This window comes from Astyanax mexicanus, chromosome 5 (genome assembly GCF_023375975.1).
Source record: "Astyanax mexicanus isolate ESR-SI-001 chromosome 5, AstMex3_surface, whole genome shotgun sequence".
Taxonomy (NCBI): domain Eukaryota; kingdom Metazoa; phylum Chordata; class Actinopteri; order Characiformes; family Acestrorhamphidae; genus Astyanax; species Astyanax mexicanus.
In genome coordinates, this window is record NC_064412.1 from 48,178,530 (window position 1) to 48,241,197 (window position 62,668).

At 36.6% G+C, this 62,668-nt stretch overlaps 2 protein-coding genes and 3 non-coding genes across 7 annotated transcripts; 4 read left to right on the forward strand and 1 right to left on the reverse strand.

The window, feature by feature from the left end:
* Positions 1-27,866: 27,866 nt before the first annotated feature.
* cep63 (centrosomal protein 63) lies at positions 27,867-42,446 on the reverse strand. Of its 2 annotated transcripts, none has more exons than XM_022675474.2 (15): positions 42,342-42,446; positions 41,536-41,626; positions 40,241-40,418; positions 38,154-38,249; positions 37,921-38,043; positions 36,608-36,721; positions 35,295-35,450; positions 33,981-34,126; positions 33,311-33,457; positions 32,663-32,765; positions 31,786-31,983; positions 31,119-31,205; positions 30,624-30,820; positions 29,688-29,982; positions 27,867-28,732 (listed from the first exon to the last, which is right to left on the reverse strand). In XM_022675474.2, exons 2-15 carry the CDS (start codon positions 41,574-41,576, stop codon positions 28,547-28,549), a joined length of 2,067 nt encoding a protein of 688 aa, XP_022531195.2. In that variant the 5' UTR covers positions 41,577-41,626; positions 42,342-42,446; the 3' UTR covers positions 27,867-28,546. The 2 variants fall into 2 exon arrangements, with proteins under 2 accessions (XP_022531195.2, XP_022531194.2); XM_022675473.2 differs by having other exon boundaries at positions 35,259-35,450.
* Positions 42,447-44,790: 2,344 nt separating this feature from the next.
* On the forward strand, positions 44,791-44,862 carry trnap-cgg (transfer RNA proline (anticodon CGG)). Its single transcript has one exon. It is a non-coding gene; the product is annotated as a tRNA-Pro (tRNA).
* Positions 44,863-45,249: 387 nt separating this feature from the next.
* trnap-ugg (transfer RNA proline (anticodon UGG)) lies at positions 45,250-45,321 on the forward strand. Its single transcript has one exon. It is a non-coding gene; the product is annotated as a tRNA-Pro (tRNA).
* A 1,210-nt stretch (positions 45,322-46,531) lies between these two features.
* Positions 46,532-46,603, forward strand: trnap-ugg (transfer RNA proline (anticodon UGG)). Its single transcript has one exon. It is a non-coding gene; the product is annotated as a tRNA-Pro (tRNA).
* Positions 46,604-52,748: 6,145 nt separating this feature from the next.
* On the forward strand, positions 52,749-58,584 carry im:7152348 (uncharacterized protein LOC559250 homolog). Of its 2 annotated transcripts, none has more exons than XM_007253668.4 (4): positions 52,749-52,965; positions 55,222-55,650; positions 57,268-57,381; positions 58,441-58,584. In XM_007253668.4, exons 2-4 carry the CDS (start codon positions 55,343-55,345, stop codon positions 58,484-58,486), a joined length of 468 nt encoding a protein of 155 aa, XP_007253730.3. In that variant the 5' UTR covers positions 52,749-52,965; positions 55,222-55,342; the 3' UTR covers positions 58,487-58,584. The 2 variants fall into 2 exon arrangements, with proteins under 2 accessions (XP_007253730.3, XP_007253731.3); XM_007253669.4 differs by having other exon boundaries at positions 55,339-55,650; positions 58,441-58,578.
* Positions 58,585-62,668: the final 4,084 nt, after the last annotated feature.

Here is a 62,668-nt window from a genome sequence, read left to right on the forward strand (position 1 = left end):
ACACAGCTCAGAGAACTGCTGAGGTCATGATGAGATCTGAAACTGCTCACTTGCTGCTCAGGTCAAAACCCTCATATGTCTGTCAAGAACCTGCATGAAAATTTAGCTGAGTTAAGAAGATGGTGAACTCTTTTACTGTGTAGCATTACTTACACAAACCATTTTCATAGAAGGCTGAAAACTTGACACTTTTGAATAACGCTATAGAATATCTTTTACAGTCTGTGGACTGATGATGTCAAAATATAACCTTTTGACTACAATCAGTAAAGACACATTCAATTGCACTTCATGAAAGTAAAGCCTAGCCAGCTGTGAAGCATGGGGGTGGGTGTATCATTCTTTGGAGTTGTGTTTCTGACAGTGGTATTGGCACTAAAGCACAGGTGGAGAGATAGATTCCACAGTATATGTGTATTGTTGAATTGTATGCAGTAATATAGAGTATAGTGGTGTATAGATAACACATGGTAGTTTAGGTATATAGGTATTTAGGTTATGTATATGGCGTATAGAGAGTTTAGGGAGAATCATTTAGTATAGGATGTAGTTTAGAAGGTAGTTTAGAATAACATAGAGCAGCATATGGATTTTAAAGTAGTACAGGAAATATAGGGTAGTATAGGGAATATAGGAACATATGTGTAGTATATGTAGTATAGCATATTATGGAGTAGTACCTGGTAGTATGGGGGAGTATAAGAACATCTGATTTAGAATATGTAATATCTATATATCTGTAATATAAGGACATATGGGGTAGTAGTAGTATGGGGTTGTATAGGAAGCATATGCTTGTATGTGGAGTTTAGGGATGTATGGGGTAGTGTATGTAGTATAGGGTAGTATGGGGTAGTATAGGATGTATAGCTAGGGTAGTATGTGGAATATAGGGATGTATGGAGTAGTATGTAGTATAGGGTAGTATGAGGCAGTATAGGAAGTTTTGGGTAGTATAGAGAGTATAGCGAAGGACAAAGTAGTATAGAGAGTATAGAAAATATAAGGTAGTTTTGAGAGTATAGGGTAGTATAGTGTATTAGGGATTGTATGAGAACGTATGGTTTAGAATATGTAGTATGGTATAGTATAGGGAGTAAAGGGTAGTATAGGGACATAAGGGGAAGTATATGTAGTAAAGGGATGTATGGGGTAGTATATGTAATATAGGGTAGTATAGAGAATATATGGAATCATAAGGTAGTATAGGGAGTAAAAAGTAGTATTGGAAGTATAGGAAATAGTATAGTAAGTAATCAAATTAAAAGGTACTAATTACTCTTTTTCACAACATTTCCACTTTGTCTAATCTTTTTTTCAGTTTTTAATGGACAATTTCCAAATTTTTAAATAGATTTGGATTTAAAACCTTTAGAATCACTTTGCATTAGAATTGGGTGTATATACCATATTTTATGTTGGATTAGCTACAGAGACTCGGTACACTGGGCCCTCCTCACAGTTAAACAGTAACAGAATGCCTCATTTGGTCAAAGGTATCTAAACTTTTGCATGAGACTGTAAGTGTCTCTGTATTGATCTGTTAGAGAGTATAAAGATCAAACGGCGCTGGGAGAATGGGAGCTGTTGTACTGGTCATTATCTCGGTGGGAGTCAGCGGCCGTTAGTTTCCTGCATTAGCATTCTCACCGCTGCTGTATTCCGTCCTGCTGGGCTGGAATTCCTGGAATTCCTCGGCTCTCCCCGCAGACTCTCCGAGGCACTGTGCCACCACTTCCTGCAGCAGATGGAGGGGAACAAGGAACCCTCGCTTATGTAGACAAACAGAGCCCAAGAGAACCTCTACATTACACTGCATAATTCAGTTCAAAATGTGAAACTCATATATTATATAGATGTATTACACACAGAGTGATCTTAAGTGTTTATTTCTTTTATTGTTGATGATTATGGCTTACAGCTAATGAAAACCCAAAAATCAGTATCTTACATTTTTTTATATAAGACCAATTGGTACTTTTGGCAGTGTGGGCAGTGTGCCAAGTCCTGCTGAAAAATGAAAACGGCATCTCCATAAAAGTTAATATTTTCCGGAAAAACACTGCACTGACTTTAGACTTGATAAAATCAAGGGAGCAGAGTCTGGAGGAAGAGTGAAGAGACACACAGTCCTAGCTGCTTGAGGTCTAGTGTGAAGTTTCCACCAATCAGTGATGGTTTGGAGAGACATGTCATCTGCTGGTGTTGATCCACTGTGTTTTATTATCAAGTCTAAAGTCAGTGCAGTGTTTTTCCACAAAATCTCACAGCACTTCATGCTTCTTCCCTCTACTGACAACTTTTATGGAGATGCAGAATTTATTTTCCAGCAGGACTTGGCACAATGCCCACACTGCCAAAAGTACCAATTGCTCTTATAATGCTCTGTAAGCCATAATCATAAACAATAAAAGAAATGAACTCGTATAATAGATTACTCTCTATATCATACAATATATGAGTTTTACATTTTGAACTGAATTACTAAAATAAAGTTACTTTTTAATGATATTCTAATTTTGCAAGATGCACCTGTGCGTAAACATATTCATTAAGAAATACAGAAAATCTCTCACAAACTTTTAAACACCACAGCATACACAGTATACTGTTTTAGTCCTTCTAAATAAAGCTGCCAAATAGAAGACGATGCACATGCACACACACAATTCACTATAGATGGTTCTTAACTTCTTTTACTCTGTAATACCCAAAAACTGAGATTTATTCTGTAACTGGAAACAATCACAGTAATTAAAACTCCTGTTATTTTGAAAGGTAAGAAACAGCAGTAATTTTCCAAGATCAAATGAATGTTTTCTCTATGGCAACTGACAATACCAAAATTTACCAGTTTTAAAGCCTCCATTGTCATTACTGGATCAAACGGACCAGGACCAAATGTTTGTGACATAAACATATCTATTAATATACACAAAGACAACATTATGAATAAGTCATTTTGCATGTCATTTACATATTATTATTCATTATATTACTTAAACCTTGCTAAAGATAAGATTTCATGCTCAGAAAATTAGTTCATTAATTTTTGATTTTTTCATTTTAAACTTATTTTTTCATTTTTAAACTTTGACCCACTGTACCAAGAGGGTTAAAGGAGATTTTCAATGATTTTGTCTTTGTGTAAACACATTGCTTAATGCCCTAAATGTTCACTTCTTTATAGTCGATATCTATGAAATTTTAGCAAGTAATTTCTTAACAGCAGTAAAGAATTTGTGTCTCTAACATGATTTTATTATCTACCACAAATTACTTATTGCTCAAAACTGCCAGTGAAACTACCTTTACGAGGATTCTAAGTGTTTTTGTAAAGTTAACAATAGTAAAACTGAACTAGGACTGTGACTGAATTCTGATAAAAAATGGTTTCCAGCAAATTGGTTTTCTTTACCCCTGTAGATTTCACCATATTTCTGTCAAAATAGTGTATACAGTATAAGCAATGGTAAATTTAAAATAGACAATTTCTGTATGAACTGTTTGGACTAGGGGACTAAAAATTACGTTTTAAAATGTAACACAGTTTTCATAATCCTTTACATTTATTTATTTCAATTTAAATCCATTTTTCCAAGATCAAAGACCTTTTAATTGTCCTTAAACAATCTCACCAGAACACACTCACGTGGACGTATCTACCAAAAAAAGACTCCCGAGAAGTTGTTTAGAGGATTAACAGCCAAACAGTGCCACTGACAAGACACTGACCTTTCTAAAATAAAATCTTCTGCAATAAAAAAATCCTGGAAAAACACAGCAGTCACAGCCCAACTCTCATCACGCACGTGTTATAATCCAAACAACCAGAGACTTCCAGAGAATCCCACCAGCTGAACTGACTAAACAGACTGCTCTCAGGCTGCTGTCATAACACAACCCTGAATCATAAATAGTTAGGAAACGACGGTGAATTCCAATTAAACAGCTGTGTTTCTAACGTAATTTTACACTTACATTTGAGCCACACAATGGCTTAACTAATTATTAATTAAAACTAGTTAATATTTTATTAATAATAACAAATATTTAAACTAATGTCCTAATTTATCAGTAAGAACATTCTTGAGCATTACAATTTAGTAATGATTTATATTGTGTTAACTAGTGTCAACTTATAATTAGTTAAGACATTACTTAACCATTTAATAATGTTTTTTACTGGTGTAAGTACTGTTATTTGTGACCCTTATAGTAAATTGTTACTGATTTATTAATATATAGTACCAGTCAAATGTTTGGGCACCTATCTCAATTTTTTTTTTGTTTTATTTTAACAATTTATTTACAATATATTTAATAGTGACTGGTACTTTATAATTATCACATTGTGAAACTTGTGATTTTGTAAAATGTGCAGCATAAAGTTTTACACTGTCTTGTTGTAAAAGCATGACTTACATGGTAACTGCTTTGTACCAAACTGTCATTACAATCACCTGTTTGAAATCATATTAATATTTATCTATGTTTTTTTGTTGTCATGTTGTTTATTTATAGACATTAATGTTTAGGCCGTTTTAAAAAACTACATAATCAGGTTTAAACTTCAATTACTTTTTAGCTTCAGTACCAGTAGAAAGTTTGGACACACATTCTCATTCAATGTTTTATTTCTTTATTTTTTTGTACACTGTAAATGAATAGTGAAGTAAGCCGAACACATAAGGAATCATGCAGTAACTAAAAAGTGTTAAACAAACCAAAATACTCTGTGAAGCATGTAGGTGCTCTTCTCTGGGTTGCTGTTTAATTGCGGTTAAACTTGATCCTGTGCAACAGAGGGAACTCTTAGTCTTCCTTTCCTGGTTTGAACCTGATAAGCACCAATTTCATCATAATGTGAAGGGCTTTGTTACTGCACTTGACTGCACTAATACAGCTCTGGAAAAAAAATAAGAGGCGACCTAAAAATTAATTAATTTAACCAAATTAAAAAGCTCTGGAATATAATTAAGAGGAAGAAGAATGATCACAAGCCATTAAACCAAACAGAACTGCTTGATTTTTTTCACCAGGAGTAAAGGCATAAAGTTATCCAAAAGCAGTGTGTAAGACTGGTGGAGGAGAACATGCCAAGATGCATAAAAACTGTTATTAAAAAACAGGGTTAGTCTATGAACTTGTTTTCTTTGCATTATTTGAGCTCTGAAAGCTCTGCGTCTTTTTTGTTATTTCAGTCATTTCTCATTTTCTGCAAATGAATGCTCTACATGACAATATTTTTATATTTTTATTTGGAATTGGGGAGAAATATTGTCTGTACTTGAAATGTTGTTCATTTTACTCAAACATATACATTTAAATTTCAGAGCTTTATATATATATATATATATATATATATATATACACATTTAAGCATTCTTGTGTCTTTTTTCTTTTGCTAATTATATCCCTGTGCTTAGTCACTGTCCGATAGCCATCAGACCATCCATCAGTCCAACCTCTAACCCTGAATTCCTCCAGAGCAGTTCAGTGGAACAGTACAGCATACCTCTGATTCTCAGGCTGCTGTAAGCCTCAGGTTCAGCTCTGTGGTTTTGGTGTAAATGGTCGAGCAAGGCTTTCATTACGTCCATCATAAAGTGGTGAGAGGGGGAAGATGAGAGAGGTGAGTACAGACACCTACAGAGAATCTCCATCATAAATCAGCTCTCCCTCTCTCAGGCCTCTCCCTGCCTCGCTCACCCACTTTCTCGGGCCTGTCCTCTCCTGTTGCTCGAGAATTCTGAGGATTTTTTTGGGAGTCAGTGCTGAGAAATGGTTATGTTCCTAACAGCAAACAACCAAAAATAATAAAAACTATATATTTATATGATTTATATATGATGAGAAGGAGTTTCAGTGTGTAAAGGGTAAGAGCATAAGCCTAAGCTGAACTCTCGTATCTATATTACTACCACTTACAACTTTACTGTACACAACACAAGCCTTATGTTCACCATGCCCAGAAGCTCCGCCCACTTCTCTACAATACAGAGTCACTATATTCACTAATACCACATATTGAAACACCTTCATGAATTTGAGTCCTATTCTATTGGCAGTACTTTTCTACAAAGACAATCAAGCTGTGTGTGTGTATGTGTGTGTGTGTGCATTTGTACATCTGTTCTTCTTAATTTAATTCAAACTGAATTCATTAGAGGGGAGTTTCTAAGAAGCCTGAAAATAGGCAGTATTTTGATTCCTTTTACACAGAACTTTCTCAAAATAGAGTTGGTTCCTGACCCACGCCCACCGGCCCGCGTGATTGGTGTAGAAAGGATTGTAAAATCAAAACATTTGTGGCGTTTGCGTCAATCCACTCACAGCAGGAATGTAAACAGGTTATCCCTCAGACCCAGTGTTTGTGAATAAATATCAGATACATACCATTGAAAACACACAGTCTGCATTTCAGGGTCATTATCAATATAACTTGACTTTTATTTTGCATTATAGTTTAAATTTCATACAAACACCTGAACAATATAATCCTTAAGGTTTAGTCTAAATAAACACATTATTCATACATATAGAGGAATATAAAAATTTTATTATTCATTTTATACAATTTTCTCTGATGTAGGGGTGGGTATTTTGCCTGATCTACAGTGTAATTTAGGCTTTTCACTTATATTCATTTATTTATTTTCATAGAATTATCAAGCTGATTAAATTCTCATGTGTATGAATTCCCTCTACTTTTTTAAGAAAGTATTCTTTGAAAATCATCAGTGAATCACAACCTTCGTACTGTTTTATTTTAAAGCAACTGAAGACATGGGACGAGAGCTGCATGTTCCTTCAATTAATCATATTAATTTCACTTCAAGTTTTTTTTTTTTCATATTGTCTTCATACTGAGTTTAAGCAGGTAAAGCTTAATCTGTCCAATTTCACACAGTAAAATATCAGTTATTAAAATCCTCTGAGAAAATAAATTAAAATAACTATTAAATAGCTAAGAAATAATACATGAGAGGGAGTGCTATAATGTGTAATATTACAGGTTATAGCACAAAACTTCAAGTGTATTATTGTGATTATACCACATTATCCATTATCACTGTTTATTGAAAGATTTTGAGTTAAAGAGGACGAGAAAAAATATGATCTGTTTGGTTATAAACGCACTGCAAGTTAAAATTTTTCAAATTATTGCTCTGTTTGTAGCTGCATTGTTTGGCTGGTAAGCGCTGCATTGTTGCTATAGGTTACCTGAATAAGGCGAAGTAATACATGAAGAACAACAGTTACAGTGCATTACCGGCTGATAATGGCACTCATAGAACGCCTCTCAGCCAATCACATTGCAGGGTCGGAACTAACTATGGTATAATTTTAAATACCAAAAAAAAAAACTATGAAACAGAACAAGAACAGTCACCATGAACAATTTAACATGTCTGCAGCTCTAGCTCCGTTTCCACGTTTCCATCAAACGCCATTTCGTGCAGCTTGCCATAACAGGGTGGACGCATACGTGCAAGTGAAAGTTATGAATCCTGTGTAGTCTAAAGTCTTATAAAAATAAAAATAAATGAAGGTTTTTTGTAAGGAAAGTAAGGAATTTTGTAAGGAATGTTTTACTTCTTACCAATTGCCCAGCTAAAAATTTTTGATTAGTAGAACGTTTTGTAAACATTACAGTTATAGTTCTTAGAATGTTCAATCTGTCAAGTTTTCTGCATGTTCTTAGAATGTTTTAATTGAATGTTTTTTAAACGTTCTGGTAACATTCCTGCAACATCACTCAATGTTTTAATTTTAGTTTTGGGTATGTTACTTTCAACATTTCCATGATGTTAGTATTCATCTAGCTGGAAATTTTATGTGAGAAACGTTCTAATAATGTTGTGATGCAAACTATTATTTTGAATCAGGCTTTCAGAACATTCCTGAAACATTATTTCTGTAACGTTACATTCTTACCTTTCTAGAACCTTTACAAAACATTGCTAAACATCATAACATTCTCTGTTTGACCCCCCCCCCCCCCCCTTTCACTCTCCACATTCCTTACAGTTCATACACTCAGTCTCCTCCACAGTTCCTCATTTACAGCAAGCTGAACACACGGATCCTGAGCAAGGTCACGGACACCCGGCCTAGAAGAATGCATTAGCATTAGCGCTAGCTGATAAGGCTGAAGCCTGGCTTTAAAGCTGCATAATTCTGCTCCACTCTGACCACAGTCACTGTATTACAGTTTGTCAGGTTTGTGAAAGTGTGGTGAAAGAGTTGTGAAGACATCATGAAACGTTCAGAAGAAATGAGGAACTGGTGCGGCCGCAGGGCTGCTAATCATTAAGGAAGAATTTGTGGCGCAAGAATTCAGGAACGCCAACAATTTCCCCTTTCGCCTCAGGAGGAAAAAAACATTCTGTGCATGTTGGACTCTCACACAGAGAAAGTTTAAAGATTTGAATACAATTCATTTTGTTTCTAGAGTGCGTTTAAAAGCCAAAACTGATCAAAGCGCTAGAAAAAAGCTGGATTTATCAAAAAGCTAGATCTATATACAAGATACAAAACAGGAAAATGTGCATAATTCCCAATAAGATAATAGAATGCAAAATTAAATCAATTCCTTGATTACGTGAAATAGTTAAAAGTATAATTCAGAAGATCCAGCACAATACAATGCAAATGACATACGATCGATTGTAAGGCAAGGTTTAAAAAAACGAAATAGATTTCAATAAACATTATACCTGTATTTTTCACGCTTTACCTATTTTTTTATGCACAATAAAAATCAATATTTAAGTATACAGTACTAATCATTCTAGTACTTCTCATTCAATGGTTTCTTTATTTCTTTATTTAATCTATTTTCCACTTTACAGATTAATATTAAATACAAGAAAACTATTAAAGGACACAAACCCAACCCCTAAACCCAGTAGGACATACTTCATACAGTATATCAAAATGTTGTACATTTGACTGCACGATACTTCATTATTGTATAAAAATAATCCAGTCATATGTCTATGTCAAGGCAAGAATTTAATAAGTATAATAATTAAACTTCATTTTACCCAAAGGTATACTCAAACATACATTTTTATACATTTTAAAATGGTAATCAAAGTTTACTTGTAAGTATTTGATGAAATATTAAGATATTTTTACATATTTTATTAAGTACTTACGTTTACTATTACATTTACAACTTAATTAACTTACAACTTACCCACTGCAGTGTGATTTATTTACAATAAAGGGCATTTTTTCCACTTGGGTCAAAAGAACTCTATGCTAAACTACGACAATGCCCCAGAGTGAGCTACAGCACTTAGCATTAAGCTGTAGAGAGGATCTACAGAGGCTGAAGGCTGCAGTTCTCAGATGCCCTGAATATGAATGGCAGTCTTTAGGCCGGACCTGTGGAGCTGGCATTGATTCACAAATGAGCGTGTTCCAATCCTCACCGTTCCCTATAGTCATTCCCTAAAACAATACAGATCAGGGGTCAACATTCCTACTATTCATGTATTCTCCATCCACACACACACACACACACACACACACACAAGACATACATATTTACAGCCCTACCTTCTGACACTAACTTACACCCATTCACACCTAATGACAAATTCCTGCCATTCACACTACAGATACACTATAGCAGCCATTCTCAACTGGTGGGTCGGGACCCAAAAGTGGGTCGTGAAAAGCTTGTAAAGAATAAATACATTTAAAAAAGAAAAATAATTAATACTTGTTTATACTGCCGAAAAAAACAGACAGAGTTTCTTACTAATGTACTCTTAATGCAGAGATATGCAGAGAATAATTGAATGTGCCTTATAATCCAGTGTTCCTTATGTATGAATTTTATCAGTCAGGTTTTAAGGAGCAGTAGATTAACATCCAGAGCTCGTTTGACTTTTTTTATTACAGTTTTGTTTACTTAGCTTAGCTTTATTTAACTTAATTAGTTAGAAAGTCATCACTGGTCGCTAAGAGACAGTTACTTCAACAAAAGCTAAGTAAACTTTGTTTAATACACTAGATTTCAGAAGAATGATCGATGAAATAAGCTAGTGTCCCAATACTTTTGTCCATATAGTGTAGCATATCAACAACATATTTTTTTTCTAAACCAACCAAACACAACTTCTCGTTACAATATTACAGCATTTTTGTATGGTTTTACAAAGCGACAAATGATGATATGGTATGTTAGTCAAAAGTATTCGGACACCTGGGACACCTGATATTATAATGAATAGACCAATAGAAATAGTCCAAAAGTACTTTCACAATAAAATAGGTAGGATAAACAAAAATTGTAAAAATGACATAAAACATAAAAATGAGCACCACATCTTTAAAATTCCACTTTAAAATAAAAGTACCCTTATAAATTTTTAATAAATGATGTATAAAGTATTTCATCAGTGTTAGTAATTAATTTATACATGCTTTAAAACATTAATAATCAGTCAAAAACAATACATAAATAGAAAAGACATATAATGTCATATAATAATACATAGAAATGTGTTAATGAACACCAAATTATCATTGCTGATTTAGTTATTATTGTAAGTATGTTAATATGTCATGTTTAATGCTAATGGAAAAGAAAATATAAGATAAGTATCTATAAATGTATTTGACAGTATAAAGGAATGTCGTATCACTATTTTGCAAACGAATGTTAAACTTTCAGATTATCTGTTTTAATGTTTTTTTTGTTTATATTTATAACCAAACACTTATATTAAAGTGTTAGCAACTTTAATAATTAAGAACATTTCAACAATATGATTTAATTTTAAGCAAAGTCACATAGCAGCCAATTCATGATAATGGGCTTTCCAAACTAATTAACCATAATGACCAGGAAAAGGGTCAGCAGTGTTTGTTGAGATTATATTTACATGTAGTCCGATAAATTGATGACGTAATTATCATGACAGGCCTTGTGTTAACCAAGCTGCAGTAGACTCACTGGGTTATGGAGATGACCTCAGGAGAGTGCTAGTGGTCACAGGGCAAACCAATGTAATTATGGCCAGTTTCCAAGTGGCTGCACTCATTAGTGGTCAAAAGGAGCAGGACACAATACACTTTTACATAACAGAGGCTACTGCTCAGCACTGCTGATGGCTTACAATCAAATCCTTACAGCACAGGATATCTATCTACAGATCACTTCAGGCTGGAAAACACTATGGAGTACTTGTAGCTTTAAACTGGATCACAACACAATGAAACAATTCCATCAACACTGTGAAACCTATTTTAGCAATCTATAGTGCACTGGTCAATTGCGGACTGACTGTGTCAGTGTGTCTTTGTATCGTGAGGGCACAGGAAATATGCCTTCCAGTATGCCAGCAGCTCATGTAAGGGAAAGGCAATGCAGCAATCGTATTTTATTATTTATTCTGTTTATTGTTAAGTTAAAAGTAGGGTTTGAGATCTGCGCTGGGAGCACCTATAGGAATGGACTCTGATGATTGACTGTTGTCTTGGTTCATTTCAGTCAGTGGCACACCTGCATTTTCCACTGGCAAAATAGAAACACGCCAGAAATTTATCTGAAAACACCTCACTTTTAGACCACCACGCCCATTTATTCCTAAACTCCTTGCGCAGGGTGTACGTTTGGACACTGTTTCTCAACTGCTGGTGTGATGATCTGGGAGGCATTGCATGCAACAGTCTGTCGCCCCTAGTAGTGATATGAGGAACACTAACAGTTCACCAATATGTGTTTCTAATGCCAGGGCCTCCAATTATCATTTTTCAGCAGGATAATGCTCCCCCACACACAGCAAGGGTTTCCCAGGAATGTTTCAACAGATTTCAGCACTTCCTTTTCTTGCCCGGATGCCAGATTTATCACAATTATTACCAGTACTTATGGGACGAGTGTAGAGCAGGATCTACAGGTCCTGCTGAAACATCTGTGGGTAATCATACTGCAGGATGTTATACAGAACCTATAGAACCTCCATACCCAACTGTCTCAATCTCATCTTTTATCCAGGCTAGAGGCTCCAACAGGGTACTAGAGCGTCTTTTTAGTAATTAAGTTTTCCGAGATAAACTTCCTTTCTCAAATCAGATAAACTGTATTATCATTATATTCACACACAAAAAAATCACTACATTCTAACTCACTTACTTAGTTATGCAGAAGTTTTGTAGAATTAGTGGAATTCCCCTGTAAGTGTTTGTTCTGTAGGGGGAATTTTCTCTGGTCTAACAGATACAGATCTCTCAGTCTTTTTCACATTACTACCAGGTGCCAAAATAATCTTTCCTCATTCGGTGTGGCATTGCCTGTTTCCACTCAACCCAGATCAGATAGAACTACCAGAACTTCCCATAACCACTCCAGTCTACTGGGGCAGGGGGCGGAGCTACACCAGCCTCTCATTGGAGACACGTATGGAAAAACATGTACACTTTAGATACAGTATATGCTCAAAAGTATTCACCCACCCATCCAACACATTGAATTCAGGTGTTCCAATCACATCACTTCCATGACCACATGTATAAACCACGTGTATAAAACCAAGCACCTAGGCATGTGGACTGGCTTTACATTAGTGAAAGAATGTGTCTCAGGCTCTCAGGAGCTCAGTGAATTCCAGCACTGTGGTACCGTGATAGGATGCAGCACCTGTACAACAAGTCCAAGCGTGAAATTTCACTACTTACTACTAAATATTCCACAGCCAACTGTCAGTGATATTATAACACAGTGGAAGAGACTTTGCTTTGTCAGTGTAAAATAACAGAGTGGGGTCAGCGGATGCTGAGGAGCATAGTGCACAGAGTTCACCAACTTTCTGCAGAGTCACTACATCACTACACACCTCCAAACTTCATGTAGCTTCAAATGAACTCAAGAAATGAACTCAAGAAAGACTCATAGAATGGAGAGTTTCCATGGCTGAGCAGGTCCATCCAAGCCTCACATCAAAAATGCAGGTGAGTGAATACTTTCGGCAATATAGTGTATATGTAAAATATGTTTGTTAAATGTATTAGAAAATGGAAATGGCCCAAATTAGTATGGGAATTGCCCCATAACACCATGATGTACTGCAGTTGTGTGAAGTATTAAAACTAAAGAATTGATTTGAAACATTATATTTCACATAGAAAGAAATACATGCTTATATATTTATTTTCTTTACAGGAAAAAATGCATGTAAATATATTCAAAATGTTAATATATATATTTTAATACATTTTTTAAATATATCTGTATTCAATTGGCTCACTAATATATTTTAGCAATTATATTTTAAAATATGATTTTAGTTCTCAGTTAAAAATAAAGGTATAAATGATCCAACTACACTTTTCTGTGTATATGAAGCATTACTGTGAGGATTTGATTACTATTATACACAACATCTGTTTTCAGAATGTTGTGTATAATGATTACCACCCCACCTCATCCCAAACAAAATTATTAGATGGAGCTCCAATATTCAGGAGAACACAGTCCAATTGCTCCTCAGCTTAATACTGGAGGCTTTTGACCACTCATAGCAAACAGCTGGCATTAGGCATAGTTCATGTTTGTTTGCTGTCTGCTCCAGGTAGTCCTATTCTATTGGCAATACTTCTATTTTACAGAAATTAAAAAACAATAGGTGTCAAGAACCTAAAAAAGCTCAATGTTTGTATTCAATTAAAAGGGATGTCCACAAACTTTTGGACATATTGTATACCTATGGACCTGACTGTGGCCATTAAAGTGTATGTGTGTGAGGTGGGGGGAGAGGCGGGGTTCACTTGTCTAATGCCATGCTTGTATCTGGGCGACGTGCCGATCTCTGATAAGAGGAGACCACAAATGGAGCTTACTGATGCCTGAAGGACCACCACTGCTCTGGACTGGGAGATAAGTGAATAGAGCCTTAATGGGGTCAAAAGAGACAAGACAAGAGAGGAATGACCACAGTGCACCAGCACAGTGTGTGTGTGTGTGTCGTAAGAATTGTTGGCATCTCTCTGTACACTCTCTCTGAGTCACACTGATAAGACATGCTCCACCCCCTCCCCTCTGTCTCTGGGGCATTTTAAGCATCCTGCCCAGAATGCCTGAAACAGTGCAGAATAGGGCCAATCAACACTGTATACCACACTCTAAAAAAGTGTACTCAAAGGTACAATATTGGTCTTTACAGGGTCAGATTTGTGCCCTCTTAAGTACAAAGTCATTCCTAACAGCAATAAGTAAAAATTTGTACCATTTCACCAGCCAAAAGGTACATTCAGGATTCTGTATCACTGTACTAATAAACAATATATATTTTATTTGCACATTTTTTATTTGAAAGCGAGACACTTTTGCATCATGAAGTTCTTGACACATATTTAGTTGATGATAATGTTTATAATGTTTATAATCTATACTGGCATAAAAACATGGGTACAAAAAAGGACTTTCACTGAAAGGTACTTTTTTGTACCTCAATATAAGGTACAGCCCCAGCGACAAGCTTTGTACCCTTTTAAGTACAAATCTGTACTTACTTTTCTTAGTGTGCAGGGGTGGGACAAAATATTGATATTGTGAAGTATTGTATTGTTTGTGATACATTATCGATATGTGGTGCCAAATATTGATATTTTTATTGAAGTATTGGGACTCTAAACCAATTGAACGTATTAAACGTACTGCTTCATTACTCCACAGGGTGGCGCTAAACAAATGAATAGGCTACACATGCGGTGAGTAATATTGATTGTTAAATTCTGTGAAACTGACACCAATAAACCTGTAATTCCTAGCCTTTTTTTGGAGTAATATATCCTCTTCAGTAGCACAGGTGCTGTGATTGTTATGTAGAGAAATATCACAGAACCACAGTATCATGATATCATCATAATCATGGGCAAAGTATTGTGATAATATTGTATTGTGAATCCTACTCCTACTACTGTATACCTGTATACCCCCCCCCCCCCCCCCAACCTCAACCCAGCTGTAATAAACAGTCAGTGTGTTTACATTCATTTAAAAAATGTTTTATGATGGGTTTACAAGACTGCTTGAATATATTCCTCAACTTTAGAACTTTAGAACTGAATCAAGGATTTCTCAGTGCATGTAAACTCTTAACCAGAGTACTATGGGATTTCTTAGTGCTTGTAAATTCTTAAGCGGAGTACTTGGGGATTTTTCAGTACATGTATAATCTTAACCAGAGTATTCTGGGATTTCTTAGTGCTTGTAAACTCTTAACCAGAGTATTGTCTTAGTCTGTTCATAAGTGGAAACAGACCATAGTAGTGAGGTTAAGCGAGCTGTGTTTAACAAACAGCAACAAACACTTTTGTATCTTCTAGCTTGTTCGGGTTTAACATGGTGTTTACACTATCGCTTATTCTGTGAGTTTACATGCTGGTTATAAAGCAAAAATCTGATTATTAACTGACCAAGTATTTCTCTTATCTGATTATCAATAATTGTGTGAACATGTTGATGGGATTAATGGCAAACTTTGATGATCTGCATTTATCAGATTATAAAATGCATGAAAACTCTATGATCGAGTTATTGGGAAGCTTCTTCAATTTCCCGTCCACTTTGTCACCTTAGGTAACCACCCCTTTAACATCATCAGTGCCACCACAATCTTAATACTGTTAATCCTGAGTTCATATTTCAGAGGAGTAAAGACACTTGCTGCTGACAAAAATAATTTGAGAAAATCTAAATGTATCTTTGTATCAATTCAACAGTCTGCAGAAAAAAATTCCACCCTGTCATGCAGCTTGTTATAACAAGGTGGACACATGCATGACAGGAAATAAAAAGGTATTGAGTGATTAAAGATAAATCATTGAAAGATGTTTCTATGTTGTCTAAAGTCTTATAAATACGAGGAATAGCCAAACATGTTTATTTTAAATAATCTTGTAAAGATTTGAGGCACCAAAAGGAACAGTATTCTAATAATGACCCACATAAACACAGCCATATGGGGCAGATGTTGGGCAAGGATACCCTGGTTAAGGCCTGCTGCCCTCCAGAGGCCTGGGCATGCTGCTGAATGCAGGACATAATACTGAACACTGCAGCAGCAACAATCGTGGGAAACATCCAAGCCATGTGCTCTTATCTCCTTGAGGAATGTGAGTCATCCTACAGCAGAAATACACCACTGACTTACTATTGTGTTAAATACATTCTGCTGAATGAGGAAGAGAGAAATACTTGTGAAGAAAGACATTCTGCAGGTAAAGGATAGAGGTCAAGAAAAGCATGCACACACATACACTCCACGCATTCCTGCATTTCAGGTCTGCAACACATTCCAAACTAACTTGGCAAGAGGAGAATTTCCAGTACACTTATGTGATGCAGAAGTACAGAACATTAGATGCTAAAGCAATATGCTGCATTTAAGATTACATCTTTTCCTGGGATAATCATGTATTTTCCAATAAGACAATGCAAAAACACATGCTGCACACACTATACAGGCATAACTGTGGAAGAAGAGGGTACAGGTACTGGACTGGCCTGCCTGCAGTCCTGACCTGTCCCTAATAGAGAATGTGTGTGTCACACAGGCTAAACCAAGGACAGACAATCATAGATACTAAAAACATAATTTATTATAAAAGGTACTAGGATTACAGGAGTAGTATGGCACAGGCAGAAAAGCTAGCAAATTAGATTCAATACTCAGCGAAGAGCTATGGAAACAGAGGGGTATCTATACTAAACTGGCCAGGTGTGAGCAATCAGAAGCTGGGAGAGTGTGAACGCTGTAGCGTCACGTGATTACCGGTGTGAGTGCATGCTGGGAGTTGGAGTCTTTAATGTGTGAATCAGAGTCCAAAGCAGGCAAACTGACAACATCAGTACTGACAGTGTTGATGATGGTGATGATCACCATGTATTTTTACATGCTTTAAAAAAAAAAAAAAAAGAATTTATTGAATACAAATAAAAAACTATATTTATATTCAGTAAACTTAATCAAATTTCATGCATTATTTTAATACTATCTGATGTTGTCTACAAGTTTTAAGTGCTGCTGATATCTGTAATATGCTTATAAAAAGCACATTGTAACAAATTTACTACCATAGTTATGATAAAATATCACCATATTGCCTCATCTCTTTCTTTTCTGTTTTTGTTTGTCTGCTTAGTTTTTTCCTTTTTGATGTGTATCACTGATCTAAACATATATCCAAATGGTATCAGAGCAGTTGTGTTTTGACTGCAGTGAACTGAGGGTGTGGAATGCTCGTAAAACAGCACACAGATCTGGACGTTTAGACGACTGTTACTGGCTGGGATGCACAGTAAGGTCTGGAATGAGAAAAACCTGGGAAAAAAATAACAAGACACGCCAGGACGAGCAGAGATGCGCAGGTATCTGGTCTGAGATATGACCCAGCTGGCCTTGGCTTTGTTCCTCTAACATTGCACAGATTGCGTTTCCCTTCCTATTCTGGCACATTTCCTGGCACTGCACTGATCTTTACAATCCAGCCTTCCCCAGCTGCCTTCCCTTTAAAAAATAGCTCCCAGAGGCTACTTTTGAGTGTTGAGAGATCACTGACTGCTAGACACCTGACTGCTTTGCTGTGAAGCAACACACTGCGCTAAGAAACTGCTGGTGTGATGATCTGGGGAGCATCGCATACAACAGTCAGTCACCCCTAGTAGTGATACGAGGGGTACTAACCGCTCAGTGATATGTGCAACATCCTGCAGACACATGTGTCACATCACATGGCAGGACTTCCAACTGATAGCATTTTTCAGCAGGATAATGCTCACCCACATACAGGGTACGGTACTACAGCCACAGTTTTCTACCACTCTAGTATTGTTATCACTCTAATATATTATCATTACATTCATACATTTGTTGATACACCTTTTAATGAAAACAATTTTCAGCTACTTTAAGGATACGTTCACATTTTTATATTGTTTGCTCAATATGGATTATATCTGATTTTTTCATTACTGTGTAAATGTGCCAAATCCAGTTCTTTCAAATCAGATTTAAGTCACTTTCATATGCGGTCCAAAATCAGATATGTATTCTATCCATGGATATGTTTGCTTTTACGCATTAGCATTAGTGTACATGGTTCTCTCTCATACCCACACTTTATCACTTGGTGCAGCTGTGCACCTATAGCTGCAAAAACAGCAAAAGCAAACCACCTGGCCTATTTTCACCTCCTCGACCTGAGCATGAACTTCAGACCAGCTGTTTTCTCTCCACTCCAGCAAAAGATGCTCCACAAATGAGCTGCTAACGCATCTATTTCTCTTCATAAAGCTACGAGTCGTCTCTCAAATATGACTTTTTTTGTTGTTGGTGAAGAAATACTATACTATAAATAGAATTGGACCTTCAAAAGCAGATGAACAAACAGGATTCTGTTAGCACCATACCTACTGCCAGGCATTGACTATAGAGGGGTATGAAGAGTTTTTTTTTTTTACATTATTTGTGTTACATTACAGGCCAACCTTCCTCTGTAAGCTTTAAAAAAAATCTGATATTTTGATAACATTCTTTGTTAGCTGGGGAGGAACTGTGTTCTCTATCCAATAATTTTGTTTGGGATGAGCTGGGAGGGAATTGTGGATGAGGTGGGATGGCGATCATCATCCAACACCCTGACCATAGCAATACTCCTGTTGGTAAAGGGAATCAAATCCATAAAGCAATGCTGTGACAGTAAAGACTGGACAGTTACTCCAACAAAAACAGGATTAACTATTAATAATACTCTTGATCTCTGAAGAAAAAAATTGTTGAGCAGGTGTCCCAATACTTTTGTCCTAACAGTGTATCTCACTATGGTCTAGGTTGCTGTAATAAATAGTAGATTGTGTAGAAAGTTAGCAGGCATGCAGGCACATGATTCTGTGTGATCTGAGAGATTAACAGGATGTTTGTTAGTAAATATCTGGAATTCTTGCAGCATATCTCCACAGACAAGAGAAAGTACTGTATCCTGCAGTGTTCCAAACACAGCCGCTCTGCACCCTCACCCTCATCCTCTCTGATTAATCAGACTTAGATTATCAGACAAGTATGCGGCCTTCAGCACAACACTTGACTATACACTGGTTTTCCCGAAAGCCACAATATTACTCACTTTGTCAAAATCGTGTCCTTTACAAACTACACTACATGGTACACTACAAGTGTTGGGACACGTCCTTAGGTATCTTCACAAAATCAACAGTTTTAGTCTGCTGTTTTTTGAGTAACTGTCTCTACTGTCCAAAGATTTTAATCTCTACCACTACAACAACATCACATCAGAACTGTTGAGACAGTAAAGAACTTCTATTTGATCGCAGACAGTAAAAAAAAAACCAAAATATTTCATAGTTTGTCAACTCAACTTAATTTAATGTATTGATATACATCCAATCATGCATTTTAGACCCGCTACACATTCCAACAAAATGTGAGACAGGGAAAGCTAGGGCTAACAACACAAGATGATTATAATCATGATTCAGTATAAAAGCAGAGTATACTGCAGAGTCACTGAGGAGTAAACAAGAGCGAAGAAAATGATTGAAATGTTTAAAAACAATGTTCCTCAAAGAAAGAATGGAAAGGATTTACATATTTTACATACTTCCACTACAGCCAATAATATCATTAAATCATTCAAGGAATGGGGAGGAGTTTCAGTGTGTAAAGGGTAAGAGCACAAGCCTAAGCTGAACCCTGGTATCTGCGATCCATCAGACGCACTGCATCCATTAGAAACATCATTTAACAACATCTAATACAACCACACGAACAAGAAATTACTTTGTCCAGATTAAATAATCTGGTATAATGGATAATCACACAATGGAAACACAGTATACTTTGCTCAGACCAGTCGTTATTCCAGGTATTTTTGCTATAAGAAAACAAAAAGGACCATCCAGACTGTTCTCAGCAAAAAGTCCAAAAGTCAGGTTCTGTCATGGTATGGGGGAGTGTCAGTACACTTCTGTGATGCAGCATTAAAGGTGTCCTTTAGCTAAAATATATATGTATATACATATTTGTACATGTAGTTGTATATGCATGCTGCCTCAACCTCCATTGTCTGCAGTAGCTTGAAAAAGAAAATATTCAGAAAAAAGAGTAGATCAGGAAAAGCACCCATGTCTACGTCAACTGGTGAATTAGTATTAATGGCCTCGCCCACCTCGGCTCGCAACCGCCTACAGACAGCACTGAAGCCGCGCAGCGACACTGACTCGTCAACCAAAGAACAAATGGTTAGAATTTGTCTATGGAACACAACTAGCGAAGTACAGTTGAGATAAGTAGGCGTATGTTTAAAACAGTTCTGTTTACACTAGTTAAAAGTAAAAATCCACCCCGTTTTGCCTGGGCGGCTCTGCTGCGGCTCAGCCAACAAAACCCTGGGGTGGATTTTTACTTTCTGGACCTGGACTACCCACCTCTGTTTGTATCTATGTACTAGGTTTACATAGGATCTCTAGTGGATTTCACATTTAACAGGGACTCTAAGACTAGATCAGTGACTGAACTGTATATAGCAGGGTATTACACATGTTGTACAGTAACATGTGACATTGCAAAGACTGTTATTAGTGTAAAAATGTCTTTATTTATAAAAGTGTCTAACTGTAGTTCATCTAACTGCATCGCAGTGCCAAACAGAGGTGATATGTTTGCATGTATGAATGTTCATGAGCAAGAACCGCTCCTGCAATGGACTAAAACAGTGTTATAAAGAATCACAAAAACAAGCTCACATGGCTCTCATTCATACTTAAAATCACAACTAGACATTTTTAAATGAATGAAAAAATGATGGAATGAGACCTTTAATGCAGAAACTTATATTTTAGAGATCTACTGGACTGGCCTGCACTGAGCCAACAGGTTCATAAGTTTTTATTGTTTATTTTAAGTGTTTATTATTTTACTGGCAGTACTTCTGTACAGTGACCATATATAATGAATTTTACACAGTTACATAGGAAAGTGTAAGTAATAATAACTTGCTCAGTGTCAGCCCCACTTGTTCTAAAAGTAAAATAAAAACACTAAAAGGACTGTCCCACTTTTACACAAGTGTGTGTGTGTGTGTGTGTGTATGTGTGTCTCTGCATGTATTGAGATTATAGAGGACTGTTGTTTTTGGCAGCTGCAAGAGGGTCAATGTTATCATTCACGTAGTCTAAGGAAGGGAGTGGACTGTGCTCTGGTCAGTTGGCGCCATGAGCCACAACAATGGGCCTCTTGCATACGGCCCCAGCGCCGCAGCTCCAGAACCGCAGTCTTAAACCAGATGTGGTGAAACTAAAGCTCATTAAACAAGAAATCCAGCGTTAAAAACAACAAAGCTTCAGATAAAGACGTGAGGTACAGAAGCTGGAAATGATGCACCACTGTCCCAAAGTTTAGAATCACTTGTTTTATTATAACTGTTATTTTTTAAGAGACACTACAATTGGAAATCACATAATTGTTCTTTTAAAGTTTTATTTCACCACTGCTCCATCAGTTTTTTTAAATAACCATACACTAAGCATCCAAACAAAACTTATATATTTGTCCAAAACATTCGCATAGGAATGCACTAAAAATGTGCTTGCATACATTTAAACAGAAATTTACACTCATCTACAGGTCACATATTTTGAGCTACAAACTCAAAATTTGGTACTAATAGTGTAGTTTTATGTGTTATGCTTTTGTAACAAATCTTGTTTTTGTCTAATAAAACTTTACAATTCACTTCTGATGCAGAGTGTTCTATGCTTTCGGCAGTACTTCTCTTCTCCACTTGTATTGTTCTCCACAAGCTGTGTGTGTGCATTTGCACATGTCAGCAATGGGTGCATAATGCTTAATTTCTTAGAAGGGGTGTACACAAATTGGACATTTGGGCATTATGGGGCAAAATTCCTGACCGGGATTAAGCCTAGTTTATGCTGGGTAGTCTAAAACTACCCTTGTATAAGAAAAGTGCATTAAGTATATTTAGTCAAAAATAGACCTAACATGGAAAAGTACATACTTTTAACATTAAAATTAATATGTACTTAAATACATACTAAATGTACTATTTGGAAAAAACTTTAAATACCAAAAAATATATAAATACAACATAAAAGCATTAGGTTGTTCTTTGCAAAGCTTTTTTTCACATAACCTCTGCACACTTAAGTAGATTTAAGTATTTAAATGTTTTTTAAAATCATTTTTAATACACTTGAAGTATATTGTAAATGTACTACTTTGTTTATCAATGCATATATTGTATACACCTTAATGCAACTGGAAGAAAAATACACTAAAGTGCACTTTAAGCAGAAATTAAATCCAATTTAAATGCTTTAAACGATTCTCAAGTTACAGCATATTTCTGAACATAATACAGAGAAATACAGAGAAAGTATATTTAATGTGTATTTTCATAAATTATATTAAATTAAAAATTTACTATTAGTATTCTTTTCTTAATTTAAACATACTTTTAATGCTTTTAAGTATACTTCCTTTTTTTTACATGGGTAGGCTTAATCCCTATCCAGGAAATCTGACCTATAGGGTTATTTTTCTGGATGAGGATTAAGCATAATCCTAATTACTGCATATATTCCCTTCAATTAAACTTTCTGATTAAAATTGTTTGGTTTCCTGACAATGGACTATACATCTATAAAGAAATGTTAAAGTTAAAGTAAATTAAACTAAAATTAAGGGTAAATGAATGCAAATGTTATTCAATAACTCAAATTCCACACTGGAAACCTCTGAGCTCCAGCAGTATAACTGCGTCCACTGCGTGCCTATGGAAATGGTCTGATTCCATGCATGTCTGTTATACTGCGTCAGTGTGAGCTGCAGGAGCTCAGAGAGGCCTGTATGTGTGCCACACAAATTATGCCACATTCCTGCGCCCGCATTCCAGAGTGCAGGGTGTTAGTGATTAGTGCTCCAGGCTGAGGCAGCAGTGTGGTCTGGGACAGCCTCAGAGGAAGGCTATGGGAATTACCCTAGTGCTCTCTAGTGGCTGTGCAGTAATACTTCAGATCTCTCTCTGGGAAACTCACTAAACAGAACTGGATGTGTGATAGGTCTTTAATTTAGCACATTTAGCCCATATTCACGTTAGTCTTAATTTCAACCATTTTGCAGAAAGGCAGTTTAATATACCATCACATACAGCTCTGAAAAAATAAGAGACCACTAACAAATTAAGATTTTGTTTGATTTTACCAAATTGAAACCTCTGGAATAAAATCAAAAGGAAGATGGATGATCACAAGCCATCAAACCAAGCTGAACTGCTCGGATCAGTCTTGCAAAAGCAGTGTGTAAGACTGGTGGAGGAGAACATGCCAAGATGTATGAAAACTGTGATTAAAACTTTATAATATAAACTTGTTTTCTTTGAGGTCTGAAAGATCTGCATAGTTTTTTTTTAGTAATTTTAGCCATTTCTCATTTTCTGCAAATAAATGCTCTAAATGAATATATTTTTATTTGGAAGTCCAACTCTATTACACACTCCTACCTACAGCAGCTCCACCCTGTATGTAAAATAAAGTCAGAGACAGAAGCTCTGAATCTGTTTCTGCACAGCTGTGATGTTGGTCATTCTTTAGGGTACTGCCCACAGGAGTTGTTGGTGGAATATTCAGTGACAATATACATAATATACATAAATATATTTTTGGGGGGATAAACCATTTTAATAATGAGGTATTTATTCCATTGTGCATTTATTTGCTATTAACTGTATGTGCTATATTACTGGTCACTCACCTCCATGACACTTTCTACTGGAAAACCATGTTTACTCTACTCAATAGTTTAACATATATAAACATGTATACGGTTCCGAGCACCCCAAGACTGAAAATGGGCTATTTGTCATTTAAGATCTAAATCAATTTATGTCTGGGAAACTCGCCTAAATGTGCCTGAAATTAAAAACAAATGTTTTTAATGTTTTTAATCTTTGTTCCCAAACATTCTTTGCAATAAAACAAAAGACTAAACAGGGCTAAAAGAAAAGCCTGACAGGATCCATTCTTGGTATTCGGTCCAAAAATGAAAGAAAATAATTAAATAAATTAGGAAAATAAATGAAAAAAGTCCTATGCAATTCAAAAACTGAAAAATGTTCCACCTTCTGCCTGCGAGAGCGAGTAAACGTCCGAGCTGCCAAAATTCCTCAGCCTGCATTGTTTGTTGGGCCTCACGATTCTGGTAGCCAGGGTTACCAAATACCAATCGCAGAACCGCTGGACCCGGGCCTGACTAAACATACTTCCAGCACTTAGTAAACTGAGCGAGGGAACAGGGAAGGAAAGAAAGGGGGGAGAACATTCCATAACAAATTAGATCCAATCTAACTCCTATTACACTCATCGTCAAAGAAATAGCTGCACCCAGAAGGAAGTGTGGGATTGTAATTCTATTCATAAAGAAGATAAAAGTTAGCAGGAACAATACATTTATAAATTTAGACAGATATGGGTAAAATTTATTGATCTACACAAACAGAAGAAGTGTGTAATGCATGTCAGAGATAGAGCTATCCCAGAGTTAATCCATCCCAGAAAGAGAAACAATTGTGCTCCATCAGCTGATGGCAAGCTGCATGACCAGGATTTAAACCAGCAGTCTCCAATCATAGTGGTGGAGTGTTGATAGTGTCCAATAGCATCCCACACATTTTCAATCAGGGATAGGTCTGGGGATGCAGTGGACCATGGTAAAGCATCTGTATCTTCAAGGCAAGCAGTATGTGGACGGGCATTGCCCTGTTGGAACAGAACACCGTAGCACGAAGGAAAAGGTAGGACCACTGGTCGCAGGTTCTCATTAACGTAATGATAGACAGTCAAAGTGCCTGTAATGGTATCGTACCAAATATACCCCACACCATGACACCAGGCCTTCTGGACAAAGGATGCATGACAATGAACCTTTGCTCTTGGTGCTGACCACGGTGCCTCCACACAGATTTATTGGTATTGGGACTCATCACTGAAGATGACCTGCTGTCATTCTGAATCACTCCATGACAGTAACTTTGAAACAACAGCATTGCAGATTTTGGTGTGGTGTATAATGTCACCCAAAAGCAGTGTGAAAGACTGGTGGAGAGCATGCAAAGACACATGAAAGCTGTGATAAAAAATCTGAGTTATTCTGCCAAATAAATTTGTTAAATTTGTTTTTGAAGATGAGTGCGAGTGAAGGAAAGTTTTCTGGAACACTCCACGGGTAAAATATGACAATATGACTCCTCCTCTGTTCCTCTGTCCCACATCAATAACACTCATCTGGCAGCGATTCCAAGTGCAGGATCCCACATGGATGATATTAACATACCATAGCTGCTCTGATGATGTACGGCGGTGCTGGGGGCAGCATGACAGTGCTGGCAGGGCCCGAGCATTCCTGTGGTGGAGCTCAGTTACAGGACTCTGAGGACCTGCGAGAGGACATTCAGCACACAGAGGTGGAATCATGTGTGATGGGGTGGTTGACGTCAGCCATACATTTCTGCTGTGCGCCCAGTCCCAGAAATCTGCCCTCTGAGAATGAGTCTAATCGTTCACACGCCGACAGCCTTTCCCCCAAAGCACACACTGACGAACTGAACCAAGAATCTGCATAAACACGTCCACTCCCATCAACAGACCCCACCTCAGCTAACAGAGAACATTCTCAGAACGTTTTAAAAAGGTTCCACCAAGGTTAGTCTGCAGTGTTACAGAAATATTGCTCCAGGAATGTTGTCAAAAAGCGGTATAAAATATTAACACAACGTTTTTGGATGCTCCCACCTAGACAAATACTAATGTTATGGAAACATTAAAAGTAACATTCTTAAAACATCAACACAAAAGTGATTTTACAGCAATGTTTTAAAATGTTTTTAAAAATGTTCAATAAAAATAATATCCAGAAAACTAAGAACGTAAACTGTAAAGCTCAAAAATGTTCTACCAACTAAAAATTGTTATCGGGGACGGCCTATCAAAACAAGCTATTTTATTTCACACATTTCAAACTTTACAGATCTCAATGTAAAAAAAGTATTTTCCAAAAAATAAATGTTACACATACACTGCCTGCGAAAAATAAGTCTTCACCTGGATTTATGTAAGTAAATGATGTGGGGTTGAAGCTGCAGTTGGTCTGCAGGTTTAGGTTCAACAACAGTATTTGCTGAAAGAATGAGGTCAGCTGACTACCTGAATATACTGAATATAGACCAGATTATTCCATCAATTGATTTTTTCTTCCCTGATGACATAGGCAGAATCCAAGATGACAATACCAGGATTCATGGAGCTGGAATTGTTCAACACAGAGTCCAGACCTTAACCTCATTGAGAATCTTTGGGATGTGCTGGAGAAGACTTTGTGCAGTGGTCAGACTCTACCATCATCAATGCTGCTGCAAGATTTTGGTGAAAAATTAATGCAACACTGGATTAAAATAAATCTTGTAAGATTGCAGAAGTTTATAGATACAATGCCACAGTGAATGCATGCTGTAATCAAAGCTAAAGGCGGACCAACCAAATATTGGTTGGTAGTGAGCAGTGGCACACCAAATGTCATGGAATGGGAACTAATATTGGAACAAAATATTTTTTTTAATGTCCCATTAAAGCTAAAGAAAGAACACGCCATTGAATGTGGATGTAGAATAGAGATGGACCATTCTAGCCTAACACTGCAGGTCACCATTTTAACCCCCCACCTACACTGTACACTGTATGTGGCAATATTAGCTAACTATGTCACTTTAAATGTGTATTCTGTGAGATTTGTGATGGTTTCTCACATTTCCACTGAAGGCAGGAATGGAGACAGGTCCAGTTATGATAAGCGTCTTCCTGTTTTCTTTGGAATAATTTGGAACCCCAATCAGCCCAAATCCAGATAACTAGTTTGGCTTGAGCTCCAGCTTGAGTATTACCTTTATCCATTAACATGTTACTGTAGAGTGCTCAGCTAACCCGTGCAGACAGTGGATGGTGTGGTACAGCAGTTATGACGTATGTTCCGTCAAGGGTGGTGATGCAGTTAATGTGGGTGTGCAGTCAGCGCATTGAGACTTTGGGGTTCATACTTCAAAAATAATAATGTGATCATATGTGTCTCTGAACTCCTCTAAATGTGGTTGTGGTTTGAGTGATGGCATTTCGATGGTCCTCGAGATGCGTCCTTCAAGAGGTGTGGGCATTCAACATTTCTGAATTTACGAAATGCTGTGCCATGACTTATGACATGTCCGAATAAAAATGAATTAGGGATGCACCAAATATTTTGTTTCTGTCAAAACGTAACAAAATGAAACATGTGGCTGAATACGTTATACCAATCACATTTTTCTCCAGGTTTTCATTAATATTGCCATTTTATTCACCCATGTATACTTTAAATAGCCTAAATGTATTTTTTTTTTTTTTTTTTTAAGAAAAAGCAATTACAAAACGACAATTTTAAAATATTTATTGAATATTTTAACATCCTAGCAGGCACACCAACAAAGTACAATATGACTTTAAATAAATTATCAAAAAAAAGTAAATAATTTTAAGCAAAAAGTAAAAGTATAAATAAAATGTCAATATACAAAGATTGCCTCATTCTACACTAGTTATGATGGAACAAGGTATTGTTTTGTATAAGCCAATTTGTATTTTAACTTTTTTATTTAAAAAGACTGATTTTGGGGGGGAAATACATTTGCTTGGTGAATATTTTGTGCATTCCTAATATAATCAGTCACTTATGCACTTTGGACACCTTTTCCTTTTTTTATTATTTAGTATTTGTTTTACTTATTTGTATTATTTCCTACATTGTTAGTTAATATTGAGGACTTCAGAACTATGCAGGAACACATGCTCAAATTCAGTAAGAACTCAGCTCAGCTGGCTTTAGGGCAGGTGACTCTTTTGTTAAAAATAATTTTGTTAATAAAAATAATAATAAAAAAAATAATAAGAAGGGGTGTGTCCACATTTTGACTAGTACTCTACATATACAAATACATTCATACATAGATAACCAACAAACAAGAACAACAAAAACAGCTACTTCCAAAATAAGGCATTTGGCAACCAGTTCTATTCTTTCTCAAGTCAAAAACAAGACACATCAATCAGAGCACACAGCGCTGGCACAATAAAAGAAGACAATCGTCACAGGTCATATAATAATGCAGGTCCAATGCCAGGGGGCGGTAGTGGGTGAAGGGTCATGGTCACTCCTTCACTAGTGCAATAACTGTAGAGGTATTCTGCACGTGGATGAGACTGTGCTGGAGTGTTTTCCTGCGCCGGAATTACCAGTCCTCCTGCAGTCCAAATCCTCCAAACATCCCATCCGGGTTGGCTTGTCTCTTTATTTAAGGCAATAATTATTTTTATTATATAAACCATAATGTCCATAACCAACACCTCAACAACACAAATAAAAACATATCATTAGCACCAGTCTTAAAGGCACGCTGTGAGGATCAGTCAGTGTGCACTGTGAGGGCTGTTGTTGTTGTCTTTGCTCAGGTACTTGCGGACGGTTTTGGCATTGTCGTGTCTCATGCTTTGGATATGAGCGTCCAGCCTCTGCAGCAGCTCCTGAGAGCGTAGCGTCTCCTCCTCCAGAAAGCGAGTGGCCACCGACCCAGCCGGAGAAACTGCACAGCGATCCTGCAGAACAGAGAGAAGCATTTTATAAACAACAGGTTTCATATAGTACTGCGTATTAATGTCTAGCCACTTTAAAACCAAACATTGACATTTTACAGTGGTATGAAAAAGTTTGGGCACCCCTGATAATTTTTATGATTTTCCTTTATAAATCATTAGTTGTTCAGATCATCAATTTCAGTTAAATATACCATATAGCAGACGAACACAGTGATATTTGAGAAGCAAAATTAAGTTTATAGGATTTACAGAAAGTGTTCAATAATTCTTTATACTAAATGAGGCAGGTGCATAAATTTGGGAACCTCAACAGAAAAATTACAATCAATATTTAGTAGATCCTCCTTTTGCAGAAATAACAGCCTCTAAACGCTTCCTATAGCTTCCAAATGAGAGTCTGACTTCTGGTTGAAGGTATTTTGGATCATTCTTCTTTACAAATCATCTCCAGTTCAGTCAGGTTTGATGGTTTCTGGGCATAAACAACCTGCTTTAAAATCACACCACAGATTTTCAATAATATTCAGGTCTGGGGACTGAGATGATCAATCCAGAATGTTGTACTTGTTCCTTTGCATGAACGGTTTAGTAGATTTTGAGCAGTGTTTAGTATTTAGGGTCGTGGTCTTGTTGAAGTATCCAGCCACGGCGCTTTAACTTCAACTTTCTTCCCAAGAATCTGCTGATATCTGAAATCCATGTGACCTTCAACTTTAACAAGATTCCCAGTACCTGCACTGACCACCCAGCCCCACAGCATTATGGAACCACCACCAAATTTTATTTTTAATTCATCAGTCCACAGCACCTCATTCCAAAATGAAGCTGGCTCTTCCAAATGTATATCATTTTTTGTGTCTTTTATGTTCCTGTGCAGTAAGTATTTGCTTATTTTGAAAACTACTAACAAACAGTACGAATAAAATATTCATTGGCTGTATACTTGCGAACTAACCAAGGGTAAGGGGTCTCCAGAAGAGCCTGAGGCTGCTGCTTTCTCTTCATTAGCTGCTGCACTTAGCAGGGCTGCTATCCTGCGAGCTTTATTAGAGGAGGAAGAGGAGGAGGCAGAGGAGGAAGAGGGTGTGGGGGAGATGACCGGTCGGCTCTCCTGTGATTGACCATCAGGAAGGTGAGCCGAACATGTGGACAGGGTCTCCAGCTGTTTGACGAGTGTCTGGATCTGTTGTTCGTAGCGAGTGGTGCTCTCCTGCATGCGGGTCTCCATGGCCTGCAACTCTGCTGCACATCTGCAATACAAAACAGCTGGAGGAACTGACATGCCAAAAGTCATAGGACATTAGAATGTACAGTACCAGTCAAAAGACTCTACAAACCTTCTGATTTAATGTGTTATTTAATGTGTTATTACTCTCGGTATTTTCATCTCAGGAGTCTTGAAGGAAGGAGTTTCTGGAGGTGCTGAACAATAGTTGCTGCTTTTCAAGCTCCAGCTCATCCCAAATCACCATCTCAGTTGAAGAGGTTTAATTGAGGGGATTTTTTTACTGTTTACTATGTGGTTACATGTGTGTCCCATAACAGTTTTCATGTCTTTAATATTAATCTACAATGTAGAAAATAAATTAAATAACAAATAAAAAAAACATTGAATTTGAAGGTATCCAAACTTTTGACTGGTACTGTATCTATTAAATTGAAATGCAAGTGTATGACCTGTGCCCTCTTGTGGTTTGAAAAGGAATCACCAGAGAAAATGATGTGATCTTAATGTAATGTTTGTTATTATTATTATTATTTATTGATTTATTTATAAATATTACAAAACTCATTACAAACGAAATGAAAGTTCAACTTCAGGGAATAAGGCAGGATAGAAGATTAGGTAATTTGACCATGTGACTGTTAGAAGCATGTAGGTGCTGCATACCTGTCGTGTGTGTGGCTGCTCTTGCCCTGGCTCTGCAGCAGGGCTCTCTCGTATTTGTCCTGCCAGGTCTGGTTGCTGGCTTCCATGTGGGCCCGGAGCTCTGCCAGCTCCTGCCTCAACTGCTGGTTCTCCTGCTCCAGAGTGCTGAGAGACGACACGTAACTGTCCCGCAGACTCGCCAACTCCCCATCAGCCCTCTGAGAGAGAGAGAAGAATAAAAATTATTAAAAAAGGCTCAGTAAAAATGCAATATTTAAATAATGATATAATATTTAATGGCAAAATAATAATACTAAAACGATTTAAAAGGAAATGTAACATGTATACAGGTCACAAAAATTTGAATATCATTGAAAAGTTCATTTATTTTAGTAATTCTAAAGATGAAACTCATTATATAGATTCATTACATTTTAAGCATTTATTTATTTTATTGTTGACGTTATGAACCTATATAATATAAGATTTTAATGTTCACAAAATATATTTATGCACCTTTGGGGAGCGAGACTCAACCCTCTCCAGAAGGTCGTTTAGGTGCTGATTCTCAATTTTCAGGGTTTCGAGCTGAACCTGCGTCACCTGCAAAAGCAAGACAAGAGATTTTATCTACTATTCTGCAAACAGCGCAGTAATTTACTTAATGAAACTATTTGTCCAAAAGTTTATGTAAACCCCTTCTAATGAATTCAGTATTCAGGTCCACATGAAACCACATATTTTCAAAAAGATAGTTTTGGTTTGTTGTCCACCAAAAAGCGGCATTTTAGGTAAATGACAAATTAACTTTTCGAAAACACCTTTTAAGGTGGAGATTTTAGTAAACTCTGCAGCCAGTGGAGCCATGTGGATGGATAAAACAGAGTTATATTACAACGCTGACATCACACAGCAAGTCTGCGTGTCTCTGCATGTGTTCACATTAGTTTAGCTTAATCAGAATTAGCCTGAAATATGGACTAATACCTTGACCCCTAACCCAAACCCATAACGTTGTTCTGCAATTTGTGGATAATGATCATTAATAACATGTTTACAGCTCAAAAAAAAAATACTCACATTATAGAACACAGCAGAGACAGCAAAATGCACTGCATTCAGATTTTACTTTAAATTTACTTCAAACTGCTTGAAATTATTCTATGCTTGGAATTCCATGGACCTTGAGTTCTGCTGCTCTGCGCTCGGCTCGCTCCACTTCTACCCGCAGCTGCCGCTCAACGCTGGAGGCAGAGCCACTGAGCGTGGCGATGGTGATGTCACGCTGATGGAGCTCGTTCGTTAGTTGAGACACCTCCTTCCTCATCCCCTCAACCTCACCACAACGAGTCTGCTCCGCCCTCTGGAGCTCCTCCCTCAGCTACGCACAAACACACACATTTATAAAGCTCTGTACATATACAGTACCAGTCACAAGTTGCACACACCATAAATAAAGTCCTTTATCATTATCTAAAAACTTTCTACGGTGCAGACTAATTCTAAGCAAGAGGCTCCTTTCGCGTAGATGACAGTTTGGCACATCATGGCAATTTCTCAGTCAGTTTTAAGAAGTAATCAACTGGAATGGCTTTCAGCTAACAGCTGTGCCTAATAAAGAGTAAATTGTTTGAATTTAGAAAAGAAAAAAAAATACTTTAAGTAATGAAGGTCAGTTAATCCGAAAATTTTCAAAAACTTTAAAAAATATCCTCGAGTGCAGTCGCAAAGACAATCAAGAACATGATGAAACTGGCTCTCATCAGGACTGCCCCAGGAGAGGAAGACCAAGATTTCCCTCTGTTGTACAGGATAAGTTCATCAGAGTTACCAGCCTCAGAAACCTCAAATTAACAGTTCCCCAGATAAGAGCACCTAAATGCTTTACAGAGTATTTTGGTTTGTTTAACACTTTGACATTACTACATTATTCTCTGTGTTCCTTCATAAACTGATTAATGAAGCAAAAAAAAAATAATAACACTAAATGAAAGTGTGTCCCCAAACGTTTGACTGGTAGCCTACATCCAACGCATAAGCAGAATATTTAGTCTCATTACCCGCTTGACTTCAACTGTAGCTCGAGTGTGTTCCTCCTTTAGCTGCCGGCACTCCTGCTCTCTCTTACTCATCTCTCCTTTATGTTTCCTCATGCTCTCAAGCCTGGCCAGAAACATAAAAAATAGCATTAATAATAATAGCATTAAGATTTAATAACCATAGATTAGGAGTGGGCGATATGGCCCTAAAATAATATCACAATATTTTATGGTATTTTTGCGATAACGATACTAAACACTTTTTCAAAAATACACTATACACTGCAAGATTATTTTTTTTGATTACATACAATATAATACTGCACACCCCTAAGTGAGACATTAATAATTTTATCAGATTTGTAACAGAAGTCAATGATCCAGAATGTCATGATAATAATAATAATGCACTCCAAATATCTCCATATATCCAGGATTAAAGTCAAATAAATGATACTGGACAGATATAAACTGTCTCTAGTAGATATATAATGGGAAATGGGATGGGTAATATGGCACGATATTTTAGGGTATAATACCATTTACGATATTTAATTTTTTTTTACGATATTATCGTGTACGATACAATATGTCACACCCCTACCATAGATTAATGTAGCTGATCTGACTGAAACTGACTGAAATAATCTGACATAAAGAAACATTTACTTCTCTCTGAGTCGAGTTAACTCGGTTTTCAGGTGTTTCTCGCAGGTCTGAGAACAGTGAAGCTTGCTGGTGACCTTCTCCAGCTCCTGCCTGAGAGACGCCAGACCTGGAGCGGCGTTCCGAGAGGCCAGGCACTCCTCTAGTGACCTGCAAAAAAACACAAACAAAAGAAATACAACAGATTTCCTTCTTTAGTAAAGGCTTATGCAGTAGTAAGCCAATTCAAGGTGCTGTATTCATTTTCAATACAATGTTCTTTTTGTGAAACAGTTTAGTGAAAAAACTTTCCACCTCATAGATGCTGTTCCACAAAATGAGGCCAGTATTGTTTTGTCCCATTTGCAAATGTTTTTAATACTGGTAGATAATAAAGAAAGTTTTTTTTCTAAAGAGCATCAATTGTAGCAACAGTTCGCTAAGCCACAACACGAAAGAGTTTTGCGAGCGGAATGTAGGAAGGAGCACTGAGGGGAGAGAGTATCATATATAGCAGCTTCAATTCACACTGTACTAGGTCCTGTAGGAGAAAGGCATTCATTGAATAGTTATCAACCAAAATTATCTGGCCTAAAATGAAAAAAAAAAAACATTTTACTGAAGAAACTAAAATAGGAAACAATCATGTGACTAACGAGGAATACATTTTTACTATAAAAAAGAGGATATATACCTGATTACATGTTCTTTGGTCTGCAGGGTCTGGTTGAGTTGGGCCACTTCACTGCGGAGCTGCTGCTGCTGGAGCCCTGAACTCCTCACAAACTGATCCTGAGCATCAAGAGTGGCTCTCAGCTCGTCCCGCTCCTCACTCAGAACCTACAAATCACAGATAAACACAGAATATTCTCCATCTGTTTAATGCAACTGTTCAGCAAATTTATTTATTTATTACAAAAAACTTAAATTACATAAGCCAGCAAAGGAAGCAAGCAAGCAATATGTCCTAAGCAGCACTGCAGATTACATACACTATACATCACATTCTTAACCGATTGTACAATTTATGGACACATAATATTGCACAATATACAATACTACAATATTTTTGTTTGGCTCAGTATTATCGCTTGTATTTTCTTGCATGTTTGTTTACAAGTAGATATACTTCTCCAATATTATATATAACATACCCTATATACCCTTTATTCTATTCTGTTTATTAGCGCCACCATGTGAAGTAATAAAGCAGTAACTTTAGTATGTCTAAATGGGGGCACCTATTTTAAGAGCACATATGTTTTTTTTTTTTTTATATATATTTTTATTTCTAATTTTTCCCTTTTTCTCCCCAATTTACACGGCCAATTATCCAACCCACTCACTAGGACTCCCACTATCATTAGTGATGCCCCAACACACCAGGAGGGTGAAGTCAGCCACCACTTCTTTTCGAGCAGCCAGCGCGCTCCAAGGAAAGTGCAGGGACTTGGCTCCGGTACATCAGCTCACAGACGCCCTGTGCTGCAGACATCACTACAGGAGTGATGTGGGGAGAGGGCGCCATCTACCCACCCAGAGGGAGCAAGGTAAACTGTGCTCCCTCTGAGCGCTGGCAGCTTGATGGCGAAGCTGCATGAGCGGGGGTTTGAACCTGCAACCTCCCTCTCATAGTGGCAGCGCATTAGACCGCTGGACCACTCGGCGCCCCAAGAGCACGTATGTTTTAATAAAAATATCCAAATTTGATGCCACTTATCAATAAGATATGATTGAAATAATATGATATATCACAAAGATGTCTCAATACGTTTGTCCATACAGTGTATTATCTACTACTGTTTATTACCTTAGGATGCACCAATATCAGAACTGTTATCAGCAGTGGCTAAATATCTATAAATAAGTAAATAAATTAATATCTAGCATCAGTTATGCCATCCATCTCACTCTCTGGCTACCACCCTGTCTCACTCCCTGCCTCACCCCGTCCCTGTGCGCCTGGCTCTACCTGTGCTGGAGCGTTAGCTGCAAGGCTGCAGCTGACCTGCTGTTCCCGATGCGAGTCTCCCAGCTCCTCCTGCAGCAGTCGAAGCCTCTCCAGCTCCAGCTCCTGTGCATGCAGAGAGTCCTGCGCCCGCTGCAGCTGAGCACGCAAACGCTGCACTTCCCCCTGCTCCTGCAGCCGGCCTGTGCCCTGCGACTGGGAATGAATACATTAGACTTTCAGGTATCATAGAAATGTGGGATTAATTCATATTTAAATTTGTGTAAAAGTGTAAAATCTAATAAAAACAAACAATTAATAATTTTATAGATAAGTAATTTTGTGTTCTGTTGTACAGTCCTATATGGGTGATGCAGACCTAGTTAGTACTCTGGTTTAAAGACCGAATACATTGTGGGGAAAAGCCTATTCTTATCCTCATTCTTTCCAAGTTTGCCTTTAAGTGTAACTAAACCCCCTGATTTTAGATGATTCCACCATCAGCTCAAATTTGAAAAATGCTAAAAAATGGGAGAAGTAATTTGGGAGGGGCACTGGGTGATTTATGGGTTTAGGGGCTGATTGATTGTATAATTGATTGACTGATTTGCATATTATGAGTGTCTGTGTACCAAACTACAGGGAAACATATTTACCCACAGCACAGTTGAACCTGAGAGGGCGCTGCCGAGGCAAAAGTGACCGCAATAAATTTTTTTTTTGCAAGTTTAGAAAATGTTCATAAAACCTATATGCAGGACAGGTAGGTTTCTGTACTTCAAAGGAACACATTACAGCTATTAATTAATAGAAAACATGGTTTATTAATTATTAAGGCAGCAAAAATTACTTTTCTGACATTTTCTTAACAGAAATACAGGTTCATTAATCCAGGCTATGTTTTTCAGTCTTTTTTTATGCCTGTCAGAGACAGTGCCCAGCGTGGTCTTCTGTTCAAGGTTGGAGGTGTTTTTCTGCTGTCCATGTACAAAGTGGTTATGTGAGCTACTGTAGTTTCTTTGTAAGTTCCAACCAGTCTGACCATTCTCTTAATAAAAATTTCAATCTGCAGAACTGTGGCTAAGTGGATGTCTTTTCCTTCTTGGTTGCACCATTCTAAGTAATCTCAGATCAGCAGTTACAGACACAATAAATTTATCTTGTCTGATACCAATGAGGTCATGCATAAATTCACTCAGACCACAATTCCCCCCCATCCTGACAACTGACGTGAAAGCTATTCAAGAGCTATCAAGGGTGTATTTGAAATATTTGTTTTAAAGTGTACTGTACAAATATCTATTTTACATTTAAATATGAGGAGAGTAACAATATTTTAATGCTTAATTAAAGTATATTTAATATAAATTCACCTGTATTAACGTGTACTGCTCTGCCAGGCTCTTCCTCTGAGCCTCTAATGATGCCACCTGTCTTTGATACTGTAGCCTCTGCTGCTCCCATTCAGCCGAGCGCAAACAGAACTCCTGTACAAACATAAAGCAGGTAAAATAACGTTTATGGAGAATAGAAAACTTCCTGACAATGTATACAGTAAGTCTAATTTTAATCTTATCAGAAACTACTTAATCTATGTTTACTGCGAATAGGGCTGCACTAATAAGGGAATTCTAGGCTCATGATACTGATATACACATTCATACCGTATTTTTCGCACTAAGGCACACTTAAAATCCTTTAATTTTCCCAAAAATAGTCAGTGCGTCTTATAATCCGGTGCACTTTATGTATGAATTTTACCAATTAGGTATTAAGGAGCAGTAAAGCCACTCCGCTGAAGTACAGCATTACAAAGCAGTTTCAGTTTAGTTTTCCAGCACCCAGGCTGGAATAGCATTAGCATCAGTGGCTAACCGTGCAAAAGTGCAAGCTCTTTTGCCATTCAAAGGTGAGTATAATTGGCCTGTAGCCTGTTCCTAACCTCGGCTAGCACTGCTAGAGCAGCATTAGCATAAGCCACTAATGGTTAGCCGATAATGCTAATGCTCCAGCCTCAGTGCTGTAGAAATTCGGGAATCTAAGCTTACTGTAAATAAACGGAAACACTTTACTTCCCCAAATAAACAGTTTACAAGAGAGAAATCTTTGAAGATTCAGTGCTCGTTTGACTTTTTATTACAGTTTTGTTTACTTAGTTTAGCTTTACTTAACTTAGTTAGCTACCCCCCCCCACCACCACCCAGCAGCAAGACCTGCTGAATTAGAAGATGAAAATAGTATGAAAATAGACGTTAATTAATAGTGCGCCTTATAAAATACGGTAACTTACAAGGAGACTAGACACCCTGCTACAACAAAAAAACAAATAAAAATAACTAAAATTGGTTTAAAATCCGTTTGAATCAAATAAATAGATTGTAAAGTAGCACAGCATACAGTAAATATGTCAGCAATTGGCCATATGCGATACGAAATCATTTTGATATCATAGCGCATGCCTAGCCAACAAATATTGACCAAATAAACAAGTAAAATTACATATATTCTGCCCCACACTGCAAATGGAATTCAGTCGGACATAGTGGAGACACGCTTCACTTCCCAGTGTAAATACATGTGGCTAAAACCTTTAGGTGAAGTGAACAGGTCGGTGTCAAACTGGAAAAAAGCAACAGTGATCATAGTACTGTTCTCTTTCCTGTCATGAGAAAGCTCAATAAATTACCTCCAGTTTGCTGTTCAGGCGCGTGGCCTCACTCTTGTCCTCCTCTCGACTCCGAGCTCCTTCTCTCGCCTCCTTCAGCTGCTTGCGCTGAAGCTTCTCATAACTGCGCTGGAGCTTCGACAACTAGAAAAGAAATTTGAAAGACTGTGTTTGAGTATTTGAAGTGTTTGAGTCATTGGTTAATCCTGGTAAGAATTAGTCAGTTATTCAAACAAATATTTTGCATAACTTACCTCCTCTTTTACGTGTTTTAACTGCCCTTCATACTTTATCACCAGATCCTTTTTCCCAGCCTGCATCTCTTCCAGCTGTTTCGCCAAAACTCGTACCTGACGGACACACAGAGAGTTATAGACAGAAGACAATTACAGAAGACAGAAACGAAAAAGAGAACAATGCAACAATTTTCATGCAACTTTTCATTACATAGTATTAGTTTCTTTGCACTACATCAAGTAACTTGTATTTGGACGCATACACAAGCTTTAAGACATTCCACACTAAAGCAATATTCCTTAACATGGAATAATGCTGAAATATATAGGAGGAAATAAAAAACACCAACTGATTTGTTAAAACAACCATTCATTTGCTAGTGTCTGTAAAGTCAGACTGCATGACTAGAAGGTGTAACCCAATACTTTTATCCATATAATCTTCACTGAATGAAAGAATGGAGTCCAATTACCATTCACAAAAAGATAAAACGTTACCATCACACAGCAGGTCTTTTTTCCTTTTGTTTGACATAAAAGTTGAATGAATAATGAATAATGATCTGGCCATTCAGGCCAGAATTCAGAATTGAATTTGTATCCGATTTCAATACCATATATTGACCTAGCCCAAATCGGAACAGAAAATTTCAGGTTCACTGTGTTTTTGCTGTTTACACAGCCACAGAAACAACACACCTTTGACACATATGAGAAAAGATCAGATTTTGATCACTATTACCTTCTATGTGAAAGCAGCCATTTATACCATTATAACATGCTGTTCTGTACACAATAATGATATGCCTGATGATATACTTTAACATCTTTATATACTAATGGTTTAGTATTCAAAAACACTCACAAACTCTATTCCAGAGATATGTATACTGAAATTCTAGCACTTAAAAAATAATTACGTTTCCACCATGCTGTTATCAGGAACACAGATGCAGATCAGCATCAGAATAAAATCTTCTCACTGCAGCAGATGAAAGCTGGCTGAGCATGCAGAAGGTAAGTGTTCTGCCCAACATTCAAGCACTGTGCAGATTCACCTGCAGTAACCCTCTCTCCACTACCAGACTCAGCTTTCGAAAGCCAGAGTCCTGCAGCTCCAGCAAAGAGACAACAGCCTGTTTCACCATGAGCATCTGCCAGAGTGGAGCAAAGCATCAGGCCAAAGTGCATTCTGGGAGACGCTCTGCTTTACTGAACCAACTATTTACCTTCAAGATCTGAGCAACTATATGTTATGTAATTTATTTTTAAGTGGCATAGAGTTCGTAGGTCTTGATTCTGAAGGTATATATATATTTATTTTGCACAATTGTCCTCAAAACCTCAATTTATCTAAGCAAACAATCACTCACTAGGACTCGCACAATTTCTTGTGATGCTCCCAAATCTAGGAGGGTAAAGACAAGTGCATGCCTTCTCTAATACATGTGGAATTATACCTTTTTTTCCAGCTTCCAACAATGAAGACAGCATAATGAGGCAGCATCACAGCACACCTCGGAGGAAAGTCCCGGATGCCCAACTCTGATACATCAGCTAACAGACACTTGTGCTGACTAGCATCACAATGGGAGAGCAAAGGGGAGAAAGCGCCATCTACTGTACCCACACAGAGAGAGCATTGCATTTTAACTAGAATATTTTAAGACAGATTTACCATAAGCTTTAAGATTCAGGTAATATGATATACAACGTGGTTAAAGCTATAAATGCAAATACAAATGCTCATAACATTTAAAATTTATTGGCAATTTAAAGTAAAGCACCCTTAATGCTGTAAAGTGCGATTTATTCAGAAAATTGCGTGTACAGGTTTTATTGTAACAATTGTATTGCAAACTGCACTGATCTGAGGAATATGTGGGCGGAGTTTCCTGATTTGAATATGGGTGTGATTATCACAATGAATGTACAGTGATAATTTATATAACACTGTACTCTAGTGTTGTCTCCTGGAACGCTTTGTCATCTTTCAATTAGTTTCCATACCAAAGTACCAAGCTCCTTTCTTAAATTAAATCACAATCAAATCACATTTTTTAAATCTATATCTATTCAAATATTTACAATATACTGCCCAGTACCTCAGAGTTCCTCTTGTCCAGGAGATTTTCGGCTGTCTGAAGTTCCTCCTGACCGGTCCGGAGCTGCAGCTCCATGGTTCGGACCTCCTCCTCCCACTCGCTGCGCTTATGATTCACCATGATATCGATCTGTCTCATCAGCTCCTGCAGCTCCGGCTCACAGGACGTCAGGACAGAGCTGTGAAAGAAAAAAACAAATAAACATTGATGAACATAAGAAATATAAGTGATGATCTGCCAGTAGAGCAGTAATAGGCCTGTCATAATTATCATTACTTATTGTGAAATACACAGACATAGCCTCAACGTTACATATTTTGTTTACTTAGTAAGAAGAGCCATTAAAATGAATTAACCAGTAGGTCCGCTCTAGGGCCGCACAATACGGGCCAAAATATTGCAATATTCAAAAATACTGGATTCACCAGCTTTTAACAGAATTCAATGATCCAATTTTTTTATTAGCCATGATATCAATTTTGCACTCCATATAGGCAAGACTAAAGTAAAATGAAGGATATTTGCCTGTCGCTCATAGGTCGTGAAACATCCTCAAAACTAAATATTCCACAGCCAACTGTCAGTGATATTATAACACAGTGGAACCATCTGGAAACGACAGCTACTGACTCCAACTGTCACCAACTTTCTGCAGAGTCACTACATCACTACACACCTCCAAACTTCATTTAGCTTCAGCAGAGTTCATCACTACACACCTCCAAACTTCATGTAGCTTCAGAGTTCATCACTACACACCTCCAAACTCCATATAGCTTCAGCAGAGTTCATCACTACACACCCCCAAACTTCATGTAGCTTCAGATTAGAGTTTTTTATGGCCGAGCAGCTCTATCCAAGCCTCACATCACAAAACACAGCAACGCAAATGAGCAGATACTTTTGGCAATTTAGTGCATTTCATGCTAAATAAAAACTAAAAATTCTCCCTATGTTCCATATGGCAAAATTAATTTAAAAAAGTTATTTGCCTTATATTACATTGAATATCCTGCGATGAAACTATTGCATATACCCACATTGCGATGACAATGCTGAACCGATACACTGTGCAGTCCTAGGTCACTATATTTACTATATTAATATAAAACTGTGTTTTAATTTCATGTTGTTATATTTAGATTGCAATGTTTGCATATTCTTCATAATTGAAAACACACTTAACTGGATTCTTGTATTTGGCACTTTTTCCGCAATTATTTCTGGGACATTATATTGCCTAACTACTAGAAATCCTTGAAATCACTTGTTATTTAAAGCTCTGTTACAGTTACCTGACATCCTGATCCTGGAGAGCTCCCAGAAAAGCATCCATCACTTTCAGCGATTTATTGACTGATCCCACATGACAGCAGTTCACTTCAGCTACAAACATTAAAAACAAGAGTGATAATCAGGTCATAATGGCTATGTTCACACAGCAGGTAAAAGTGGCTCAAATCTGGTATTTTTTGTCACATGTGAACAGAGAAAATCACTCAATAATTGTATTTCCTTTAGGCTCGCAAATCATCATTTTTACTGTTTAATACAGAATTCTACATGTGCTGTTAATTGTTTTCATGTCTTTAGTATGAATTTACAATGTAGAAATAAATTCAATAAAGAGAAACACTGAATGAGAACGTTTGACAGGTATTGAATATTGTATATTGTTTGTATTAGACTTTACTTACAGCAAAAAAGTATGTATTGTTTGTAATCTATTCTTATATCCTGTTAGTTACTATATTGGTCATTATAATTTGAGAGCAGAAAAGCTCAGCCCAAACATTTAAACCCTTTAAACAAACGTTGATTCAATGTCAGAATGCAAGCTCCTTAACAAATGTTAAATAAAGGTTGTTTAAATGTTGTTTTTCCGTCATTAACATAAAAACATTTAGCTAATTCAACAAAAAACGAACTTTTTTGATTGTTCTTTACTGTGAAGGGAGTTTATCTGTTACGTTACCTGTTAATTAGCATTAGCTAAGCTAACAACTGCCCCAAGTTTCAGGACTTAAACGCTGTAGGAGGTTTTGTGATTACAGGGTCAGGAGAGTGAGAGTAAAGCCTGATACAGAAGAGAAAGACTTACTGGTAAATCCGTGATTAGCTGTACTGTAACTGTTTCTGGTGCTGGGAGCGCTGGGATTGTTTCTCCAGCTGAAACTCCAGTTAAGATACAGCAAACGCAAAGCAGTGTGGGACACGAGGGTCCGCCCCAATACGCGCCCTAGTGCCCTAACTAGTACACTTAGCGAGCAAGAATCCCGGCCAAGGGTGAGGAAAGGGCTGATCTGCTGGTGGCTTTCACACACACCTGCATTTTGGGAGATATTTTTAACTTTGCCATTTTTTTTTACAACTTTTGGGTGGATAATAATTACTACTAATTAATAATTTGAATTACTGATTCAGTTGGAAGCTTCCTAAATATCAAGGAGCAAAATATATTTAGAAACATAGAACATTCCCTTGATTTAATAAATAATTCCCTCCTTTTAATAATTTCTTCTTAGTATTTAATAATTAAATGATTCCCTTAAGTTAGTAACTAAAGTTTTCCTGGCATTATGATGATTAATGATTCCCTTAATTTAATAATAGTTCCATTAATTTACCTCATTCCATCTGTTTAATAAATGTTTCCATTATGCTAATATATTTTTGTGTAGTAATAATTATTTACTTGTTTTCTTCCTTTTTAATCATGTTTAACTTAAATAAAACTTCAGCTAAAAAAAAGCTCTGCTTATTACGAGTTATTTTAACCAGGAAATCAATAAAACCAGTGTGAAACTAAACCAGAGTGACCCACCCAACGTTTACACTGATTCAGTTTTAAAACATTAAATCTACATTAAATAATTCAGCATTTGTTCAGATTATTATCAGTGAGGACTTCCTGCTAAACAAATGCAGCTCAGGTTCTGCTGGTCATTCAGAAAATAAACAAATTTAGCAGGACTGTCAGCAGTGTGTGATGGTGGGTATTTTATTGTAGAAATACTACAATGTGTGACCGAGTGGGGAACCAGAGAGAAAACCAACTTTTCTCTCTTCCAGATGCTTCCAGTAAGCATTATTATATTATTCTGTAATTCAGTGATGTGCAGTTAATAAAGAAACGCTCTATTGTGTAATAACAGATGCTTTTTAGTAAAAGTGTAATTTATTCAGACTATTTTTTGTACAGGTTTTACTGTAACGTTACTGTAAGCGTTGCTTTTGTAGATGACTAATAAACAAAGTACAAGTAATATGTTAAAACATTACAGTAGTACTGTTACTTCTGCAATGTCCCAATATAGCTAAAGAACACTGCACTGACCTGATATATAGGTGGGGGTCTTATTTGAATATGGATTATTTTTTTTATCACATTGGATGTAAAGTAATAATTTATATAATATTGTACTTTAGTGCTGTCTCTCAATCAGTTTCCAAACTAAAGACCCAAGTTCCTTTCTCGAATTAAATCACAATCAAATCACGTAACTGTTAAGATAACCTACAGAGCTTGGTAGGATCAGATCACTAACAAGAAAAAGGTTTAGTAATCTGCACTTTACATATATAAATGTTTATCAAATTTATATATATATATATATATATATATATATATATATATATATATATATATATATATATATATGTATGTGTATATATGTGTGTGTGTATATACATGTGTATATTTATTGTATATTCTGGCAGTTAATCAGATTGATATGCTCTTTCAGAAAACACAAAACTTAATTGAAGCTGTGGGAAGGGCGCTTCAACCCGTGAGGCATTACATATTTACAAAAGGTAGGGGTAATCAGATTGGAACACAGCCGCTCTGTCCAGTGTGTTCAGTTAGTCAGCCGCCAAAAACAGCAGTCATTAGTGTGTGTGTGTGTGTGTCTGTCTGTCTGTCTGTGTGTATGTGTGTGTGTGTGCGTGTGCGTTTGCCGAGCGGAATGCGCGTGCTCTGCAGGGAGTGCTCGACGGTTATTAGAGAGTATAAAGTAGCGCAGACCTGCAGATATTCGCTGAGTATGAATATAAACAGAGTTCATGTAACCCACAGGTCTGAACTAATGCAGGCAGCAGCGCTCCGCGGTGTCATCTAAAGCTAGGTTAGCTAGTTGGTTAGCTAAGATAAGATAGCTAATACTAATCTGTAATCTATACATTTAGCATTAGCTACATTTAATGTTAATTATTTAATTAAGTATTAGAGGAGTAATGATAAAATAGGGGTTATTGGTTGGTAAATGAATCTACGTTAGCTAGCTTGCTAACCAAGATACGCTATAGCTAAATGGATGTTGTAGGTTCTGCTAGCTTAGCTAGGTTAACTGTAGGTTAAGTTAACTGTAGCTGCTGTAACTAGCTGTTTTAGTTAATACTGTATTATTATCATTATTCAGATATCATCAGTATAACGTTATATTATTAGAAAGGTTGTTAATACATGAGTAGAGGACACAAATAATGGTAAATAAACCATGGAAACACTATAAGGTTCATATAGACTGGAAATCCGCTGTATTCCACGTGGCTCGTTGGTCTAGGGGTATGATTCTCGCTTCGGGTGCGAGAGGTCCCGGGTTCAAATCCCGGACGAGCCCAATATTTTGATTTAGTTGAAGATCATGTTGAAAATATTGTATTAGAGAGAGAAATGGGAGAAATGTAAACAAAAGCTGGTCAGAGAGGCATTTTATTTATTTATTTGTTCATTATTATTAATTATAGCTCAAACAATCTCACGGCCCATTTGTTTAATGCTTGCGGGCCATATCTCCTGTTGCCGACCTCTGCTGTAGGTTATTTCTATAGCTGGGTTAGAGTGTAAGAGCTTGGGAAATACCTGCTGTTATATAAAATACAGTGTGTAAATAATGTACACAATATTTTAACTATATTCCGAATATTCCGAAGAAAATCCATTTTAATATACTTGACCTTTTCTACACTTTTTATAATCTCTCCAGTAAAAAATGCATTAAGCATGTGGCTCGTTGGTCTAGGGGTATGATTCTCGCTTTGGGTGCGAGAGGTCCCGGGTTCAAATCCCGGACGAGCCCAATGTTTTATGATTTAGCTGAAGGTCATGTTGAAAATATTGTATTAAAGAGACAAGCGCACATAAACCCCATCTAAACTCATATTTACCCAAATGGTAAGACATATATGTTAAATACATTTACAAAATACTTGTAAAAATACAAATTAAATTCATATTATTCTTAATGTACTATCATAGTTAAATAAGATAATATGTATGGCTTGTGAATCGAGACGCGCGTAAAAACAAAAACGGGCGGACACTAAAGTCACGTCCAGCGCGACAGAGAGAAAGGGGAGAAATGTGAGCAAAGCTGATCAGAGAGGCATTTTATTTATTTATTTGTTCATTATTATTAAGTATAGCTCAAACAATCTCACGGGACCGGAGTCAAGCTATCCGCGCTTCGGAAATTCCCAGTCAAGTCATCCGCGCTTTATATTTAGATGCGCGTATACGCGCGACTTTACGGTAAACAGACTCGCAGGCGGAGAACACGCTAAAAAAAAACACAGAGAAGGGGCCATCTATGTAATGCTGCAGACCGGAGCCCCAGTGGGCGTGGCTAAACGGCGGAGCATGTATCCATCATTTTTTACTGCAGCCAATCACCTTAACAGATCTGTCAAAAGAAGGCGGAAACTGCGTTGCTACCGGTTGTCTGTTTTGGCATTATGGGAAAATCATAAGAAATTTAATTTTAAGCATGAATAAAAAAAATAATATAAAATAAACAAAACAGTAAAATGTGCCCAAATTTGCAGGAATCATAGCCTAGGACAGACTCTAATGGTAGTGGACCTATTTTGGCATTTTGGGAAAATAATGAGAATTTTTATTTTAAGCTTGAATAAAACATAAAATAAATTAATATAAAATAAACAATACAGTGAAATTTGCCTTGAAGAGGTGATAGCCTAGGACAGACTCTTTCAAATGGTAGTGGACCTGTTTTGGCATTATGGGAAAATCATGAGAAATTAAGATGTTTAATGCTTGCGGGCCATATCGCCTGTTGCCGACCCCTGCTGTAGGTTATTTCTATAGCTGGGTTAGAGTGTAAGAGCTTTGAAAATACCTGCTGTTATATAAAATACCGTGTGTAATTTATTTACGCAATATTTTAGGTACAATATTCCGAAGAAATCCATTTTAGTATACGTAACGCAAACTATCTAATCTTTTCTATACTTCTTATAATCTTTCCAGTGTAGCGCCTTTTTGCATGTGGCTCGTTGGTCTAGGGGTATGATTCTCGCTTTGGGTGCGAGAGGTCCCGGGTTCAAATCCCGGACGAGCCCAACGTTTTTCTGCGAACCGCAAAATAAAAGAATAGGTCACGTTACAGATAACCACACCGGTTCAACGTTCTTGTAATTTTCCGGTATGTTTTCTTTAGGACAAAGTGTATATTTTAGGTGTAGATTTAAAGTGCAGTGCAATAACTTGCCGTTAGAGGGCAGCACAAACCAGCCTAATTGCCTTATTATTATTATTATTATTATTATTATTATTATTATTATTATTATTATTATTATTATTATTATTATTATTTAGATTATTAATAAGCTATATATTCAATAAAAAGTAAACGAACTGTTTTTGTTCAGAATATTTTTTTATTTTTTATTTTAGAATTAAAGTGTGGTTGTTATATGAGTAAAATAAAACACAGAGATTATGTGTGAAAAGTGTTTAAATTAATTTAAAGTAAATTAATACTTAATATATTAATATATGCTAAATTATATTGTAAACCCAAATACAAATGACCTAAAACCTTTTGGAATAAAATCACACAAAACCCACATGTGATATAATTATTCAGATCAATATGACCTGCAAAAAGCCACAGTATTTTTTAAAATAAAATTGTAGATTTCTAATTTGTCCACATTCTTGTCATTTTCACATAGTCTATGTTTATTTTAAGTGTAGGTAATGTGCAGTACAGTAACCTACCTTTAGAGGGCAGCACAACCCAGCCTGACGGGTCTTACCACGTTTACATAGTTTTAATTTCTTCTTTTTACTTGGAACATACAAATTGATTTATTAAGTTCATAATAGGTATATAATATTTTTTTAAAGTATATTATATAATATGATAATAGGTACCACAGACTTTCTGTATTATTTTACTTTCTATTTTATTTTTCGTACAGAATAATATGTAATTTTATTATTATTTTAACCACCTATGGAATGAAAATATTATTATTAAGTATTATTAATGTCAATTCATATTTCTCATATTGTTTAAATACTTAGCTGAAAGAGGTAAATCTTTTAGTCCATCCTTTCACAGTAAAATATCACTTTAATTACAATAATTTTAGTAAATCAAAATGTGTTTTTGAAACAGAACAAGAACAGTTATCTTAAACAAGTCAGTGTGCAGCTCTAGATCAACCACTTTTTAATCAAACAGCAAATCATAACGGGGTGGGAAAATGCATGCAATTGAATATAATGTGATTTAGCTGGAAAATAGGATTTCTGTGTAGTCTGAAGAATTATAAATATGATAAATATAATATATCAAAAGAATAAAAAAGTCATTTTATAGAATTTTGACAAACTTTAACTAAGCTTAATCAACAGCTTAGTCCATCTTAGACCATCTGTAACCCGCTATCAGTGAAAGCCGGTCTAGAGCTGGAATGTTTACAAGGGTTCATATAAAAAAATCTTTCAAGGTCAAGAACTTAAAAGGTACTTTTAATATTATTAATGCAAAATATTAAGTTGTAATTTTCTGTGCTTGATTTAACATAACATTGTCTAAATACTCTCCTACATGATGTATTTACTTAAAATGTATTTACATTACAAAAAATAACAACATCAAAGCCCAAGTCCGCTTAGATTACTTTGTGTAAACATTTTCAAATCTTTCCCAGGAATCACTCAAAAGCCTTCTGGTAAAATCATGAGCTCATACAGGAACTTTACCCTTTCAGAGATCTGATTTCTGACTTTCAATCACGTGGAGTTTACTTATATTTACAATTAACATTAATCAGACTGTGGAAAAAAAAACAGATAAAAACACTGCTGTCTAAATGAAAACTGGTAAATTCCTCATTTAAATAAATGCATAGACAAACAGACAGACAGACACGCTCCCAGAGTGTTTGGCTAAATGGTCTTTGGCAAAAAGAGACCAGAATGCCCAATTAGCTGCCATTCTTTTAAAGGAAAAAGTGATCAAGTGCTCCTTCTTACTTATATAAATTATGATGATTTTCCTTTTAGATTAAGACATTTTGGTAATTTGTCTTAATGAGTGTCATCTATGAGTGCCCTTTAACTTTAGTTTCTGCCCATTCTTGGACTCCATATCTCTTTATAAGCTCGTTTTTTTCCAGACTGTGTCCCAACTAGCCGGGGCAGTGATAGTGTATTGGCCCGTGACCCTGACGACACGAGTTCTATCCCGCGTGAGGAGTGATGTGTTCATTTTTTTTTCTTTCTTTCTTTCTTTCTTCTTGGGTTTACCTGCTTTGAGATCAACTGTTCTGCAATTGGGTTCAACAATCCTCTGGGCTGAAGAGCTACCAGTCTGTAGCACTCCATCACATTACACTTCATTTTCAAAAAAAAAAAATTTGTGGCCCACCAAGTAATGGCTTGGAAAATATCCGGCCCGCGGCCAAACTTAATTGCTGACCCCTGGTCTAGTAGTAAAGGTTGCCATTATGAAGTAGCCTCTATGCCACCCCTACACTAGAGAGTGCCCAAAAGGTGTCCTTCGTAAAGAGAAAATGAGAGGCCATATTGTTAGGGTTCTCAGTCGTACAGGTATAAAGAATAGTGGATTAAATTCAGTGCTGTAAATTTAATTTTAAGGATTAAGACTATTTTATCATCAATGCCAAATAAAAGAGAATGTTATATGTATGTTTAGCATGTAATGCTTTTTTGGTTAGTAGAATGTTTTCTGGATGTTGCAGTTAACAATCTTATAACATTTAATAAATACATTTTTCTGGATGTTCTTAGAACCTTTTTCTTTAATGTTTTTAAATATTCTGGTAATGTTGCTTCTAATGTTTTGGTAACACACATATTTGCTAAGCTTGGAACAATATGTGAGAAAGGTTCTAATAACTTTGTAATGCAAACCATTATTATGCCACATGTTTTTCAGAACGTTCCTGAAACATTATGTACATTACTGTAACGTTACAGGATATCCCTCCTGCAACCTTTGTAAGACGTTACTTAACATTTATATAACTTTCTCTATTAGCTGGGTAGTTGGTGCTCTTTTGTTTTTGTTTTTTTTGCCCTTGCTTTTCACCACAGAGTCCACCACAGCAATTACAGCAGTCAGCTGAGATTCAGTTCCTGAGGGTGACTTTACACTGCTGGTGATCCTTTAACCCCTATAATCATGGTATAATGATTGACATGTAGAAAGATGTCTTAACAATAACAGCTTTTATAGACAAAAAAAATCAGCCAAACGATTGTAACAAAGAGCATGTGCAGCAGGAATTTCTGCAGAAAAACAGTGTGAAATAAATTCCAGTGAAGTGTAGTTAATATAGCGCTGTTTGTGTACGTGAGCAGCGCAGCCGGTTTATGTGGTATCTGCTAGAGGCCATCGACAATACGCATATCTGAAGTGTGTTTACCAAGAGCCGGAAACATGTTTCAAGACTACTAGAGAAATTCCCTGTCACTGCGGCCCAGATTCAGTCAATCACAGGTTAACCAGGAAAAGTTGATTACAGACGCTGATACGTTCAGGAATGCTGAGTTTCAGTTTGTAAAGCAGAGCTGCAGGTAGACCTTCCAGTGAATGAATGTAAAAGATTTAAAAGAAGCCAATTTCCTTCCTTATTTACTTTCAGATAATAGATTAAGCTTTTACAAATACATGTATCAAAAATATACTGTAGACATCAAGTAAATAAAGTATATTTAAAGTTTATCAATCTCATATCAGCTATTTTTAATTTAGTTAAAAACAACTTTGTATTAACAGCATTGTTGACTGACTATACAACTATAAAATCAAAAATGCAATTGAAACAATGTTTCTTTTATTACCTTTGACTTTTATTTGATTGCAGACAGTATTAACCAATTATACATCCATTCCTGCATTTCAGATCTGCTCATACCTGTTTTGGCCGGAAAACTACCATATTTTACCCCTCCTTCCTGCCATCCCCCCATATTAGTATTTTCCTGTAAATTTCCTGTATTATATTATTATTTACAAAAAAACAGTTAGTGCTGGCAGCGGGAATAACCCTGAAACAATAAATCAGAAAGATAGATGGATTCAAGGAGAGAGAGAGCATTCCTGCCAAAAAAGTGAAAAAAGTGACTTCATATAAATATCTAGACAAGTGAGAAGCTCTGCCCACTTCTTCACTGGACTTGGGATCTGGTATAATAAACCATCACACAGTATTCCAGATCTTTTGTACAGGAGATGGATGGTGTGTCCTCTGGACCAAACATGAAAAGCACCATCCAGACTGTTATCAGGAACAAGTTTAAAAGCCAGGTTCTGTCATGGTATGGGAGTATGGTGTCAGTACACGTCTGTAATGCAGCATTAATGCAGAAGTACAGTTTATAGATCTTACAGCAGCATATGCTGCCTTTGAGACCACATATTGTCACCCATGCATTTTTTTAATAGGACAGTGCAAAACTACATGCTGCACACAATACGATTCAAAATCTATTTATTTAGGGAAATTTCAGTTACAATATTGTAAAAAATTGTAGTTTGAATATAAAATGGTGTAATTATACAAAAAACACTGAAACTTCCATTATTAAAATATTAGTGTTTATATTATATAGACCTAACACGACAGTTAGATTCTTTTTTAAATATCATTTAATGTAGCTTAGTTAATTGCAACACTGCAATTGCATCTCTGTACAGGTCTGGAATGGGCAACTTTACTCAAATGTTTATGTGTGGGTAAAAAATAATGTGGTTTCAGAATTTATATATGGCTTCAGAAGCCATCGTTTTCACCAACGCTGTATAGACTACATATACTGTACTTTTAATTACATAAAACAAAAATATAACACGTTTTATACATTTCTCATTTATTTGCAAATAAAAGTGTAAAATGTATCCATACCCACTACTTCAGATGTGATATTATAATAAACATAGTGACAATAAAAAGACAACAAGCAAAATAAATAATGTAAAGAGAGAAAACTTTATTAAATGTAAAGGAAAAAACAGCCAGTCACAGCCAGGATTCTCTTCCCCGACCGTAAATCGTGTTCATCCCTGGGGACAAAACAAATCTGAATTAGTAACAAAGCTTTACAATCCTAATTCCACTATTTACACATTAAATAGCTCAGTTACAAATTAATCCACAGTTTTTCCGTCTAACAGTTATACTTTTACACTGTACGGCCGCCTGATGCTCATAGCGCACCGGTGGGGGTTAGCTTAGCGCACCAGCCGCGCTTGGTACTCAGAAATCCAGATAACGCGTTTAGCTTCCCTGGTAAATCGGCTAACTTGCTAAGCTAACGGTAGCTTAACCAGGTCAGGTCTTGCAATAATGAAGTACAGGCAAAAACAACACTGGAAAACAACTTTAAACAGTGTTAAATATACTAGTTTGTAGACTCAGGCAGCAGTAAGTGGAAATACAGAAGAAAATTACTTACATTTGTACAGAAACTCCCCACAGTTCTGAATCCTGGGTGGCATGCTTCAGCTTAACTGATCACCCCAGCCAGAGGACAGAGCTCGAAAAAAAATGGTCTTGCAAGATAAAACGCGAGACGTTAAAACTGTATACGCATATGGGAAAATGGGCTAATTCTAAAAATGTATTTGAGTTTATATGAATCGATATCGGATCATTCAAATGAAGATCTTTTTGAATAAAAAATTATATACATTTTTTAAACACACTCCTGTCCCTGGGCCTGTGCAACAATTTGTTACTTATATTGTATATATCATACATTTAATGTCTCTTAAATGTGTGTATAACAGTTTTTATTTAAGTCATGTTATTTATTGTATGTTTAAGCACCTTAAGGATTGCTGCTTAATTTCTTGTACACTGTGCAATAACAACAAATGTATCTTATCTTTTCTTAAATGAAGGATTGGATGTATTTTAATAAATTAAAGATTTTTTTTTAGGGTTGTAATACTTTTTCCCATCCCCCAACACACACACACACACACACACACTTTTAAAAGAGCTCTATTAATGCTGTGTTTGCTCTGGTAAGGAGGCCTCTTGCGCAGCAGGTGCTCCCAACCCCCAGCTCCAACTCCAACCGAAACACACACGCACACACACACACTAAGCACGTGCCCAAGTCAACAAAGGACGTTTATGGCTTCTGGTGAAAGATCCCACCCCTTCCACTTTACCTCTAAACCACAACACTGTTCCTATAGGCCGGCTCCCTGTAGGCAGTGCCAGAGCTTCTGCACTGCCCCCCCTGCCCTCAGCCTTTAAAAGACAGAGCACCTAGTCACACTGACATTATACACCCTCACACTCTCTCACACACACTCACACACACTCTTTGAGAATAACTCTGTCTGGTGTGGGAGCGCTGCTGCTGCTGGAACACTATAAGAGGAACACTGCACTGACTGACTGACAGCTGGTATACCTGTGTCTGCTCTGCTGTAAGTACATCATTATATTTCCCTGCTTCCTGTTTATTCCTCTGTAGCTTGCACATTTTAATGATAACTTTCTGTTTGCTGGACTTCAGAGCCAGGAAAAGGACGTTTGGGCTATTGTGTAAACATTAGAATACTTTAGTGCAGTGTTAATGCTATTTCACCTTTAGAAAACCCATGTTATCTACTATAGATGTGGACAAAAGTGTTGGGACACCTGTTTATTCACCGTTGCATTATAAAAAAGGGTATTATTTTAATTTATGCTGGGAATTTATGCTGCTTTTGTTGGCGTAACTCTCTCTACTGTCCAGAAAAAAAAACAACTTTCTACTAGATTGTAAAGCATTGCTGTGAGTCAGTTTAGATGTATGTTATCTATTTTAATTTGTATTTAAAACAGCTGATATGTGTATTTAATATTTTATCCGATGTTTGCACAAGAGCTAGAGTTAGTGAGGTCAGGGTGTTTCATGATGATCAACTCCTCACCTCATCCCAAGCTACTACTACTAATAAATCTAATAATAATATATTTACATTTACGTCATTTTGCTTACAATCTAATCCAGAGCGATTTACAAGGTTTCTTACCGTGTATATTACAGAGGTAAGCCAGTGTAGTGTTATGACTGTTGCCCAATGACTCTTATTGGTGTAGTGCAGTATAGTCACCCAGATTGGGAATTGAACCCCAGTCTCCCACATAATGGGATGTGGTAGCTCACTGGCATTTAGTTGTGTTATCCACTGCACTATGCCAATAATATTACACAATGTGTACCCTGTAAAGTAATAGGAACTATACAAAAACAGAAAAATATTTAATGAATTGTGCAAAGAGAAACTAAGATAAAATGTCAGTTTACTGTAAACAGGATTGTAATCAATCATCTGTTAAACAGCATCTGCAGGGTTTGTTCTGTAGTATAAAAGCTGTTTCTCCTGCATTGTTGAGATCGGTCAGAACAGGTCAGAGGTTTTCTCTGAGAGGTCAAAATCAAATAAATAATTCTGGTCTAACAGGTGGTCAGCAGCCCTGAGTCTGGAAAATAGCATTATAATGGTAAACGCTCTGTATGGGTGGGTAGGGGTAGGGTGAGGGTGGGTGGCAGCCCTACCATCTGCTCCTGAATTTTAATTATGATTTTACACACTCTCAATAATACAGAGCAGACAAGTGGAGCTGTATGAGAGACGTCAATCTGAAGAAGATAAATGATTTTTCAGAGTGAACGTCAGATGTCTTGATGACAACTATTTATTATACTTACCTTTTTATTAATAATGAGTAGTTATGTTAAAAAAAATGTGCCATCATTATTTGTACCAGCTTTGAATAAAGACAGTATAAATAGATCATAAATAATAATGACTAGTATGATAAAAATTGTTTGTTATTTTTGTTACCATATTTATACCATTGTTATTGCTATTATATCAAGAACATCAGCTGTAGAAAGAAGGTATTTTACACAAAATTACTTTTGCTATGCTGATATGCTGAGACTATCATATGTGACCCAAGACACAATAGAATGAATGCATGAGGACTACTAGAATATTACCACTTTTTGACAGACATTTCCTGTAAATCCTGATGCCAGAATATTACAGTTGATTTTATATTAATGTGTCTTTAGAAACATATTTCTCTGCAGTTATCATAGAGATATATCTTAATAACACAAGTAATTTTGTGTAAACTTACAGTAAATATTAATACAGTAATTAGTTTACCATATTAATTTTGTTAAAATAGCCCTTTAAAAACTGCTTAAAATACAAGATAATTCACATATTACATTTTGTCTGGGAATATTTTTGTAACATCAAACAAACCATTTCAACATTGTGCTTGTATTTTGTATTTTTGTCATATAAATATGATTTTGCAGGAAAACAACCACAAACATTTATGGGGAAAAAATCTATTCTACAAATATAGCGCAACAATTAGTGTGGTCTATAGAATTGATTGATGGTCTTAAATTGACTGACGATGTTTCATTGTTAAATACTGTTGTTTTTAAACATGTATCCATGATGGGTAAAACTCAGTGCTAATCACAACATAACTAGCTAACTATACTAATCTAGCAGCTAGCTTTACTGGTCATGTGACTCAGCTATGCCAGACCAATCAATGTGCACTAAATCTAAATGTAATTTTGAATTTTTCCCAAAAAGTTTTTGCCCAATGACCAACTAATAATTAACAACAAGGCCGCTAACAATCCTGATACTTTTGTTTTTCAGCTTCTGAGAAAAGAATATTAAACCTGATCCAATCTCCATCTTTACCAATCAACACATCTATCTTATCCCTCGACCAATCGAAAACTTCCGTATCTTTCGTCACTCCCTCCCTGTTAGAGCCATGGTTCTGTGTGAGGATCTGGAGTGTGGCGTGTGTTTCCAGAGGTACTCCCGCAGCGAGCGAGTTCCCAGAATGCTCTTCTGCCACCACACCTTCTGCACCACCTGTCTGGAGAAGATAGCGGTGGAGCGCAGCAGCATGATGAGCATTCGGTGCCCGATGTGTCGCCAGGTGTCCTGTGTGCGCGGCGGGCTCAGCCTGCAGGAGGCACTGTGGGTCAACAGTCGGCTGTGGGACGGCATTAGCGAGGACCAGGACCAGGAGGAGGAGGAGCTAAGCAGCGTCGCGGCAGCAGCACAAACTGAATGGTGTGTAACTTTAAAAAAAAAAATCACACAAATTTAAGTATAAATTAGAGTTTATGTAAATCTTATTACCATAACAAGTACTCAAAGCTTACATACACTAAAATGCCAAAAGTCATGGGACAGCAGAATGTATGTTAATGATTTATTTTCACAAAATGGCACAAATTAAAGCAAATTAAAAACAAATTTGAATTTCTCCAAAATCAGTTAATTAAAGTTAGGCCGTCAGTTCAGTTCTAATTTCTGTTACTGTTTCAGAGAGTCCTATTCTATTGGCAATACTTCTATCCTAAAGGCACTAGACAATTTGAATGTGCATTTGCACATCTGTGTCAGCAACTGATGCAGCTTAAAGTAGCTGAACACATTCACTAGAATGGGTGTCAACAACTATTTGGACTTAAACTCAATAGATTAAACACAGACATTTAATATAAAAAAATGTTTATAACAATATACCGGTAACAGACGTTTAACAGACGTTTAAATTACTTGTATGTTGCAGTGGGTCTTGCAGGAGGGGGTCCTGGCAAAGAATTGTCCTCCTGTTCAAAAAGTGACTGGAGCCTGATCAGGCTGCGGTCCATATTTACTGTTAGTAATGTTTCTAGAACCTCCAGATTGTTTAGAATGATGATTTTCATTTATAAAATGAATCACTTTAAAAATCCATTAATGATTGGTTGATTCCACAGTCACTTCTTAATCATGATATTTCCAATCAAAACTACTTTACTTTACTACTAGGAAACTGAAAACCAGGTGGATACTTGGGAAATTAAATTACAAGAATGATTCAGTTGCAGTAATCAGTATCTTGAATTCTGAATGTTACCTGTGTTTGGTTGAATGAATCTGTTTGGGAAAAGGGGAAATTCTTTAAATCAGTTTTTTCGTGTTCTCTATTGGAGCCTCTGAAGGGATGTGGTTTATTTTTTGTGTAAACTAGTGGTGAGCACCTGATAATATCCAGTGTGCATTAGATACTATGTGGTAAGCATTGAATATTATTAATTGCGCACTCGATGCAACAGGATAATATGTAGAGAGAACTAGATAGTATGTGGTGATCACCAGATACTATTAAGTGTGCTCTACATATTAATAAGTGTGCACAGTTTTGATAGTATCTGGTATGTTTTTAATAGAATCTGCACACTTACAGTAGTAGTATGCAGTGGACACTTGAGATGTATCTGGTTCTCACTTGATAATATCTGTAGATTTCCTGATCACCACATGGTATCTAGTGCACACTTATTAGTATCTGGTACTAACTGCAGTATATAGTATCTGTTACACACTTGGTATCTGGTAGATTATGATAGTACATGGGGCTCACATAATAATATTTGGAGCATATGAGTATCTAGTGCCTATCACAAAATATTAAATGCATACTTAATAGTATCTAGTGTGCACTTGACAGTACCTAGTGCTCAACACATAATATCTGGTGGGCACTTGAAATAATCAGGCGTAAAGCACATTCCTTGTCACTGAAAAAAATACACTATGTCCCTTCAGGCTCTCCTCAGTAATTAAATGAAAGCTAATTACATAGAAATGTAGAATAACAGTATTTTTCTAACTTGCTCTCTCTCTCTTATCTGTTAGTGGGTTAAGGCCGAGCCCCAAGCCACATCGACCCAAACTCCACCTGCCTGCTTTCCTGAAGAAACTGAGTTTCCCCCGGCAGCCCCAGGAGAGCATCGTTCCTGGATGTAATGTGTAAGTACTGCTCTTAATGCTGCATTAACTCTAGAATGCAGTTATTACTCCAGCTGATGATGCAGAGTAAAGCTATGCGTATAAAGTTATGCAGTCAATACATTTCCCCATCTCAGCCATGTGCAGGTTGATCACAATACCAGTCAGACATATGGGTTGTCTGTCTGAAGCCTGCATTCCTTAGTGACCAATCAGAGCATTAGAGACTTACAGTGATCAGCTTGTATCTCTAGCTCAGTGTTTTATTGGATCTGTAGTATGAGGTATAGTATGTAGTCAACAAACAAGAAGGTGGAGATGCTGTTTGCATAAGAGCATTATAAGTCATGCTCGGCACATGCTTGGAATGTGTTTTGCTGCAATGGACACAGTGTTGTAATGTGAGATTCAAAACAAAACTGAATTGTAGTGTGACTGATGTTTATGACAATTATTGGGGTGACACAGTGGCAAGGAAAAACTCCCTTACATTAAGACATTTTTTTAAAAGCTGTGTATGAAAAAAAATGAAAAAAACAGACACAGCAGTGCTGCTGGAGTTTTTAAACATCTCTTGGCCGTGTCCTGCAACTATCAATCAGAGACGAGAGGATGAGTAACTCTGTAAACTGTGCAGCAACAGATTTAGAGCTGTATTCAGAGCTGAAATGTGAAAAATAATAAAATATACAGAGAAACAGATACAGAACTACAAAGTGTCCTATATTATCAGTGCAGCTAATAAGATGGATAATGGGTGTGGACACAATAAGGGTGTACAGAATATACAAATTTATAAGGAGATTTGAACAGGAGTTAGCACATTGCTAATTACTTGTTTGCTTGTTGCTTTAGCCTTTAGTTTGTTGAAAAACTTAGTATACAATATAGACACCAAGCAGGTCTTGACTGATTAAATACACTGATGATATGAGGGATTTAAAAAATGTAATTATGTTTGGTGAAAGTTTGCAGATGGCCCAGTTCCATATGGATCAAATTTCAGTTTCAGATTTGACCGTTAGCACATCTGCTACTCTTTTGATGGTATGCTAATAATGGCTGTATTCTCCTCCGCAGGCAGATGAAGTCATGGCGAAGGCTTTTGGGGGACGAGACGTGTTAAAGAGGTCGTACCACCGCGACCTCGCCACGCCACACAATGAACTCTCAGTTTGTTTAGCTATTGTTATTTAAAGCGGTCCTGCCATGTGCCTGCCAATCCTCCATGTGCCTGGAGGAGACAGTGACCCCCGCAGACCTCCTCCTGGCTCGGCCCTTCTCGGGCCACGGTTTCTGCATGAATAGCATGAATTGGGCCGGGTGCTGCCTTTATATCTGCAGGGATCTCCTGATTATTATTCCACCCATAATCCCTCACAGCTGCTGCGGCGGCGGGACCGGCTTCAGCTGTTCCAACAGAGCGAGGGAGGAACCATGGCCCAGATGCAGCGTGGAGCTGCAGGAACAGATGGCCTCCCCTAAAAGAACTTCCCCCGAATCTAATTGGACCCCAGCGTATCCACACAAACCCCTTTAACTTATTATAAGCTCTGTTATTTATGTATTTATAAATTATTCTGGATTAAAAATTCAGATCAGTGAAAGCTGCCGTTCTCTTTGTGTCTATTTTATTTTTATTTTTTATTGTTAGGGTGGATAAGCTGTGTATAGGGCTAAACATTTTATATCATTTAGATTTCCCCTGCCTGCTTTTTGTTGAATTAATGATGGTGCCTTTGAACCATTTATGCTGATTGTCTCCAGTGAACACTGCTGTCAGTGTAGGCTTTCTTTAGGGAAACACCCTGGCCAACTTTAAGGCCCAAACCAGCCAGATTCTGCTTATTAATGGCACAGAAATGATGAAAGTGTGCAGCTAAATCCTCACCCACTGGCAGTTCATATAAGTTGGGACTGTAATAAAAGGAGGAGGCAATTTACAGTTAGAAATAGAACAGAACAGTTCTATTTCATCAAAAGTGCCAATTAACTTATTACAATAAATAAATAAATACTATTAAACTATATATGTAGAACTGCAATGTAAATACTTTAAAACTTCAGCCAGACTTCAGTGAGAGGCCAATGACAGTAAAAAACAAAACATTTAGGTATCTGGGTGCTCATATATGAGGTGATGTTAACTTGCAGTTTCTGAGGGTGGTAACTCTGATAAACCTATCCTGTGCAACAGAGGGATCTCTTGCTCTTCTTTTCCTGGGGCGGTCTGATGAGTGCCAGTTTCATCATAATGCTATTTTTTGGTTTTGCGACTGCACTTGAGGATAGTTTAAAAGATCTTGAAACTTTTCTGATTAGCTGACATGAGCATTTCTTAAAGATTTTTTTTACTTAGCTAAGTAGTTTTTGACAATCTGAATTAGAATATTACTCAAATAGATCTATTCACTGTATACCTGTAACTCTACCTCTTCACAACTTTACAACTGATGCTCTCAAACACATTAAGAGAAATTCAAGTAATTAACTCTTGATGAGTTCAGCACAGCTGTTAACTGAAAGCCTGAATTCCAGGTGACACTACCTTATAAAGCTGACTGAGAAAATCCAACTAAGATGTGCAAAAGCTGTCATCTAAGAAAGAGGTGCTACTTTGAAGAATCTAAAATATAAAACTTATTTTGGCTTGTTTAACACTTTTTTGTTTACTAAATAATTTAATGTGTTTTTCTTAAACATATTTTTATTCATTAAGGCAAAACACCTGTTTCCAATCAAGTAATGACACCAAACATAGAAAAAACTAAAGTAATAAAAAAATGGTCTTACAATAAATAATACATTTAAAATTAAAGTAAGATTCTATGGGTCTTTAAAAGAAATAGTAATTTTGAAACACAACAAATGTGTTCTTATGCTTAATTTCTGAGAACATACAAAGACTGCTTCTTAAAAAACATTGACTTTTAAAACAACACTTAGTTCTCGCCACCCATTTGGATAAGCAAATTCTCTTGATCAGACTTCAGACAGAGTTTCTTCAAAACTTTTCTCTCCTGATTTTTTGTGTGTATGTTGTGTTCAGGGAGCATTAATTTTTGAGCTGCACAGCTGACACACCAACCAGATGCAGGATACACGAGGCAGACATCATGCATAGGTAACAATCACAAATATATCTATAGGCTAAGGCCATTATGTTGAAAATTCTGATTTTTGTAACAGTCTGATTGCGTCTTTCAAAGAATACATAGGTAAAAAAAAGCACATGAGAAATGGAGGAAATAAAACTAAACGCAGACAGCTGAATAACTTTAAACATAATTTATAACATGTTATTGAGAGAAATGTTTTTTTTTGCAATAGTTAAGACTTATTGAGAGTCTTATTTAATTCTCAGAAATTATTCTGGTTTGTTTTAGCTGTTTCCTTACAAACAAATGATCTTCATTTCTATTCTGATACTTTTGTTATGATGTTTGAAGACATTTCTTCAGGTGTTTGTGGTTAGTTATATATCCCATATCTCTCAGTATAAATATTAAATGTCTACATGACGGGGTTTTGATGCGGTGTCTTGTTTTTTTTTTTATCACACAACCATATTTGCTGATGTATTTTCATTCATTTAAATGCAGGTGTCACTTTATTCACTGGGTGTGGCCATATTGTGTATTTGCTTTATCACTTCCTTTTAGTATGAAGCAGGTTAGTAGTTTAATTCTTTGTCTTTTAACCTGTAAAACCTGCACTATTAAGATAAGTAAGTAAGTAATTTTATTTGCATTTTCCATCCTGTCCCAACTGTTTATGATTATGGGGTCTTGCACTTTTCTTCTGTAAGTTATAAACTTTATACTTTTAAACAGAAGTAAGGCGAAATTAAATTAAAATTCAGTGTTTATTAAGCTTACAGGTCATACAGGTCTACTAAGTCCTGTCTTCTTCTATCTATCTGCCTGTCTGTTTGTATACACAGTATATTGTCAAAAGTACTTGCTTGTGTTTGGTGATGTGAGGTTTGGATGGAGCCGCTCAGCCATTGAAACCCATTCCATGAGTTTCTCTACACTCTACTGTTCTTGATCTAATCTAAAGATCACATGGAGTTTGGAGGTATGTATCGATTGATTCCACTGACCCCACTCTGTCACTTTTATGAGGTTTAAAGGTCAATTTATACTTCTGCGTCACTGCGTACCCTACAATGTAGCTCGATGCGTACGTCTCTGGAAATGTAACTACATGTTGTGTGAAAGGAACAGCCACAGGTTTGATTGGTCCTCCGGGCATCGTGATTGGAACACCTGAGTTCATTGATTTGAATGGGTGAGCGAATAATTTTGGCAATTTAGTGTATATATAGAAATAAAACTTGGATTTAACTGAAGAGTAGTCAGTGTACCTACTGTATCTAGAACTGCTTAATTTTTTTTTTTTTGCATTGGCATTGAAATTCACCGTAGCTGCACAGGTTATTACTAGAATCCTTTTCCACTCATCCATGATGTCCTCCTCCACCTCCCACTTGAGAATGCCACACAGGTGCTTAATTGGGTTCAGGCCTGGAGACATGCTTGGCCAGGCCACCACCTTTATCTTCAGCTTTCTCAGCAAAGCAGTTGTCAACTTGGAAGTGTGTTTGGCGTCGTCAACATGCTTGAAAATGCAATGCAATCAGTGATGGTATAGTTACATTGAAAAAGTAATCCAATTACTGATTACTCCTTTAAAAAGTAACTTAGTTACTTTATGGATTACTTGATTTTAGAAGTAAATATGTTACTTTTCAAGTTACTTTATTAGTTACTTTCAGCAGCTGCAGACACCACCTCCCGCCGCCTTAACATAAAAATTATAACCAGTTTTGCCAATACTCCCTTTATTGGAAAATGCATTTTAACAGCAACAATGTATCTCTATACATTTAAACTTGAACTATTTCCTGAAAAAATAAGTTTTTATAAAAAAAAGACAATTTCTCTTGAATTAACTTAATATAAATATTTTTAAAATAAAAAATAAAATACGGTCTTTCTTGATTTCACTTAAATACTTGTTTTTATAAAAAAATATAAAATAAAGAAAGTCTTTCTTGACCTGATATATTTAACACTGTAAAACTGAACATTGAACCTGTTGTTCTCTGCAGGGCAGCAAGGAGTGGATATGAGGTTGAGAGAGAGAGAGTAATGCACAGTGACTTGGATAAATAATTTTAATCTGATTACTGGATTGGAAATAGTAACGCTTTAGATTACTTGTTACTGAAAAAAAGGGTCAGATTAGAGTAACGCGTTACTAAGTAACTAAGTAACGCGTTACTGACATCACTGAATGCAAT

Excerpts from the sequence above, each read along its gene's own strand:
- cep63 (XM_022675473.2), bottom strand. The coding sequence starts at position 41,576 with ATGGATGCTTTTCTGGGAGCTCTCCAGGATCAGGATGTCAG. Across the intron at positions 36,722-37,920 it reads GCCTGAACAGCAAACTGGAG|GAGTTCTGTTTGCGCTCGGC; the intron begins GTAATTTATTGA and ends ATGTTTGTACAG. Across the intron at positions 28,733-29,687 it reads CTGGAGACCCCTTACCCTTG|GATCGCTGTGCAGTTTCTCC; the intron begins GTTAGTTCGCAA and ends TCTGTTCTGCAG.
- im:7152348 (XM_007253668.4), top strand. The coding sequence starts at position 55,343 with ATGGTTCTGTGTGAGGATCTGGAGTGTGGCGTGTGTTTCCAGAGGTAC. Across the intron at positions 55,651-57,267 it reads GCAGCAGCACAAACTGAATG|TGGGTTAAGGCCGAGCCCCA; the intron begins GTGTGTAACTTT and ends CTTATCTGTTAG. Across the intron at positions 57,382-58,440 it reads ATCGTTCCTGGATGTAATGT|GCAGATGAAGTCATGGCGAA; the intron begins GTAAGTACTGCT and ends TCTCCTCCGCAG.